Source organism: Leptonychotes weddellii, chromosome X (genome assembly GCF_054177405.1).
Source record: "Leptonychotes weddellii isolate Sample4059 chromosome X, ASM5417740v2, whole genome shotgun sequence".
NCBI lineage: Eukaryota > Metazoa > Chordata > Mammalia > Carnivora > Phocidae > Leptonychotes > Leptonychotes weddellii.
In genome coordinates this window covers 1,964,394-2,035,363 of record NC_138385.1, presented here as the reverse complement: position 1 = coordinate 2,035,363, position 70,970 = coordinate 1,964,394, and the positions used below count along the sequence as shown (strand labels likewise).

The window sequence follows — 70,970 nt, the reverse complement described above, 5'->3', positions numbered from 1 at the left end:
ATGTCAGGAAGTGGAAGACGCTGGGCTTTGGGAAGATTTTCGGTCTTCAAGTCCAGCACTTGGCTGTTTGTAAAGTGCTTTCCCTAGGATTATCATGAAGCACACACCTGTCTGGTTTCAAGAGAAAGCCCAAGGTTAGAACCAACACCAGCCTCCCTCATGGGTGTGTAACCTAGGCAATCCCACAGAGCCCCATGCTTAGAAGGGCTCTGAATGGTTGATATAATGCTCTGTTGTCACCTTGAAATTCAACTCTTGAACAAGAAATCCTGGATTTTTATTTTGTACTGGGCTCCGCAAATTATGTAGCCAGTCATAATTATAACCCTCGTTTTATAAAGGAGAAAACTGACTGATAGGGAGCAGATATAATGAGCCCAAGTTCATGTGTCAGAAAGCACACCTCAGGGCCACTGTATTTGCCCTTAGCTGCTTTCAGACACTAGCAGCTGGTGGGACTTAACCCAAAAAGGCCTTCAGTATGGCCTGAGATCTACTTGGCAGGAAGATAGGAATGGCCAGAGTCATGGTCCCCTCAGTTGTTCTGGGGGCTGAACAGAGAACTGGAGAAAACAAAGCTTTGGGGAGTTCCAGTCTAGTAAAGGAGACTGCCAGCATTAAAGAGATACAACTGGAATAAGGGCTGAGGTGGTGGCAAGTCTGTGGGAGGGGATGGCAGTATCGGTTCTGCTCGTGTCTTAGAAAGCCCTGAAGAGTAGATCTGCTTCCTATTGCCCTGGATTCTTTGGAGAGTGGACTTGTCCCATCTCTTTGTCCCCAAGGCACTAATTCTATGGCAACAGGAAAATCCCCATGCAAAATTATACACATATTTAGTGAGCACTTCCTGCATACCAGACTCTGGGATGATATCTGTTCACAGATGAATTGTATCCCCCCAAAATTTATGTTGAAGTCTCAACAACGTTACCTCAGAATGTGACTATATTTAGATACAGGGTCTTTAAAGGGGTAATTAAAATTAAATGAGGTCCTATGGGTGGGCCCTAATCAAATCTGATTCGTGTCCTTTTAAGAAGAGATTAAGACACGAATACATACAGAAAGAAGAGTATGTGACGACACAGAGAGAAGAGGATCATCTACAAACCAAGGAGAAAGTCCTCAGAAGCAACCAACTCTGCTGACACTTGGATCTCAGATTTACAGCCTCCAAAACTGGGAGACAATATGTTTCTGTGTTTAAGCACCCAGTCTGTGGTACTTGGTTATGACAGCCCAAGCAGACTAATACAATATCCTTCAGTGCTTCCAGTCCTGTGAGGTAAGGACTATGACTATCTTACAGAGAAGAGACCCAAAACTTGGAGGTTAGTGTCTTGTTCAGGGTTTCACAAGCTACCAGGTATCCATGCCAGGACGCCAATTTAGCTTCATCTTCCCCCAAACCTGTGTTTACAGCTCAGCCAGACTGGATGAACTGCATCCCAGCTCACCCAATTCTGAACATCTGGAGCATTTCAGGGCATGTCTGTCCCTCTGCTGTCTTGTGGGCTCAGGGACTTCTGGCACAATTCTCCTGCCCTGGTGCCTGTGACCATTATATTTCTGCCTAGGGTTTCAATGTCTCAAAGCTTCTTGGTGGTTGGCACCCATGTCCCAAGCTGAGATGATCACCCTGGTTGGTTTCTTTCACAGAAAGACTCTGAAGCCATATTGACATTGGTCCTGAAGACCAAACAAAAGAGTGGATATGCAAGACCTTTGATAGGTGTCACGAAGCAAAGTCCCTAAGCCCTTCAGCACTAGGGGAACTCCTTTCTTTAGTGTTAAAGTGGCTGCACCAGGAAATCCCATATTCTGCTGCCTTCATGTGGGGAGCAATTAAGCTCTGTCTTTGACTTTCTCCTTTCATGCCCAAGGCAGCCAAGTATCTCTCTAAGCAAAGAAGTATCTACTCAGAGAAAACTGTGTCACTCCCCTGGAAAGGAAAAGCAACTACAGGTCGTTAAGGAAATTTTTCTTCTTTTTTCTTTTTAAAAAAAATTTTCTAGGGGTACCTGGGTGGCTCAGTCGGTTAAGCATCTGCCTTCGGCTCAGGTCATGATCCCGGGGTCCTGGGATTGAGTCCCCCAGCACATCAGGCTCCTTGCTCAGCAGGGAGCCTGCTTCTCCCTCTGCCTCTGCCTGCTACTCCCTCTGCTTGTGCTCATGCGTGCTCTCTCTCTTTCTCTCTCTGTCAAATAAATAAATAAAATATTTAAAAATTTTTTCTAGGTTAACAGTGTTTTATCAAGGTATAATTTATACCCAGTAAGCCGCACAGATCATAAGTGTAAAGCTTGATGAGAAATTTGACAAGGGTACACTCCCATGTAAGCATCACCAAGGTCAAATGGTAGTTGTGATTTTAAATAGAAATCCCTACCTCTCTGCTACAATGTCTCCCCATACATAGTATGCCAGCTCTGACCATGCTAGGTATTGGGCCCGAAGGATGCAGAGTTGAAGCACAAGGTCAGTGGAGTGGGTGATCTTGCTAATCTAGCAGGACCAGAGCTATGACAGAGAGGACAGGGGCTGGGGGAGCACTGAGGGGAGTACAGATCCAGCCCGGGCCAGTCATGAAAAATTCCCCTAAAGCATGTGACAGGTAAGCTGGATCTTGTAGGCTAAGAGTGAGTCTGCTGTGGGGAGAGGAGAAATAAGAGGACATTGTAGACAAAAGGATGTGTGACGTCTTAGCAGTATCAAACAGTTTAGGAGAAAGAATTCAGAGTAAATGGGATGGCTTATAGGGTGCCACGGGAATCAAGAACAAGATATGATTATAGAGAAATGAAAATGAGCTTCTTGTCTGACTTAGAAGCTGTTCCTGAGGCCAGAACAGTCAGTGCCTGTCTAACGTTCATGTCAGGTTTTATTGCTTGTGGTCAAAGGCTGTTGCACAATACACGGGGCAAAGAGCAGGGATTGCGTGATTCTCTTAGCAACATCCAGAATAAATTTGAGTCTCTGCCTGAAATGGGACATTGCAGAGCAAGTTACATAAATGGAATTATCTAATGGTTCACAGCATAAATTGATCAAGTCATCTCAAATCAGCTTAGCACTGATATTTAAAGCAGTCAGTATCAAAGAGATGTTCAGTTATAAAACCTAAATGCATGTTTCACGTCATTGTCCCAACATGTCATTTTCTTCCTCTTTACATTTGTTTTATTTTGTCACCAGAATGTATCTTTTCAAGCTGCCTTAAGTCCTTTCTTGAAAAAATTGAAGTATACACATCAGAGATAGTCTGTCATTTCACACCTTTCCTGACATAAATCAAAACACCATATACACTGAAGTTTGATTTGAGACCATTTCTTCTGTTCCAATAGTCATATATTTGTTCCTTTCCCTATACCACACTGGCTTTATTTGCTGGGGTTCCTTCCCTTTAAACATTCAAACATTCTCAAGTCTCTCCCACTAAAAAACAAAACAAAGCAAAACAATTCTTCTGCATGACCACTAGCTACTACCCTTCTCTTCTTACCCTTTTATAGTAGTCTACTTTCTCACCCACATTCCACTCCTAAGCCACCACAGTCTGATTTCCACAGACATTTCTCTTTCTAAGATCTGTCTCTTCACACACTTTCCCCTCGCTTAGTGACATTCTTGCAGTCACTTTCCTTATTTTCAGTCTTTTTGCTTTGCCTCCCCTCCTCTTCCCATTTCTTAAACACTGAAGCTCCTGAGACTCTGGTCCTGGACAACTTTTCCTTAGCATGCATATATACAGTTACCCCAGGAGTGCTCTCCACATCTATATTATTTATGACATAAGTGATGCTACATTTTCATCAAACACCATTTCCTTTTCCTCCTTTACTTGGAGCTAGACCACATTTCCCAGAATCTCTTGTGTTCAGTGTAGTCATGTGACTGAGTTCTGACCAATGGGTATAGGAAAAAGAGATATATGACATTTGCAGGTCTGGCCACTCAAACCTCACACATGGTCCTCCAAGATCTCTGTCTTCAGTCCTCTGTCAGCCAGGTGCAAAGAAGGGCCTGTGGAGCTTCTAGACAGAAGGAAACTGGGTGCCCAATAGTCCGTGTGGAGTAGAGCCCAACCCCCACTCCAACCCACCCCCACTGATTTTGAACTACAACATAAGTGAAAAATAATCCTTTTTTGAGTCAGCTCACTGAGATACAGAGATTGTTTGATACAGCAGTTAGCATTCCCCAACTAATACACTAGTTCTATGCTAATGACAACCAAGCATGTGAATTCCAGGCTTATACTTCTCATCGTGCATCAAATAATTGCCCATGGTGCCCAAAATGATAGGATAGAAATTGTTTTTTAAAGTAAATTATTAGCAAGTCACAGAAATTCATTCATTTATTCAACACATGTTTATTGAGTGTCTATGTGCTAGGCTCTAAGGTTGCAATGATGAGCAAAGATAAATCCAGTCCTCACTCTCATGGAGTTCAGCGTTAAGTGGATGACAGTGAATTCTCACATATCTTTATTATATTCCAACTGTCAGAAACTTCCTCAGCACTTGCTGCTTCACCCAAAAACGTCATCCATAAAACTGAGGCCACCCCTCTGCAGTCCCTAGAAGCCGCTCTTTTCTCCTTTGTGAAAGGGTGCAACTGGATCTAAATGGTGCAACTCCCCTTTCTTTTAAGAATTGTTCAGGTTTTATAAGAGACTCTTAACTCTAGGAAACAAACTGAGGGTTGAGAGAGGGGTGGTGGGTGAGAGGGGATGGATAATTGGGTGACGGGCATTAAGGAGGGTACGTGATGGAATGAGCACTGGGTGTTGTATGCAACTGATGAATCACTGAACTCTACCTCTGAAACTAATAATACAGTATGTGTTAATTAATTGAAATAAGATAAAATAGGGGCACCTGGGTGGCTCCGTTGGTTAAGTGTCTGCCTTCGGCTCAGGTCATGATCTCAGGGTCCTGGGATCGAGCCCTGCATCGGGCTCCCTGCTCGGCGGAAAGCCTGCTTCTCCCTCTCCCACTCCCCCTGCCTGTGCTCCCTCTCTCGCTGTGTCTCTCTCTGTCAAATAAATAAATAAAATCTCTTTAAAATTAAATTAAATTAAAGGTTTTTAAAAAGAAAAAGAATTGTTCAGGTTTTAATTGTGGTTAAAATATGCATAACATAATACTTATTATTTAACCATTCATAAGAGTACAACTCAGTGACATTAAATATATTCACACTGTTGTATAGCCATTACCACTATCTATACTTAAATTTTTCATCATCCTCAGCAAAACTCTGTACTCTAAATAACAGCTCCTCTTTCCCCCTTCCTCCAACCCCTGGTAATCTCTATTTTCTGTCTCTGTAAAATTGCTTATTCTAAGTATATCATATAAATGGAACTATATAATATTTGTCCTTCTGTGTCTGGGCTTTTTCACTAAGTATAATGTTTCCAGGATCCACCCGTGCTATAGCATATATAAAAAATTTTTTTAAAGATTTTATTTATTTATTTGAGAGAGAGTGAGAGCAAGAGAGATCACAGATGGAGAGGAAGAGGGAGAAGCAGACTCACCGCTGAGCAGAGAGCCTGATATGGGGCTGGATCCCAGGACCCTGAGATTATGACCTGAGCTGAAGGCAGACGCTTAACCAACTGAGCCACCCAGGCGCCCCAGCACATATAAAAATTTAATTCTTCTTTATAACTGAATACTATTCCATTGTGTATATATACCACGTTGTGTTTATCAATTCATCTGTGTATGGACACTTGACCTTTTGGCCACTATGAATAATGTTATTATGAACATGGGTGTGCAAATATCTTTTCAAGCCCCTACTTACAATTCTTTTGGTAATATATCTAAGAGTGAAATTGTTGGGTCATATGATAGTTCAATGTTTAACCTGAGAAACCACCAAACTTTCCCAAAGTGGCTGCACCATGTTACATTCCCACCAGCAATGTGTCAGGGTTCCCATGTCTCTACATCCTCACCAACACTTGTTATTTTCTGGCTTTTTTTTTTTTTTTTTAGTATGACCACCCTAATATGTGTGAAGTGTTATTTAATAACATTTTAAAAATATAAGTCATACATCAATACAATCTTGAAGAAATTCAAACTCAGAACAGAATAAAAGGAAGAAATCCACTTCACTCTAGCCCCCTCCAAGCACCTTCCTCTCTCCAGAGAAAACCACTATTAAAAGTTTGGTGTGCCTCCTTCCAGACCTTGTTTTCTGCATTTATATTCTTACATAGGTATGAATGTAAGACTATACATAATGTATACACATAAACTATGTCAGTAATGTCAGTTTCCATCCTTCTTCCCACTCATTCCATTGTTCTTTCTGTTAGAGAAGTTCTACCTGTGAAATCTTGCCTTATAGCTTATCCGACTGATTATAATATGGTCTTTGATTTCCAGCGGAACTTTGGTGTCTATTTCATGCAGAATGAATTTCAGACCTGTTCTGGGGATGACCTTTTCCTATCACATATACCAACAGCTCTTTATGCTCCTTTCTCTCTCTGAAGTTACCTTCTTTTGTCTGGAGGGGAAAAAAAGAATTAGAAAGATTTTCTCCCCTTTGAAGAGAACAATTGTCTAAGAGTTCCAAATGGGAAACAGGCAATGTTTGATAGGAGATTGCCCTCTGCTGGCTGTATTATTTGGGGTTCTCCAGAGAAACAGAACCAATAGATTATACGTATACATATAATTATATTATATCTATCTATCCAGAGACAGAGAGAGACAGAGGTGGATGGATGGATGGATTATAAGGAATTGGCTCACACAATTATAGAGATCTGCAGGGTAAATCATCAAGTTGGAGGCCCAAGAAAGCCAATGGTGTAAGTCTCAGTCTGAGTGTGAAGGTCTAAGAACCAGCAGAACCAATGGTGCAGTTCCAGTCTGAAGGCTGGAGCAAAGAAGGGCTGATGTTTCAGTTTGAATTAGAAGGCAGGAAAAAGCCAATGTTCCAGTTCAAAGGAGGAATTCTTTCTCTGATACTGGGGGAAGGGTCAACCCTTTTGTTAAATGCATACCTTCCACTGATTGGATGAGGCCCACCCACATTAGGAAGAGCAATCTACTTTCCTCACTCTATAGATTTAAATGTTACTCTCATCCAAAACACCATCAGAGAAACGCCTAAAATAATGTTTGACACCGTGTCACCCAGTCAAGTTGATACATAATCATTGCACTGGTCATGTGAATCACTTTGGGGGCCTAAACCCATAGCAGGAAGCTGTGGTGCATTTAAGTAATTATCCTGATGGGTGTTGTAGACAATCAAGTCTAAGTGAGAAATTTAGAAATCATGTAAGCCAAACCAGAGAGAAAGAGAATAGGATAAACCAACCAGTTTCCACTTAAAAGTATTTGAACTCATTGAAATAAGAAGCAAATTGTCTTACTTAGAGAGAAGAGTGCTAGAGTAGAAAGAACATGAGCTTTAGAGTCAGAAACTCTGTGCTTGAGTCTTGGCTTTCATGCTTAACCTTCCTGAGCTTCAGTTGCTTTATATGCAAAATAGGGTAATAATTATCCATGCCCAACACTCATAATGCAAGGATCAAGTCCTTTCTAAACCACAAAGAGTTTGGGAAACCCTAGGTCTGGGAGTTAATAAGCCACTGTCCCTAGAATGATCTATTAAACCTGACCAGCAAGAGATAACTGGCTGTGGGGCAGGAAAATAACCAGAACTTGGGAGAAAATAATAATGACATTTTGAGCACCTGGGAAAAAGGCAGGAAGTAAAATAGCACAGAGCATAATTTGTGATCCCACTGCTAGAGACTCTAGAAGGGAATGTGGCTGCTGAAAGATGGGGATTCTAAAAAGGAGAAATCTGCCTCTATCGCTTCACATTTCAGAGTTGTCCCAGAAATTTCTCAATCTCAACTAATCCAAATTAAAAAAAAAAAAAATTCTAAGTCATGGAACACGTGGGTGGCTCAGTCAGTTAAGCGTCTGCCTTCGGCTCGGGTCATGATCCCAGGGCACTGGGATCGAGTCCCGCATTGGGCTCCTTGCTCAGCAGAGAGCCTGCTTCTCCCTCTGCCTGTCACTCCCCCTGCTTGTGCTCTCTCTCTCTCTCTCTGACAAATACATAAGATCTTTAAAAAAATTCTAAGTCAGCCATGTAGCTATGCAGGGAGCCCTCTAAATGAGCTAATACTGTGAAAAGATATATACTCCCCATCACCCACACAACATAATCCTTACTTTTGGAGTTTACAAGTCCTTAACTTAACCAACCCCTGCCTCCTTCTGCAACTTGCCATTTTGCACTTTGCTTACTTCGCTGCAGCGGCATGAGCCTCCTCATTGTTCCTCACTCACACTAAGCTCGCTGCTGCCTCAGGGATTTTGCACTTTGTATTTTCTCTGCCTGGTACTCTTTCTCCAGATCCCCACATGGCCCCAGATCTTTGCTAGAATGTCATCTCCACAGAGAGATCTTCCCTCACCACCCTGTCTAAAATAGCACCCCCTCAATCATTCACTAGAGTGTAAATCCCATGAAGCTAGGAACTGCGTATTTCTTTCACTTCAGGGCCTGGGGTCAAGGCCTGGGTGCTTGTTAAGTATTTGTTGAATGAATGAATAAATAAATAAATAAATGTAAAAGTTAGAAGGAGAGAACACATCTAATAATGCATTTTTTAAAAAAAGCAATGATGTGGATTGCAAAGAAAAATCTCAGGGAGGCTAAAGCTGAAAATGGATTGAAGCTTTCAAAAACTGCCGAAGACAGATAAGTAAAAAGCCTTTTAGTCAGTGCAAGGAAGAAAAAGAGCAACTTTCTGAAAGAAAATAAATCCTCTTTTGTTGGCATATTCCTTCAAGAGGATTGATTTGCAAGCTCAAAAAGGCTGGAGGGAAGAGAGGCGAGATGGCAGGAAATCCAGGTGAGTGGTGAGGTTGTTGGATCCCAGGGGCTCCCAGGAGTGAATAGTTGCCAGGAAGTCTAGACAGGGGCAGACACAGCATTGTAGAGATCCCAGGTCCCATGATGGCAAGGAAGGAAGGACATTACACCAATCCAAATTTGGGTTGTGGTGGTAGCTTCAGAAATGAAAAAGGAAGGGGTGGCTCAGAGTGACTACCGTAGGGTAATCTTGGTGACATTACTAGATGTTCAGGGCAAAGAGGATAAAAGAAAAGAAAATTACAAGCCTCTAAATGGTAGCAATCAGAAAGCAAAAGGAGAAAGGCAGTGGTTACCGGGAGGCTTAGAAGAGAAGACTGGGGGTCAGCAGGGAAAAGCTAGAGAAGACAAGTTCTCGTGGTGATGGAGCCCCTGTGAGAGTTTTAGCGGCCCCTGGTGGACATTTGCATCACTAAATGTGTCCACTGTCACAGCATGGCCCACTAGAATAGTGTTAACTGCTTCACAGCTGTGATCAATACAAACTGACTCCTTTTGCTACAGCTGAAGCTGTGCAATGCTCCAGTGACCTCTAGAATATAGGGTGTTGAGCTGAGCAGGTCTTGAGACATGGAGTGGAGGAGGGAGCCACTTGCTACACGACAATTACCACAATGGCCATGGAGGGCTCAAAAAAAAAGGTAGTACCTGGACTGTGGAGGAACTTGGATTCATGAGGGAGCAAGCAGTTCTAGTCAAAGGGACATTTCAGTGTGTAGTGAGATGACTGTGGAGATGTGCCTGAGTTGTAATTGTTGGTAAAATGCTGCTTTGAGTGTATTACTCCCTTTGAGCGTGCTGCCAAAACTCTCAGTATTTGAAAGTGTGACAAAAACAAGCATTTAAAATCTGTTAGAAGGGGCACCTGAGTGGCTCAGTGGGTTAAGCATCTGCCTTTGGCTCAGGTCATGATCCCAGGGTTCTGGGATCGAGCCCCACATCAAGCCCTGAGTGGGGGCTCCTTTCTCAGTGGGAAGCCTGCTTCTCCCTCTGCCTGCTACTCCCCCTGCTTGTGCGCTCTCTTGCGCTCTCTCTCTCTGACAAATAAATAAAATCTTAAAAAATAAAATAAAATCTGATAGAAGGTGAATAGAACCCAAGAGGCACCCCAAGGCAGTCAATATACATTTCTGCCCTTTAATGCCCTATCAACATCCTAGGTCCAGCATCAATTCCATGTCTGAAAGAGAGGGATTGAGCTACCTCCTTTCTTTAAACAACTTTCTGAGATAGATTTTACTTATATCAAGGCTAAGTATGGCTATTGATTAAAGCAGCTCTTCCTAGCAGTTGGAACACTTTGGAGCAAAGAAAAGACTATTCCACTGCAGAGTTCTTTCAAGGAAGTTCACTATATCCCTGAGTTACTAAGGAGGCCCACAAGGCACAACAGGAACCGACTTCTCCTTTTCCATCCTTCCCCTAAAGCCCCCATTCCCATCATCTCCCTGGATCTCTCTGCTGCATCCTCATAGGAAGTGACCACAGCTCCCTCTCCATCCCCACCCTTCCACCCCCTACACCTCTCTGTCCCAGCTCCATATGAAGGCACTTCTGCTTCCTCTTTATCCACTTCCCTATGACTCTCTCTGGTCCATGGCACATCAGCCAACTTCAGCTGCCTCTCCTTCCCAATATCCAGCTCAACATGGAATGCTGTCTCTTGCTCTCCCTCCTACCACACCCCTACACTTCTCTACTCCACCCGCATATGAAATTACCTCTGCTCTCATTCCCCTCAACTCCACATGAAGGAATCTCTTCCTCCCTTTCCCCCCAATCTCATGAACCAATCTCTGTGCTATGTCAAATCCCACCCCACTCCCCTACAGCTCCCTGGCCCAGCCCCAGGTGAACCCACTTCTGCTCCCCCCACCTCCCCATCACCCCATCACCCCCCTCCAAGCACCTACAGCGCTGGGCCATCTATATAGAAACTAACCCCTGCTCCCTTTCTCTCCCCTTTCTCTCTCCCCCCACCTAATCACTCTTTCCTGCCCTAGTGGACTGGCCTTGGGCCCTCTACTTCCCAACCCCTTCTCACTCTCCAGGATCTTTCTAATTCTTCCCCAGTTGAACTGACCTCTCCTACCTCCCTCACTCCATCCTACCCTACTCTCCATACATCTCTCTAGTAGACTCCTGTTCCCTCTTTCTCCCTTCCCCTCGTCCTCCATTCCCCTCCAGCTCTATAGATCCTCCCCATGAACTGAGTCGGCAGAGTAGTCTGTCTCTCCCTCCGTATCCACCCTACACCCTCCACATCTTACCTAATTACTCCTACATTTCCCTGGTCCGGCCTCACAGAAACTTCTTCTACTTCTCTGTCCCCACGCCCTGCCATCTCCCTTACACCTCTTGGTCCAACCCCACCTAAGCTGACTCTGCCCCCTCCCTCCGCATTACCCTCCACCCACTCTACAACTCTCTACATCATCTGCACCTGCATTGACCTCTCCTACCATTTCTTCCCCATCCCCTCCATTCCCTTCAACTATCTGGTCCAGCCCTTCATAAACTGACCCCAGCCCTCTCTCCATCCACATTCCCCCACCCCTTGCAGCTCTCTTTTCTGCCTCCCCATGAAGCAGTCCCAGCTGCTTCTCTGTCCCCATATTCTTGCTCCCCATGTGACTCTCTTCCAGTCCCACACCCACTGATCTGTGCTGCTCCCCGTCCCCATCCCTTCCACTGAGCAACGGCAAACCTATTTTAAAATGGCTGGCAGGCACCAATATGAGTACGTTATGCTTGTTTTTATCCTTAACGATAACATGTTACTTATCACTCTCCCTTCCCCCAATATTCCTGACTCTATTTCATTTATAAGAACATTAAGAAGGAGGAGATAAGAATGTTTCCAGGGTGACGGTTAACAGTAAAATAGGAAGTAGGGCCCAGGCTTCTCATTCCTTTCCAATATTGTATGTCTTTTATCAGATCATATGCCTCTTATTAGAAAACAGCAGTATGACAAAGGTCAAACCCTCCCGGTAAATGCTATCAACTCAGCTTTGGGGGACAGTAAACATAAAAACTTCACAGACCCACATCTAACAACAAAGCTATGTGACAATCACACCAAGGAAATGAGATTGAGAACAAACACTTCTGAAATGCCTTCTTGGCCCTTTGTGTGACTCTGCCTTGGGTCCTCAGTGACTCTGACTTAAGCACAACTCTTCTCCCCACTATGCAGACAAGGAAACCAAGGCACTTGGAGAAGGAACTTGTCCCCAATTACCCAGCCAGAAAGTGGTGGAGCCCATGAGAGAACCCAGGTCTGGGGCTACTCTGTGCTCTCCCCACCACACTCCAGTGTTTCTCAGGGAATGATCCCTCTGCAGGAGACTTGTCTGGAGGGTTCCCAAGTCCTTCAGGATGCCAGTGTCCAGGGATGAGGCCCAGGGTCATGCCTCTTCACCTGCTTCCCATGTAGGGGTACCACTTGAAATACAGGAAATCCAAGTAAAGGTAAATTTCAGATCAACAATGGATAAATAACAAAAAGTCCAAATGGGATATATTTATACTAAAAAAAATTGTCATTGCCTTAGGTGTTTTCTTTGCTATCTAAATCAGGCAACCCTATCCTGGGATTAGGATGCCCCCAGAAGTTTGAAACCTATTCTCTCCATCTCCAGGTTTTCCATTTCCCCTTGGCCCTTCTTGTTCCCCACCCTCAGCCTGGGGCAGAGACTTTATCTGCCAGGGCTTCTCTTATAGGTCATCCTATGTAGGGCCAAGAGGGGGCTGGACAAGGTCACTCAGCCCAATCTAACACTGAGTTCTGAGACAGTGACCAGAGGTTGGTTAAATTCAACCTACTGTCATAGTAACTTGCCTGCCCCCAATTTGTCCAAGCACAAATTACCAATAGGACTCTCAGCCTTACACTTTGCCCAAACTATTTTTAAGGCAGCATTTAGGTGTAGGTGAAATGGAAATTCTGCTAGTTTTAACCCTGACAGATTCCCAAGGCAAGAAACAATTCAAGTCAATAGTAAAGGATGATTTCATTTTCTGTCCATGGGCTGGGAAGGAGTTGGGGATCTACCAGGCTGCCTTCAACACGTGGTTTAGAAGATGAACTCATAGTCAAGGCCAAAGAACTCATCCCTAGAGAACAAAAGCTTAAAATAAGAAAGGCTTTATTTTTAAGACAAAACAAATAGCACAAACACACATCCAAATGCACGTGAGTAAGTTCACTGGGTTTTATAAAAGAGAAAGCAGCACTCAGGTGTCAGTTATAACTAGAAACATCAAGGAGATGCCCCCTGCTTCTGGTGGCTTGGATACAACATGTGCTTGTCTAAGAAGTCGTTCTGGGTGGCATCAGTGTGGAAATGCATGACAAGAGTGAGATGATACAAGGCAGAAATGCAGGTGGGTGAAAGCTTTAAGACCCTTTTCACCACCGTAATGTGCTTTTGTTTTGCTCTGGGGAATTGAAGCAATCAGCAGGTCACCTTAAAGAGAACTTAAATGTCAAAGAACACTTTCAAATACCTAAAAGAGATTCAAGATTGTTACTAAAGTTATACAGGTAGGTCAGTAGGAGAAAATAGTTTATGTTCTCAAAACCCAGGTTTCACACAATATGAAAAGAAGAGACTGATTTTAGTAAAGGCTGGTCTTTTTCATGATGCGCAGGAACTCTTGCTCATTGACTTCTCCATCTCCATCTCGATCAGCCTCATCGATCATTTCCTGCGGGATAATGAAGACTCAGCTTAGATTAATTCATAAATGAAACTAAAATATAACTGAGCAATAGGTCTTTATAATGTTACATGAATAGACAGTTGTGGTCCACCCAATGCAAATATACGCTTTTTATAACAGCTTGGTTCCCAAAAAATTATTTAAAAATCAAGCAATACTTTGTCACACATATCATCTAGAAGGGAACTTGAAGATCATCCTGTCCAGGGGAATTCCTAAAACCTAAAACAGTAAGTAAAATTGTACATGTGTGCATTTTTCTGGGAGCAGGGCACATAGATTTGTCACGCTATCAAAGGAGAAATTAAGTGGTCAACAGAGGGACAAGAGAACACTACTTTTCCTTCAGTGGGGCTCACATCAGAGAAAATGAAACTCAGAGAAGTCACACAGGGGCTCCAAGCAGGAATTGAGCTCCAGTCTGATGCCTTACAAACCTGTAGCTCCTCATCAGTGAGGTTCTCACCCAACTCCTTGGCCACACGCTTTAGATTTTTGAATGATATCTTCCCAGTTTCATCATCATCGAAGAGCTTGAAAGCTTTCAGAATTTCTTCTTTGGTATCTTTCTCAGACTTAACAAGTAAAACAGAAAACACAGGAGCAATTACTTGTGCAGCAACCCCACTAGCACCTAACCCCTTTACATGGTCTTGATGATGGCCTTCATGACATAAGTCCTAGCTCACAGGAGATCAAACATCACCCAGGGTAGAAGAGGACAAACTCAGTGACATTATTATAAACACAGCGGCTAAAAAGGAAATATAAAACATTCTTTCTGTACAAACCAAAGAGAAATAGGAGTAGAAGGTACAGTTAAAGCTAGGGGAAATATACTGCTTAAGCTGGTGGAAGAGGGATCTTCTTGGCGGGGGTAGGGAGATGCAGGGAGGACAGAGAGGGCTATTTAACTTGTTATGGGATCATGGAGAGTTATTGGGATCCCAAGTACTATAAAGAGGAAGTACTAAAAGAGGAAGAAAGGAAAATCTCCAAGAACTCAAACTCCAGAAATTCCTGAAAGGTAGCTAAAGATAGAGAGAATCCCTCTAATAAGAGCAATTTGGGAACCAACCCTCAATGTGGGACGGCTTTACTAGGTAGTTACAGAACATGAAGCTTCCTGATCTCTTAAATTAGTAGACACACACAAAAAATAGGTATGATTAGATGTTTTCAAAGCAACAGAATTATCAGAGTAGGAACAGACCCGTGACCTGAGATATACATGGAGTTACTTTTCCACAGGCCAGTCGAGCATAGCTGAGCCACACAAAAGAGGAGCCAGAAAGCCAATGAAAGAGCAATGGCCCAAGGGGAACATAAACATACATCCTAGGTGGGATGGCATGCAGAGGAGTGAGGTGGATTGTTCGGGTGACAGAGTCTTTCTTGGCCCTCTGGATCCTGTAAAATGGTGACACCTGTGGGACCAGACAATGGGTGACTTCAACCTTGAAAGTGCTGAAAGGCCAAATTCGGTGCAATGAAAAACACAGCTGTTGAAGTAACCTGCCCTCAGGCTAAAGCTGCCCAGAACAAGAAATGAGAGAGAAAAGAATTTTGACCTTTAAAGTATAGGCATTTCGTCTTGTCAGTCAGTGCAATATTGCTGGTGTTTACAGGTTTTACTGCTTGTGGCTATCACAGTGACGTATCAGTTAGAGAAAAATAATCACAAGAGTGACAGCAGTCATACTTTTATGAGTTTACAGAGGGGAAACGGACTTTTCCTGTGATTCTGTGGCCTTGGAGAAAGCCAAGTAGAACCTAAGCATCCTAATTGTCAGTCATAAATACCATCCTTTTTCAGCTGAACCCTCCAGTTTGTATTAACTTTTCTTCAGTGAAGACATTTTTATATCTAGATTCAAATTTCTTCACTATTATGCGTGGAAAATATGCTGGTTATCCTAGCTAACTTACCATTTTCTGAGTCATCACAGTCAAAAAGTCACTAAAGTTCATTTTTCCTGTCCCTTCCTTATCGATTTCACTTATCATTTTCTTGATCTCTTCTTTCTTGGGTTCAAAGCCCAGTGCCCTCATTGCCACCTACAATGAAAACAGGATTATCTCAATATGCACATCTAAACCTAGCAGGAGCAAAAATGACACACTGAGAGCATTAAGCCAGCATCTGACACAATCACGTTAAAATGACTAGGAAACACTATAACATTATGCAGATTGATATCTGTGCTCAATTGTATTTTATAACAGTTGAGGTAAATAAAGACAGGAAAACAGAGCATAGTACAAACTCTGCTGTTACTTTTTGCAAGGAGAAGAGGGCCAAAGGGGTAGAGCAGTAACAGGGAAAGAAGACAAAGAAGTAGAGGAAAGGCAAAACAGCACAGCGGGAATGTAAAGGGCTTGCCTTAAGTTCCTTAACATCTATGGTCCCAGTTCCATCAGCATCAAAGAGATCAAAAGCTTCCCGGATTTCCTGTTTCTGCTCTTCAGTAAGCTCTGGCTTAGGACTCATCCTTTTTCGCTGGGCAGATGATGCCATGCTTGCCTTCTTAAAGTTAGAGGCCTTTAGATATTTTACAAACACAGAAGCACAATATTATGTAATACAATCCATATTTTACATAAAATAGTTACAAAGTATTTTAAAAATATTTACACCAAGCAATTCCAAAGCTTTGCTTAACAGGAAAGAATATGCTTTACTGGAAAGAACAATGAATCTTTTCCATGCACCTCTATCCCTCCCTCTTCTTTCCTATTGTTTCTAGAAGCAAGAAGACCCCTTGTTCCTTTGGGCATCTCTTATTGAAAATCATCCCCAAAGAGATCTAGCCAAGGAGCTGACTGTGGATAACTGTACAGATAATCAGCTGTCCTTGAATTTGGGGATCCTAAGTCTAGAAATGTCCTTACGCCACCTGCTCGCAGTAGTCCGCTTCCCTCTATGTACTCCGACTTTGTGATTACTTCTACATTTGGCTAAATATTACTACGTAGCTAAGGTGTATATTCTGCCAGTACCGAATAATAAAACTCAATCCATTCGACACCTCTGTGCCTCCGTCAAGAAGCTCAAAACGTCTCCCGAATGTCCCTGTACTTATTTAGAATGCACGTTAACAAACATAATAAACCTCCCTTCCCCCCCCCCCCCCCCCCCCCCGTTTCTGTGGGTAAACTTTGGTAGCGCAAGGCGGCCAGGGTCTGAAGGGTCAGGGCATGCAGGTAACCCGAGTTTTCTCCGACCAAGGGCGGTCACCGACGGGGCTGGCAGGGGAAGGCCAGGGGAGCCCGAGGGATGGGGTGGGGGGCGCAGACTGGATGACGGGGAGACAGCGGAGAATCACAGGCCCAGCTGGGCGGCCGGCGTCTCTACCCTACCCTTCCGGGAAAGAGCTCAGAGGAAGTAGGGTCACTCCAAAGCCGAGAACGGAGCAGGAGAGCTGGCAGGGCCAGATGAGGCCTGGAAAGAGCTTGGCCTCTGGGCGCGGGGCACCAAAGGGCCGCCCCCACTCACCATTGCCGATGGACCCCGCTGCCCGTTGTTACGGCAACCGACGTACATACTGCCTCGGCGCCGTTCCCACCGCCCCGCGCGCGCGGCGACGCTCCCCATTGGCGTAGGGCTGTGGTGGGTGGGGCTAACCGGACAAAAGCCAGGCCCAGGGCTTGGGGGCTGTGCGCTCACAGCCGAGACCTGGCTTCATTGGGCAGAATCATGTTATGAGCGCCGATTGGCTGAGCTAGCGCCGAGCTGAGCCAATCCTCTTGGCGGAGGCGTCTCGGCAGATCCTCTGCTCATGCGGGCGGGGAGAAAAGGGTGGCTCCCGGGGCCGTAGGTCTTTGGGTGCAAGCTGAAGGCGCGCTGAGGCTGACCAGGGGATCACCTACGGACGGGTGAGGATCACGACCTCGCCCTTGGAGGCTGCGTTCTATCGGCTACTGGGCGGGAGGGTAGGGGGCTGGGTGGGGCCTTCGGTAGGGGCCTTTCTGAATTAGGGCCAGAGGGGCCAGAGAAGACCGTGACCTTTCGTGTCAGAGCGGAGACTGTACTCAAGGGGCAACTGAGACCCAGAGAAGGGAACGGGAATGTCACAGAGGTTTGGACGACCGGTACTTAGAAACCGAATCCAGCTGAGGCTCTTCCTTTGAGGGTGTCCATTCTAGAGCACCGCCCTCTCCCCCGAACAGATTTTAAGAGAGGATCTCTTCTCTTCTGGCTAAAAGCAGCCCAGGAAGGTGAGGTGGAGGCTTGGGAACGGACTTCGAAGGGAGTGAAAGAGATATGAGCGAGCATGAGGGAGAGAGAGGTCATCAAAATATACTCTTTTTGACACCCAAACACTCAGGCCGAGATACTGTCGTGAGCAAAGTCACACAAGAGTTTTGGAAGTGTGAGGGGTGCTTGGAGACTGTTGTTTTGTTTTTTTTTTTTCTTTTTTTAAAATTTATTTGGTTTTTTTTTTCCATCATGATAAGTGCAGTCTTTACTCCCCATCACCTATGTAACTCATCCCCTCGCCTACTTCCCCTCTGGTGACCATCAGTGTGTTCTCTATAGTTAAGAGTCTGTTTCTTGGTATGCCTCTCTTTTTAACCCCCTCCCATGCTCATTTATTTTGTTTCTTAAATCCCACATATGAGTGAAATCATATGGTATTTGTGTTTCTCTCATTTATTTTGCTTAGCAAAATATTCTCTGGCTCCATCCATGTCATTGCAAATGGCAAGATTTAATTCTTTTTGGTGGTTGAGTAATATTCCATTATGTATATACCACACCTTTTTTGTCCATTCATCTGTCGATGGACACTTGGACCGTTTCAGTATCTTGGCTGTTGTAAATAATGCTGCTATAAACATCAGTGTGCATGTATCCCTTTGAATTTTTATTTTTGTTCTTTGGGTAAATACCCAGTAGTGCAATTATTGGATCATAAGATAGTTCTATTTTTAATTTTTTGAGGAACCTCCATACCGTTTTCCAGAGTGGCTGCACCAGTTTGCATTCCCACCAACAGTGCAAGAGGGTTCCCCTTTCTCCACATCCACGCCAACACTGGTTGTTGCCTGTGTTGTTGATTTTAGCCATTCTGGCAGCTGAGGTGGTACCTCATTGTAGTTTTGATTTGCATTTCCCTGATGATAAGTGATGATAAGCATCTTTTCATGTGTCTGTTGGCCATCTGGATGTCTTCTTTGCAGAAATGTCTGTTCAGGTCTTTGGCCCACTTTTTAATTAGATTATTTGGTTTTTTGGAGGTTGGGTTGTATCAGTTCTTCATATATTTGGATACGAACCCTTTGTCAGATATGTCATTTGCAAATATCTTCTCCCATTCCATAGGTCACCTTTTAGTTTTGTTGATTGTTTCCCAATAGTTTATTTTTGCTTTTATTTCCCTTGCCTCAGGAGACATATCCAGAAAAATGTTGCTATAGGCGATGTCAGAAAGATTACTGCCTGTGCTCTCTTCAAGGATTTTTAGGGTTTCAGGTCTCACATTTACGTCTTTAATCCAAAGTTTGAGTTTATTTTTGTGTGTGGTGTAAGGAAATGGTCCAGTTTCATTCTTCTGCATGTGGCTGTTCAGGTTTCCCAGCACCATTTGTTGAAGAGACTGTCTTTTTCCCGTTGGATATCCTTTCCTGCTTTGTCGGAGATTAATTGACCACATAGTTGTGGGTTTATTTCTGGGTTTTCTCTTCTGTTTTATGGATCTATGTGGTCTGTTTTAATGCCAGTACCATACTGTTTTAATTACTACCACTTTGTAATATAACTTGAAATCTGGGATTATGATACCTCCAGTTTTGTTTGGTTTTTTTCAAGATTGCTTTGGCTATTTGAGGTCTTTCATGGTTCCGTACAAATTTTAGAATTGTTTGTTCTACTTCTGTGAAAAATGCTGTTGGTACTTTGATAGGGATGGCATTAAATGTGTAGATTGCTTTTGGGTAGTATGGACATTTTAACAATATTTGTTCTTCCCACCCATCAGAATGGAATGTCTTTCCATTCTTTGCATCATCTTGGATTTCTTTCCTCACTTTTTATAGTTCTCAGAGTACAGGTCTTTCACCTTTTTGGTTAAGTATATTCCTAGATATTTTATTGTTTTGGTGCAATTGTAAATGGGAGTGTTTTATTAATTTCACTTTCTGCTGCTTCATTATTGGTGTATAAGAATGCAAGAGATTTCTGTACATTGATATTATATCCTGCAACTTCACTGAATTCATTTATCAGTTCTCGTAGTTTTTTGGTGGACTCTTTAGGGTTTTCTATTTATAGTATCATGTCAAATGCAAATAACATGAGTTTCACTTCTTCCTTCCAGTTTGGATGCCTTTTATTTCTTTATGTTGTCTGATTGCTGTGGCTAGGGCTTACAGTAGTATGTTTGAATAAAGTGGTGAGAGTGGACATCCTTGTTGTCTTCTTCTTGACCTTAGGAGAAAAGCTTCAGTTTTTCCCCATTGAGTATGATGTTAGCTGTGGGTTTTCCATGTAAGGCCCTTATTATATTGAGGCATGTTTCCTCTAGACCTACTTTGTTGAGAGTTTTTATCATGAATGGGGGTTGTACTTTGTCAAATGCTTTTTCTGCATCTACTGAAATAATCATATGGCTTTTATCCTTTCTTTTATTCATGTGATATATCATGTTGATTGATTTGCAAATATGGAACCACCCTTGCATCCCAGGAATAAATCCTACTTGATAGTGGTGTATGATTTTTTTTTAATGTACTGTTCAATTAGGTTTGCTAAGGTTTTGTGTAGGATTTTTTGCATCTATATTCGTGAGAGATATTGGTCTGTGGTTCTCTTTTTCTGTGGTGTCTTTATCTGGTTTTGGGATCAGGGTGACACTGACCTCATAGAATGAATTTGGGAGTATTCCTTGCTCTTGTATTTTTTGGAATAACTTGAGAAGAATAGGTAGAATTTACCTGTGGAGCTGTCTCGTCCCGGACTTCTGCTTGTTCGGAGTTTTTTGATTGCTGATTCAATTTCGTTGCTGGTAATTGGTCTGTTCCAATTTTCTAATTCTTCCTGCTCAGTTTTGGTAGGTTATATGTTTCTAGGAATTTACCCATTTCTTCTGAGTTGTCCAATTTTTTGGCATATATTTTTTCATAATCTTCTGTTACGATTGTTTGTATTTCTCTGGTGTTGGTTGTTATTTCTCCTCTTTCATTAGTTATTTTGCTTATTTGGGTCCTCTCTTTTTTTAACGAGTCTTGCCAGAAGTTTATCGATTTTGTTGATCTTTTCAAAGAACCAGCTCCTGGTTTCATGCATGCTTGGAGAATTACAAGGGGGGTGTGCAAACGTATGGGCTAAAGCACTGGAACTAGAGATCCAGGATCTGCCCTCTGCAGCTAGCCCAGTGTAAAAGGGTTCTCGGCCCTTACCTGCTTCCCCTCTGGGCACTGGGGCAGTATTTAGGGAGGCAGGGGACAGAGCATAAGTTTCTCAGGCTGAGAAAGGCATGAAATATATTAACATCCATTAAGTGAAAGTGTTTGCTGACCTTTTGCCCTTTTCTCGTGTGACTGTTGAGTAAAGTCCAGACTCAACCTGGCATCTGAGCCTCCTGCCCAGTTTTGCCTCTGCTAGTCCTTATACATCATGTCTCTCCACACCCTATTTCCCAGCCAGCGTGCAGGGTGGCAGCCCGGCAGAGTAGGAAGAACAACCTCGCCTGCCTTGGCTGTGTAACATCTGCCTGACTTGTGGCAAGTCAGTTGACCTCTCTGAGCCTGGATTTCTCCTTTGTTGAACGGGACCTAACTGAGCGCTTTGGGGATCTTCATGGTATAATATATTTAGATGTAAAAGGACTTGACATTTAGCATCTTTTCAGGCAGTATTATTTCTTTTCTTCGATTTGCTCTTCCCCTCCCCAGCATGCCCAAAGCCTTAGACTTGGGTAAAATCCCTTCTCCACACTGCAGCCAGAGTGTTGCTTCCAATCTTAACACTCACCCTGCTTACAACTTCCTGGGGCTCCCCCATCTCCTCTTAGTATAACCCCTTAACCTGGCGCACAGCCCCTTCCTATTCTCAACTTTGCTCCCAGTCTTGCTTCACACTCGCTGCGACACAACTTGTCACAGTTGCCAGAACATGCTGGCTTTGTGTCATCACCTTGTCCTTCCCATCGCTGGCCATGGAATGTCTTTCAGGACACCCAACCCCCGTGCTAGACTCACTCCTCTGTGGCCTTGAGAACTTGGCTCAGGGATCACCTCGGGCCAGCCTCCCTGCTCCGGATTTACCTTCCTCAGAGCCCAGAAGCACTTCCACAGTTCCCTGCTACGTCTGTCTCCCATACTACATGGTGGGCTCCCTGGAGGCTGGTGCTGTGTCCTGTGCAGGTTCTGCTTGGCAGTGGCCAGCATTCGGTGAGTGAGCCGATACCTGGGTGCTCTTTTACAAGTTGCAGGTCCCCTTTACCCTTGGGACTTGTTTGAGGAACTCACCAAGAAGAGGGAAGATACTGCAGGTGGAGGGAACAACATAAGCTAAAACTTGCAGGCATGCTGATGGTTTTCTCAGGGGCCACAACAAAATCAAAGCCAGGACCTTTCTGTGTCCTAGAGATAGACAAGCAGAGAGACGAATGAATGACAGAAACAAGATACCTTAGATCTATGAAAGGACAAGATTGAGCTGATTGAATCCTTTAGAGAAGTGCATTTTGCCTTGATTCCTGTTTGCAGTTTTCTTGTGCACACAGGCATTGTCTGTCCACAGACTAGAGTGATGACCTTGGATGGAGCCAGAGAATATTAGTTTCTAGCACTGACTCCATGGAAGACAGCAGACAGGGCCCCGACCACCCCCACACACCCTAACACGCCCCTCTGAATTGCTCTGCATTTCATCTTTACAAAGAAGCCAATCTCCCATGTTTTCAAAGGAGAAAACACTTGTCTTTCTGTCTGGTTTGAAGTGGACAGACTGTCCTTTCCTTTTGCCTCCAGGACTTAGTTGTTGGGGACTTGCCCCAGCAGGAAGGAGGAGATTGGGCTCACTTGGTCTCTTCCTAGGTTTTGTTGTTGTTGTTGTTGTTGTTGTTGTTGTTTTAGTTTAAGGCTTTGTCCCAGTGTGTATGGAGGGCATACATACTGGTTTTTAATGGATTCAAAGACATAACTTTGTAAAGGAGAAAGACGTGAGGCTTCTGATATGTGAACCTTAACAATCCCAGCCCCATGAGTGTTGCTCTTTGGGGTCTTATTTTTCCCATTCAGAGCTATTCTGAGCCCATTTTCAAGAGGATAGTGGGTGGCATCAAGTACATTTCACATTGTTGTGCAACTGTCATCACCATCCATCTCCAGAACTTTTCATCTTGTAGAACTGAAACTAGAGCTACCAAATACTAACTCCCCAATTCCCCCCTCCTCCCAGCCCCTGGCACCTACCATTCTACTTTCTATGTGTATGAATTTGACTACTATAATTACCTCATATAAGTAGAATCATATAGCATGTGACCTTTTGTGACTGGCTGATTTCATTTAGCATACTGTCTTCAAGGTTCATCCATGTCATAGCATGTCAGAATTTCCTGCCTTTTTTTTCATTTTTATTTTGCTGTGGTAAGAGCGCTGCACATGAGATCTACCCTCTTAGCAAACGTTTAAGTGTACAATACATTATTGTTGACTATAGGTACAGTGTTGTGTAGGGGATCTCTAGAGCTTGCTCATCTTGCTAAACTAAAACTTTATGCCCATGGATGAGTAACTCCCCACTGCCCCCCTTCCCCAACCCTTGGCAACCACCATTCTCCTCTTTGAATCTTTGAATTTGACCATTTTAGGTACCTCATATAAGTAGAATATGCAGTATTTGTCTTTCTGTGCCTGGCTTATTTCACTTAGCATAATGTCTTCAAAGTTCATCCATGTTGTTGCATATAATAGAATTTCCTTCCTTTTTAAGGCTGAATAATATTGCATTGTATGGTTAGACTACATTTCCTTTATCCATTCATCTGTCAATGAGTATTTAGGTTGTTTCCATCTTGGCCGTTGTGAATAGTACTATAATGAGCATCGGAGGGCTAATATTTATCTCTTCGAGATCCTGGTTTCAATTCTTTTGGATATATACCCAGGAGTAGGATTGCTGTATTATATGGTAGTTCTATTTTTAATTTTTTGAGGATCTTTTATACCATTTTCCATAGGAGCTGTACCATTTTGCATTCCATCTAACGGTGTGCAAGGCTTCCAATTTCTCCACATCCTCACCCACACTTATCTTTTGGCTTTTTGATAACAGCCATCCTGACAGGAGTGAAGTGCTATCTCATTGTGGTTTTGATTTGCATTTCCCTAATGATTAGTGACATTGAGCATTTTTTCATGTGCCTGTTGGCCATTTGTATGTCTTCTTTGGAGAAATGTCTATTCAAGTCCTTAGCCCATTATTTAAAAACCCTTATTAGATACATGGTTTGCAAATGTTTTCTCCCATTCCATAGTTGCCAGAATTTCCTTCCTTTTTAAGGCAGAATAATACTGCGTTTTGTTTTTCTATTCATCCATTGATGGACACTTGGGTTACTTCTACCTTTTGGCTATTGTGAATAGTGGTGCCAGTGAACAGGGGTGTACAAATATCTGTTCAAATTCCTGCTTTCAGTTTTTTGGGCTATATACTCAGACATGGAATTCCTTGATCCTATGGTGATTCTATGTTTCATTTTTTGAGGAACTACATGCTGTCTCTCACAGTCCAGCAGCAGTGCCCAAGACTTCCAGTTTCTCCACAGCTTCGTCAACACTTGTCATTTTCTGTTTTCTGGGTTCTTTTTCGATAATAGCCATCCTAATGGGTATGAGGTGGTATCTCATTGTGGTCTCGATTTGCATTTCCCTAATCATTAGTGGTATAGAGCATCTTTTCATCTGCTCATTGGCCATCTGTAAAGTGTATCTTTTTTGAAGAAGTGTCTATTCAATCAGAGCTATTCTTGGTGTTCATTTTAATCTGAGTGTATATCATATGGGGAATTTAGGTTGGGGAGGGTTACCAGTGGAATCTGACTCATTTCCTGAGCTAGTCTTGGGTACCCTAGTCCCTAGAGACAACTAAAGTATCACCAACATTCTGAACTGGCTCATAGTATTTACAGACTTTAAAATAATTTGTATATAATTTGAGACAAAGTAGATTTGATTTTGTTTTTGTTTCTACAGGAAGCTGGTTTGCTGAGGATTGAGTGAGCGCTGTTTGAACGGTATGGATCATGGCAGCAAAATGGGTTTCTTCTTTCACCTCCCAGATCTTCCACTAGAGATCAAGTGGGGAACAGGCTTAAAGGCTTCTTGCTTTTCTAATAGTACAGGGGGCTTTGGAATTGGCAGCTGTGCTATTTGGATTTCAGAACTGCAAAGAATACTTGTTTTGATTCCCTATGGCTGCTATAACAACCAACCACAAACTTGGCTTAAAACAGCAGAAATTTCTTCTCTCCCGGTTCTGGAGGCCGGAAGTCTGAAATGAAGGTGTCTGTAGAGCCATGCGCCCTCCGAAGGCACTAAGGGAGGAAACTTCCTTGCCTCTTCCAGCTTCTGATGGCTCCAGGTGTTCATTGGCTCATGGCCACATCACTCCAAATACCATCTGCCCTCTCATTTCCTCATGCTGCTTCAAGTATCTGGGAAATAGAGTAAGAAGCCAGCAGTGGGTATTTGTGAGTGTAGCACTGCCAAAATATAATAAACCCACTGGCCCTCAGTGAAGCTCCTGCATTTTAGATGGGTGTCTGTGTGGTAGAGAGCAGAAGGTGGTCTGCATGGGCTGGTACAAAGTGGGCACTCCCATATCCGCTGGACTCATGAGTACCAGGCCCTGCACTTCACGCCAGAATACAGTGGTGAGCAAGACAGACAGAATTCTGGGAGCTGTTTGCTCGGCCTTGGTGCAAGTACCCCAAAGTGCCCAAATCCTCGTTCCCCATCTGATACACATTGAACCGAATGAATTAAAGCTCACCAGTCACATCTGTTTAGAGTGAACAGGTGACAGAGCCCCTTACGAATATAAAGAGGATTATGAGATAGAGGGAGGGATGGGATAGGCATAGAAGTACAGATCAGCTTTGCTTATTCATAATACGCATCTGAAAAGGTCATAAGTGAAGTTTTGAAATACATTTTCCTGATAACTTCCATTATGATTTCAGAGATATGTTACCCTAAAATGTCCCCCATGGGACAGTCCTTCACACATCATCTCATGGAGTTCGTTTCTGCCCAAACTCCAAGCAGATAAAGAATGCTCTTCTCTCTGACCTTTTCAATGGCTTACTGTCAACCAGCTCCATGTCCCATGTTAGAAGAGCTACACAGCTGAAATGGCAGGCCCCTGGGGCACACTACCACCTTGTAACTAAAAAGGACAATGGGGCTCCGCTGATAAAGAGAGACACGTCGGGACGCCTGGGTGCAATTGGTCTTTGCGTGGCAGCCATCTTCTCACCAATGAGTGTTCTCTGAATCTAGCTTTTTGCAAGCAGTTAGACTGTTTTCCTTGTCACAGATGTCACCATCTCCAGATGTTAGGAGATCCATGACTTAAGTACATTGACCACTATGAAGAAAACAGATATAAGACCAAATACATCTAACCCAAAACTGAACGCTGCTTTTTGTTTGCAAGTCAGTATTATGGGTGAATGAAGAGAGGAGCATATCCTAAGAGCTGTCACAAAAGCTTCTCTTATAAACTACTCTTCTGTTTGGCGTTGTCTCCCAGTTGTGTAGTGCTCGGTCCCCACCATACTGGGACCATTTCCCGAGGGCTTCTGATGGCCCCAGACACTGAGTTCTTCTGCATATAGTTAGGGTGGCTTTAATTTCAACAAGAAGAAGAGCTCTGTCTCCTATTACACTCTTTGCTGCCAGCAGCCCCTGCCCTAGCGTCATGGAGACGAGCACTTAGTCCATTTAAGGGAAACTCAGCTGCAGCAAAGAGACAGGACTTGAGCATATTTACCTAGTTTGTAGTAGGGCTGGCACCAGAACCCGGGACTCCCAAGGTCTGTGCATTTTCCCACTGTGCTACCGCAATGCAATGATCAACACAGAGAAACAGGACAATTGGAGCATGTGAGCGCCATGGAAAAAGCTACAGTGCCACAGATTTTCCTTTTGTTGTAAATGGACAATGAGGTCATTTAACTCGCTTTCCACTCTGCCTCTAATCCAAGTGTATGGTGAGTTATGGGCCCAGTTATACCCTTGTGTCAGAGAGAAGCCTGTCACAGGGGTGTTCAACAGAGGGCTTTATTTAACAGCTACAGCTATAGTTCAGCTCTTTGTGAAAACTCGACGGGAATGGCATCCACACAAAAACACGAACACCTAAAAGATGTTTCAGTTTATGTAACATAAATGTCTGTCTCTAAATATGTCTTTATGAAGAGAAAACTTCATCACAAGCATAACCGTATTTGGAGCTGAAATGGAACAAGCATTTGATGAGCCAGTGAGAGATCAGGTCACATGGACACATTTGACAGAAGACATTCCAAATGTAAGTACTGACACAAAAAAAGGTTAACCAAAACCAGATAAGGGGAAAGTCAAGCACACATACACCAGCAAACCATTGATACTAGCTGTGGGTCAAAAATTGTATTCAGTACATTTATTAAATCAATCAAAGTTGACTTTTTATATAAGATACATATATTTATTTAAGGTATCAGTTACTTCTTGCTGTGTAACAATGTCAGAACATAGTGGTTTAAAACAACATCCATTTCTTTGCTCATGATTCTGTGATTCAGGCTGGGCCTGGCTTGGGGGTCCTTGGCTGATCTCGTCTGGCCTCACCTGCAGTCATGGGGACCCCCTGAGGTGTTTGTTCCACACAGCCTCACTCACATGCCTGGCGGTAACTGCTGGCTATCAGCCCGGTGCCTTGGTTTGCCTTCATGTGGCCTCCAGCAGGCTAGACTAGGCTTGGCAGAAGGCTTCCCCAGTAATCATAATGGCAATAGCAAGGACTCCTAAGATCTAGTGTTGCAAGTATCAGAAAGGACTTTAAGGAATTGTCAGGCTCCCTGGAGGTTGTTTGTGTAGATCTGCAGATGTTGGGTTTGATTCTTTGATTCACTTTTAATGAATGCTAACACTTCAGAAATGAAATCACACCAAGGTAAAATGTGTTTATATCAAATGTTAATAAATTATAGATGCCCAGAAGATTCCCTGGACCACCAGATCCTCCTGGTTTTCGTGTGTAGCTCAGAATAAAGCCTCTAATGTGCCTCTGTAGTTGAAGGTTAATGTGAGAGTCTAGTTGCCAAAAAAATGTACATTTCAATGGTTGTATCAGTGGTGTTCTCATTGGTTGACTTTATAAGAAGTATAAGTTATACATTTAAACTACTGAAATAAAAAGAACACTTTCATCTTACTTTATAATATGTTCTGTGTAAGAGTTCTCTGAAAAGAGGCCCACTGCTAGAGACAAAGGAAAACAGAACAGGTTAAAAGACACCCAGGGCCCTAGACTATTCTCTTAGCTCAAGATCATAGTGCAATTGAAATCATTTGGATGGCTTTCTTTTCTATTCTTAAAACTCTCTCCAAGATGTTGATTTTGTAACTCCCCCCGGTAACCCATTCTTGAATCTCACTACCTGTTTTCAATTTGGAGTTTTATTCTTACTTGTTAGTACATATTCCGCTGTGCCCACTTCCTCTGCATCATCTTTCATGGCCATAAAAAGCAAGTAGTTATTTCACATGATCTCTAACCATGTAGTATTATAGGTGTGATTAAAGTCATTGTCCCATCACATACCTGACTTCTCTGGGGTAAATGCCAGTTCTCATAAATCTCTGAGGGATAGCCATTGGCTCGCTTGTTCCAAGCAATATTGGTGCCGCATTTCAATATAACAAAAAGATCCACACCACTCTGTCAAAGGGAAGAATTAAGGATTGCCCCCATTTCGGGCGCCTGGGTGGCTCAGTCGGTTAAGCGTCCAACCCTTGATTTCAGCTCAGGTCATGATCTCAGGGTCCTGGGATCGAGCCCTGAGTCGGGCTCTGCTCTCAGTGGGGAGTCTGCTTGGGGATTCTCTCTCCCTCTGTCCCCCCCATTTGCACGCACACGCTCTCTCCCTCTCTCTCAAATAAATAAATAAATAAATCTTTTTTAAAAAAGGATTGCTCACATTTAAAATCATGAAATGAAATTACACTGGACGTAACAGAAAGGTTATTTGATTTAAAAAAAAAAAATTAGACTATCAAACTTTGAAACAACTGTAACTAGAGATGCCAGATAATATAACCAAGAGAATCTGAAACCCTTTGGGATACCATCAGAACATGTCTAGTCTGAACCTCTTTGGATTCAGGCAAACTTTTAGCAACCAATGAAAAATCAGTTTGGGGAGCAGGGAGGCTTGGAGTTATTCTAAAAAACTGCATTTTCTTGTACAGCTGACTTGAGGAAAGGAGAAGGGCTAGCCCAAATGAGGATCAAATGGAATTTGCGTAATTTAATTTGCCTGTGTCCTGGGCATGTCTTAGAAGTTTCAGTGAAAGTGCAAATTGTTTAGCATGGTATGATTACACGTATATGAGAGTAATCAAAACAAAACCTATACAGAAATGGATTGAAGAGATCATTTGGTTGGGGTGGGTGGCGTGGAATGGCGAGGCTGATTATGTCAGTAGATTATGCACATGCCTGAACAAATGCCAGAGCTCCAGAGCCATCTCCAGGTGGCCCAGCAGACTCCAGTAAAAATGCCAGTCTAGACGGGACACCAGGTTGAAGGGGTGAATCTGTAGAAGGGGCCTGGGAACCTGTTGAGTCTCCTGCATATCTCAATTGTATAGGTATTTAAGGATTAAATAGGGGGGTTAGTTGTTTGTTTTCGAATCAGGAGCAGAATTTCTTTAACATCTTTAGTTTCCATACTCCCAACTTCGATTGACTGTACATGAGCTTAGGGAGAATGGGGGTTTGTCATCTTCAGGAAGCCCAGATACGGTTTTAGAAAGACCCCAGGGGGGAGGGATATCACAGGCCCTCCTTTGGAGACACTCGGAGCCAGCTTAATCAGGATGCAACAGACAGTTTTGCATTGCCTCCCCGGTATCAGAATATTGAAGTGCCCGCCTCTGGTGCTCTGTCCTTCCATTACCCCCAGTTACCAGAATTGGAATTTAGCCAAGAAAGTGCGCATGTTGTAAAAGCTGAAATGTAAACACCGTGGCTCTTCCCTGATACCTCAACTTGCTCAGAGCTCAGAGAAGGAAAAGCAAAGCCCTAGGCCTGGCTGATTAGCAGTTTACTGATCCTCCCTGCAACCCCTCAGGAGATCCCATGAGACGGCAGCAGTCTTGGATACACGAAGGCAGGAAGGGGGTAGGTGACAAGCCTAAAGTCACAGAGCCCAGCCCTGTAATGGTTGGGGAGGAAAAGGAGCTGACTTTCTCCTGCGAGTATAGAGACTTTGCTTTCTTCTCTCTGATAGTTTAAGTGGACATTGTCCATTGAGTGGGTGGCATGTTGTGTTGTGTTGTGTTGTGTTTTGTTTTGTTTCTGTTTGTTTTGCCTTAGAAGTGCCAAGGGATCAGTTATTGGAAGCAAGAAGGTATCACTTTTGGGTTTTTTGTATTGTTCAGTTTTGATCATTGGTATAAGATCATCCAATCCAGCCAAAATCTATCTCAGACTCATTTGCTGTCTCTCTTTCCTCCTTAACTGATCCAGGAGACAAGGGTGCCACTGGTGCTTTATATAAAGCTTCCAACTGGATGCAAGAAGAATTTCAAACAGATGGAGGTGCCATTACGATGGCTCATGAACATGTGAGTCCAGGCTCTTTATAGCTTCCAGTTCTCACGTCCCGCCTACCACCCTTTTTTTCTTCAGGCCAATAAGTGCACAGTGATCGGAGGTTCTGGATTCCTGGGACAGCACATGGTGGAGCAGTTGCTGGCAAGAGGCTACACTGTCAACGTATTTGATATGCGGCAAGGGTTTGACAATCCCCAGGTGCAGTTCTTTCTGGGAGACCTCTGCAGCCAACAGGTAACGGACCACCCAGCCTTGCCAGTTTTCCACAGGCCCCCCAAAAGGAAACTACCAGGCTTCCCCCGCTCAGAGGTCAACCATATTGTTTCAAAAAAAAATGTTTTTGAGAAATTTTAAAGTTACAGGAAAGAACTTAACCCACATTTGGTCAGTACAACTCCACTCTGCCATGGTAGTGTGAAAGCAGCCGTGGTCCACACATAAATGAATGGGTGTGGCCGTGTGCCAATAAAACTTGATTTACAAACAAAGTTGTCCACGGGCTACAGTGTGCCTACTACTGTTCCAGAGTAGTCAGTTGACCTTGGAATGACATGGGTCAGGGGCATGGACCCCCCATACAGCTGAAAATCTGTGTACAACTTTTGACTCCCCAAAAAGTCCCCAATAGCCTACTGTTGACCAGAAACCTTACTGGTAACATAAACAGTCAGTTAACACACGTTTTGTATGTTGTATGTATTATATGCTATATTCTTACAATAAAGTAAACTACAGAAAAGAAAATGTTATTAAGAAAACCATAAGGAATGGAATTTAAACAAAAACTGGAAAAAGAAAACCGTAAGGAAGAGAAAATACATTCATGGTACTGTACTGTATTTATGTAAAAACCACATATAAGTGGACCCGTGCAGTTTAAACCCATGTTGCTCAAGGGTCACCTGTATACCCAAAAGTGCAATTGCTGGGTTTCAGGGGTTTTTTTCCTTGAGATATGCTTCACATTCTGTAAATTTAACATTTTTAAAATATATATACAATTCAGTGGTTGTTAGTATATTCACAAAGTTGTGTGACCATCACCTCTGTCTCATTCCAGGACATTTTCGTCATCCCAGAAGAAAACCCTAGGCCCATTAGCAGTTGTTCCCCTTTTCCTCTACTACCCTCCCAGCCATTGGCAACCACTCATCTCCTATCTCTCTGGATGTGCCTATCTAAGTGGAATCATGCTGTGACTGGCTTCTTTCACTGAGCTGACGTCATGTTTGCAAGCTTTACCTGTGTCATAAGGGTATTAACATTTTGAATTTATTAGATGTTGCCAGATTGCTCAACAAAGCTGCTCTGTCAATTTTCCATTCACACCGACGGCGTGGTTAGGATCGCCGCTGTTGTATGTCTTTGTTAGACTTTTTGGTATCACCATTCGGAAGGTTGTGGAATGGTACCTTGGTGAGGCTTACAGTCATGTGCCCTCCGTCTTCAGGATGCCAGGCTCTGTGCTCTCTGTTGATCCTCTGTGAAGTTGCCGGGTGGTGACCTTTGTCCATTGTGTTTGGCTTACATTGGTTTTCTTATGGCTCTGTGATTCCTTTCTGTCTGGAATGCTGTGTTACAGATAGCTTCCCTCAGCCCGTCAGTGGGTTCTTATTCTCAGCTTTGGCATCATTTGCTATAGTTTTGTTACTTTGAATTTTAAGGACACGGCTTCCCACACTGCCCACGCAGGCTGTTTTCTCTCCCACACTGCCCACGCCTCTGAGCCTGGAGATGGGGTAGAAGTCTTCCTTGTTCGTCATTGCCACTTCCTCCCTGCCCGAAGATCCCTCTGGCTGTGCAGGTGATGCTGGCGGACTGTGTATACCCCAGTGCCCTTCCTTGTGACAGTCCTCCACAGGCACCTGCTCCCTTTCCTACCTTTCCCAGGTGGCTCCATCTCATTTCTTAGTGATTTTAGTTCCTGGCCAAGGTCAGCCTTGTCCTAATTGCTGATGAGTTCAGTATTCACACATGACCCTGCAGTACCCGTGCCTCACCTCTGCTTGGCCTCCTCTCGTTCACTCCTCTTGGCCTCCAGGCCTCGTGTCACCGGGAAATGTGTCCTCTCCGCGATCTCACTTGCAGGCCCTCCACTCTGAGCGCCACCTCCTATCTTTCTAGTTCGGGCCCGCTAATACCTGCACTGTACCAATTCTGAAACCACACCCAGACATCTGGCTCTTTGCCACGGCCCCTCACCCCGTTTGTGTCCTCACTGCCTTTGAGTCCATGACTGACTTGCTCTCTTGCATAACACTTATCCCCCTTGCCTCTTTCTTCTTGTCTCTATCAGTCCAGGTTCTCCAGAGAAACAACCAGTAGGCTGTGTGTGTATGTAGACGGAGAGGAAGAGGGAAAGAGAGAGGGGGATAGAATGAGATTTAATGAAAGAAATTGGCTCGTGTGAGTGTGGGGCTGGCAAGACTGAAGTTTGCAGGGCAGACCAGCAGGCTGGAGACTCAGGCAAGAGGTGATACTGCAGTCCCAAGGCAGAATTTCTTCTTACAGAAACCTCATGGTTTCCTCTTAAGGCCTTTTGAGTGATTAGATGAAGCCCACCCAGAGTACGGAGGATAATCTCCTGTCCTTAAAGTCAACTGATTACAGATGCTAACCACAGCTATAAGATACCTTTACAGGAGTACCTAAACCAGTGTTTGATGGAATAATGGGACTGGAGCCTCACCAAGGGACACATAAACTTCTGCATCAGGTTGTACTTCCTAGGTATAACCCCAGCCTGGGCAGCTGAACGGGGCTGGAGAAGAAAATACAATGTTTTTGCCTCTTTCTTCATGGCCACGGCCTTCAAGCCGGGCCCATGCTATCTCCTGGCACCGTATCCTCAGACCTGCCTGAGACCACACCTGCGTTCTGCACGTGCCTCATCCGTGCAAATGCTCCAGGTGCCACCCGGAACCCTCCTCTTCCCACTCAGTGCTTCCACTAGGGATTCTGGCCTTTTTCTCCTGCATCAGCCACGGATCCTTCTCTACCCGGTCATAGCCAACAGCACACAGACATGTTGCAGGATCACCCATCTTAAGAAAGCAAAATGCCCTGATGGGAGAGGTCCCACTTCTCTGTGCTGTCACAGGAGAGCTCAAAGAGCCATTGGCTCTTGCCGCCTCTGATTGCTTCATTCCGTTGTCTCTTACAAGCACTCCAGCTAGGTTGTCACCAACAGCCCCTGTCACAACCACCAGGGACCTGGAGGCGACCAGATCCAGTGGCCAAGCCTAGGACACCCCACTTGCCCATTTCTCCTCCTGCCATTCTGTCTCCTTATCTCTATAATTTCTAAATGTGGCAGGCTCCAGAGCTTATCACTTGGATCTCTTTTCTTCTCTGAGCACACTCAATGTCCAATCAAATCCCCCCCTTCCCCTGGCTCACAGACGAAATACAGTCTAGGGGCTGACAAGCTCCCAGCTCGAGACCTCCAGCCTGTAGTTCTGCTAGACTCATATCTGTCCAGCTACCTGCTGGACATCTCTGTTTGGGTACATAATAGACATTTTGGACTTGCCATATTCAAAATTCAGCTCCAAAAAAAAAAAAAATTCAGCTCCTAGTTCCCTGCTGCAAGTCCCCTCCCCCACTTACAGCAAACCTACTAAAGTCCTGTCCGTCTCAATAAATGGCCCACTCTGTCCTTCCAATTGCTTTGGCCGAAAACATTAGATTCACCCTTGATTCTTTCTCTTGTACCCTCCATCCCATTCATCAGCAGATTTTGTTGACTGCACTCTCAGAATAGATCCCCAATCCAGCAACTTCTCACTCCTTCATTTGTTACTGTGCTGGTCCAAGCCACCACCCTATTAATGCATGAATCAAATCATGATACCCCTCTGTTCAGAAGCCTCCAGTGGTCCAGTTCTGTTTAGAGCAAACATATAGGCCCTTATCATCACTTTGAGGCCCTGCATGACCTGCCCTCACTACCTCTCTGGCCTCACCTTCTTCTGTACTCCCTCATTGCGCTGCTCCAGGCACGCTGGCCTCTTTACTACTCCTCAAACTCACCAACTGAGTTTCTGCCTCAGGACCTTTGTACTCACTGCTCTTTCTGCTGGGAATGCTCTTTGTGAACCACAGAGCTTGCTCCCTAAATTTATTTAAGTCTCTGACCAACTTACGCTAAGCAACAAGCCTCCAGATCTCCTTTATTCTACCTTAGGTTTCTGTATAACACTTGGTACTGACTGATGTACTCTGTATCTACTGGTTTCTCTGCCCACCGCCCCCATAGAAGGTAAGCTCCATGAAGGCAGGGATATTGTCTCTTTTGATCACTGTTGTGTCCCCTCAAAGGAGATGAGGCTCCTTAGCAAACTTCAGCTTCTCTCCAAACTGCTCCCCCAGCTCTATTAACTCCCATGATATTGTTGCTAGTATTTATTTACAGATTTTTTTATTTTTTAAGATTTTATTTATTTATTTATTTGAGAGCGAGCGAGTGAGAGAAAACACGAGCTGGGTGAGCGGGGAGGGAGAAGCAGACTCCCCTCTGAGCAGGGAGCCCGATGCAGGGCTGGATCCCGGGACTCCGGAATCGTGACCTGAGCCAAAGGCAGATGCTTAACCGACTGAGCCAGCCAGGTGCCCCAATTTACAGATATTTTTAAACACAAACTTAAAGCGAGACCCGCCACCATGGTGTATTGTTCTCAGACACCGGCAGGGAGAAGGAGAGAGTTGCACTTAACCAGGGCCAGAGTTTGCCAGACCAACTTGATAAAGACAGACATGGACAAGGCCAAGATTGCAATGATGGATCATGAAGTCCAGGCTAAGGAGGACATGAAGAGGGCAAAGGACATTTAGAAATGGGTTTGTAAGTCACAACTTAGTTTTTGTGCCATATTCCTGAATTCATTCATCAGTACTTCTTGTTTCCCATTTCTTTCTTCCAGGTTCCTTCCTCTTCTTCCTGAAGCATTTCCTTTAGCATCCCTCACTGAATATCTGGGCACTAAACTTTCTGAGTCCTTGTATGCCTGAGGATGTCTTTATTTCACCGTCTCTCATAAATGCTGATTTGTTGGGAGGGGGGCAGAATTTTCAGTCCATAATTATTCTTCCTGACACTCAGTCTGATCATCATTCCTTTGACGATCAGCTGGGTTTCCCTCTCATGCCTTTTAGGATTTTCTTTTTTATCCTGTGTGTTTTGTAGAGAATATGTCTAGGTCTGTGCTTTAGTTTTATATTTAAAACCTACTCAACACCTAGTGGACCTTTAAAATCTGAGGACTCATGCCTTTCCTCATTTCTGGAAAATTCTTCAAATATTGACTCTACCTCCATTCTCTCTTTTCTTTCTTTCTGGAAGCCTTACTGGACATACAGTAGAGTCTTTCATTATAATCTACATGTCTGTTAGTTTCTCCTTCGTGTGTTCTTTCACTTTCTGTTTTTGTAATATTTTATAGATTTCCTCTGTTTTATATCCACTCATGGACAGTCTAGTCTCACCTATATCCCCACCCCACCCTCAGATTATTTTGAAGCCAATCCTAGGCACCATTTTCATTTTCTCTGTAAATATTTCAGTATTTGTCTCTAAAAGATAAGGAGCCTTTTTAAAGATGTATTTATTAATTTGAGAGAGAGAGACATGAGCAGGGGGAGAGGCAGAGGGAGAGGGAGAGAATCTCAAGCAGGCTCCATGCTGAGCACGGAGCCCAGGGTAGAGCTTGATCTTATGACCCCGAGATTAGACCTGAGCCAAACCCAAGAGTCTGACACTTAACCGACTGCGCCACCCAGGTGCCCCCCCACACACACACACACCTTTTTTGGTAAGACTTAAAGGAGCCGTTTTAAAAACACAATTCCATGACTACACCTAAAACATACTGACAAGTCCTTAATTTCCAGCCTGTGTTCAAATATCCCTGAATGTCTAATAAGTATTTTTATGTAGATTTCTTCCCAAATAAGGAACCAAAAAGGTTAAGACGTTGAAGTTGATTGAACTAGTTAAGTCTCTTCTATAAGTTCCCCTTCACATTTTGTTTGTTGAATAACTGATGTTTATTTTAAACTGTATTGATTGTCCCATAGCATTTCCCATGGACTGGATTTCGCAGATTGCATCCCCATGGTTTTGTTTGCTATGTCCCTCTCTCCTCTATTGTTTCCTGTAAGCTGGAGGACCTAGGACTGCACTGTCCAGTAAAGCAGACTTAGAATAGAAAAAGGGAATATAGATAACTCATTAATGATTTTTCTGTTGATTATATGTCAAAGTGATAATATTTTGGATAATCTTATATTAAAATACATTACAATTATTTTCATCTGTTTTCTTTTTACTTTTTTGATGTGGGTACTACTAAATTTAAAGTCACATCTGTGCCTTGTATTACTATATTTCTAATGGACTAAAAGCTGGATCTGACTCTGGTTCAGTTTTTTTCTCTGGGGCACCAATAGTAATCAGCATATCTAATGCTCATATTTTGATTTCTAGACACCATTGCCCATAAAAGGAACCAGGGCTCCCATTCAGGACTCTGAGCAGGGGTAGTCCAAGTGAGCCTGAGACATTTTCTTAGGACAAAATAAAAAAGTGCTCAGGGGCACCTGGGTGGCTCAGTCCGTTAAGCATCTGACACTTGATCTCAGCTCAGGTCTTAATCTCAGGGTTGTGATTTCAAGCCCCACATTGGGCTCCATTCTGAGCATGGCGCCTACTTTAAAAAAAAAAAAAGTGTTCAAAAACTAATGGGACATGTCAAAAGGACACAGGAACCAACCTTAAGAACCCCCACTGGCCAAATTTGGGATTTTTTAAGCCTCACAAAAGACAATAGTAGTGGATTGTAATGCATTGAATAAAATAAGAATCCATGTAAATTAGCATAAAGGGGATCGGTTACATTACAGAGGAATGCCAGCTAATAAAAGTAGAAAGAATGCTGGAATTAGGATTTTACCATTTTGCAACCAGTATGTTAATAATGGTTCCAGGTAAGAATCATCACTGAATGTTCCAGATTCAAAGAGACAGAAGAGATATAAGGACTAAATATAATATGATCTATGATTGGATTCTGGATCCAAATATAAAAATGCCTTTAAAGGACATTATTGGGACAATGGGAGAAATTTGTATATAGACAAGTTATTGGATAAGAGTGTCCTATCCTGTTACATTTCTGGTATATGATCACTGTTTAGCAGTATTTAGGAGGATGTCTTTGTTGTTAGAAGATACGTAGTAAAGAGTTTAGAGGCAAAGTGGCACATTGCCTGCAACTTACTCTCCAATGGTTTCAGAAAAAAAAAAAATCATATGTCTGTGTATCTACACAAAGAATTATGGCAAAATATTAATAATCAGTGAATCTAGGCACATAAGTCATGATTGTCTTTCTTTTGGTAATGCTAATCTATTGATGATCATTCCTAGATCTTATTACTTAATGAACATTTCGGAAAATGGTGACATGCTATCATTCTCTCTTTGTTTCTTAATTCAGTTCTTTGCTTGGCCATTTCCCTGTACTCATTAGTTTACAGAACGAATTCTTATTCTTCCTGGTGATCAAATTGTCCCTTCTTTGGACAGTGAGAGCCTCTTCAAGTTGACTCTTGAGTCCTTTTAACAGGACCCCAGGAGTCTTGGCTAGCTTCCTTACTTTCTGATTTGACAAGGTGTTCCTGGCTCTTCTTGTCTGTTTCCTGCCCCAGATCTGCAATCAGCCATTGCTCCCGGGAGTTTTGGTTCCTTTTAGCAGTAAATTAAACAGACGTGTTTTCATTCCCTTTCAGCTTGCTGTTCTAGATCTATTTTCACAGAAAGGAATACTCCTGTGTATTGGCTATTTGCACTGTCTTTCATGGGGCGGAACTTTTTCATATGATTCATAATTTGTATCTGTGAGCTCATTTTCCCAGGAGTTTTACCTGTATTGTCACACGCCCCCACCCCCATGCTGCACAGTGGTACAGATATTGCCTTTGTCTGGATCCCACAGGTTTCTCATGCCCTAACCCAGTTTTTACTGGGGACCAGTCAATGCAGAGGGGCAATTGAAGGGACAACTTGGTTTCTGTCCTAGGTACATCTATATTGTTTGAATCTTTTACAATGAGATGTATTTTCATGTTAATTACAGAATTATAAAAGGGCAAGACACCTACATACCACAGATTAGAGTGTGGGAATGTGAGGAGGCTGTTTACTTGTCTAAAGCGGGAGTGATTTTTTTTTTTTGTCTTTGTTTGCTTTTCCAGGATCTGTACCCAGCTCTGAAAGGTGTAAGCACAGTTTTCCACTGTGCATCACCCCCACCATCCAGTAACAACAAGGAACTCTTTTATAGAGTGAATTACATTGGCACCAAGAATGTCATTGAAACTTGCAAAGAGGCTGGAGTTCAGGTAAGGGGAAAGCTGGAGTGAGTGCTGTCGGGAGCATGTCATGGCCCTTTCTAAGTGTGCGGGAGCCAGGATTTTTCTCGTTCTCTTCCTGGGCCTAGCCAGGCTTGCTTCCTAAAGTGTTGTGAAGATCCTAGAAACTGAGTCCTATTTGCTGCTGGGCCAATTTGAGCTGCATCACAATAGACCATTTGAGGACCCTAAGGCTTATTAGTCTTTGGTTAAAGAGCCATAAAATGTCGATATTGCTTATATTTTTTTATTGTGGTTAAAAAAATGTCATACAGTTTACCATTTTAACCATTTTTTTAAAGATTTTATTCATTTATGACAGAGAGAGAGCAGGAGAGCACAGGCAGGGGGAGAGGGAGAGGGAGAAGCAGGCTCCCCGCTGAGCAGGGAGCCCGATGCGGGGCTTGATCCCAGGACCCTGGGATCATGACCTGAGCTGAAGGCAGTCGATTAACGACTGAGCCACCCAGGCACCCCTTAACCGTTTTTTAATTTACAGTTCAGTGGCATCAAGTACATTCACGTTGCTGTGCAAACATCCCCACCGTCCATCTCCTGAACTTTCATCTTCCCAGACTGAAACTCTATCCCCATTAAGCACCAGCTCCCCACCCCCTCCTCTTCAAGCCCTTGGCACCCACCATCCTACATTCTGTTTCCATGAATCTAGAGACGTCAAAGAAGTGGACTTATACGGTATCTGTACTTTTACGTCTAACTTCTTTCACTCCGCTTCATGTCTTCTAGGTTCATCCATGTTGTAGCATGTGTCTGAATTTCCTTCTTTTTTACCACTGAATAACATTTCATCCTGTGGATAGACCATATTTTGTTTAGCCATTCATCCGTCAGTGGACACTTGGGTTGTTTCTACTTTTGAAAAAGTATTGTGAATCATGCTGTTAGGAACATAGGTATATAAATATCTGCTCCAGTCTCTGCTTTCAGTTCTTTTGGGTAAATACTCAGAAATGGAATTCCTGGATCATACAGTAATCCTATGTTTAACCTTTCGAGGAACTGCCATACTATTTTCCAGACCTTGCCTCTATTTTCAGACTATTTACTTTTCACCAATGGAAACCTGTTATAGCTCAGACCTGAGGGGATATAAATTTCCACATGTGCTTTGTTATAAATGCTGGTTCTCAGGATCACCCTTATGGGGCACCCGGCATCATCAGCTGGCCCAGCAAGAACAAGTGGGGAAGGAGCTCTTCAGGGCTCAGTGCCCTAGAAAGGATGGATCATGGTCAAAACCACCCCTTATGCTTTGCAAATGACAAGACACTTTGCCCTGCAGTTGTCACCTGATTTGCTCCTTGATAGGTAACCAGGAACTACTAATGTCACTTAACAGGTGAGGAAACAGATTTGGAAGGCTAAGAGATGTCTCTTTGCTAGTAAATGAAAGAGGTGGGACTCAAATCAGACACTCTGATGCCAAATCCCAGACTCCTTAGTCTATACCATGCTTGTATACCTAGAGCTCAGTGAATTTCACTGCTGCTGTTTTTTAAATGGAATAACCTAGTTATCCAGAAAAGATTCAAGAATGACATAGCACCCATATAATCATCACAGTGTTTAAGTAACATTACCTTTTAGAGTTGAAGTTCTGTGTGTATCCATTCTCCATGCCATTGCTGTCCTTCCCCACCACCCCACGGGGAACCAGTGTTCTGAATTTGGGTTTATCATTGCTATATGCTCCATGTACAGCCAATATAAGTTATCAGTTTGCATGTTAAAAACTTTATAGAAACGATATATTCAATATATCTTTCCACAACTTGCTTTTTTTTCCCCCCTAACGTTATGTTTTTGAGATTTATCCATCTCGTGCTCCCTCTATCCGTCCCTCCCTCTCTCTCTTGAGTAAAAAAAAAAAGAAAAGAAAATGGCTTTTCATGTTGTATTTAGGAACCATTTCATAACAGTGAAATCAAAAGATTGTTTAATGTGGGGTTTTTCCCCAAAGGTTCAAAGTGTTACTGTGCACATTTAAATCTTTAATCCACCAGGACTTTGTGTTTGTATATGGTCTGAGGTAGCAATTGAATTTTTGTTGTTCAGTACCATTTATTCTGTGATCCATCCTTTCCCCTCTGTTCAGTGCCCCACCCAGCACATGTCAGCTCTCTCTTCCCTGCCACTGTGCTCTGCCTTCACTAAGCAAGCTGTAGGATGAATCTCAGTAACTGCTAGGACAAGTCACCCCCGAACCGTGTTCTTCAGAACCTGCTTGGCTATTCTTAGCCCTTTGCTTATCCATCTCAACCTTAGAATCAGCTTGTCGAGTTCCTGTTGGAATTGTTACTATAATTGCATCAAATTTAAAAGCAGTTTGGGAGGGCGTGGATGCCTTGCCAATACTGAGTCTTTGTATCCATAGACACATCATCTCTTTCTCTCTCTTTCAATACTTTTACCCTTTACTTTAGAAAGGTTTTGCACATCTTGTTGTTTATCCCTATGTACCTAGTTTTTGGCTATTGAAATAATATCTTCCGTATTACATTTTTAATTGCTAATGCATAGAAACAGAGTTGGTTTTTGTATATTGATTTTGTACTCACCAGTTCCGCTGAACTCTAACTGTAAAATTTTCTGTATGTTCATAGTGTTTTCTATGTAGACTTTTCCAACATCTGTGAATGGTGATAGTTTTGTTTCTTCTTTTCAAAGTATTCCAGTACAGTGTTGAATAAAAGTGGTAAAGCTGTGATTCGAGCTAATGGTGTTCAGTGTTGGATGTGCTGCCCTTAACCAGAGGGCTGGAAGCTGGGACCCTTGTAAGAAAGCATTTCCTTTCAAATAGCATTTCTCAAGTGGGCGTGTACATGTGCTGACATGGCAGGGTTGGTCTCAGAATCACGGCGCATCTCTTTCAGAGTTCGTGGGCTATCCTTCTCCCTTGGGGAATCATTCCCACACTTAGATACCACAAATAATGGAAGTCCATTCCACCTCTCAGTAGTGATAGGAGAGAAAAAGGGTGAAATCCTCTGTTTTAGAGTGTGTCTCAAATCCACGTAGCTACAGAAGATGGTGATCTTTGAATTATTTTAAGAAGGCCTGAAAAGCAAAGCATTGCAATAAATCATTTACATGGTGCCATTTGATTTTCTTTCATGTATGACCATCAGCTAGTTTAAGTAATGATTATTTCTTACTTGTATTTTGTAATCTTCCTTTCTCCTCTGCCAGAAACTCATTTTAACTAGCAGTGCCAGTGTCATCTTTGAGGGTGTCAATATCAAGAATGGAACCGAAGACCTCCCTTATGCTGTGAAACCCATTGACTATTACACGGAGACAAAAATCTTACAGGAGAGAGTATGTACCTGAGAACTGGTTGAGTGACAAGCAAGTTCCGTGAACATCTGGATGGTTTAGATTTTTAAGAAAAATATTTATGCAGTTAGTGTTCCCAGGCCTGCATACCTAACTTGGGAAGTAAAATTTGTGGCTGAGATTCAATTTAAAAATAATGACAGTAGCTTAATGTGACCATACACTGCTCAGAGTATTGTACAGGAACTACCTCGTTTAAACTTCACAAGGACCCCATAAGGTGGATACTATTATCATCATCAGGTTCTAGATGAGGACAGTTGATGCACAGAGATTCAGTTTCGTCTTGAGGTCATGCAAGTAGTAGGTGGCTGAACCCACACAGTTTAGCTCCAGAGCCTGCACTCAACCTCTAGGCCATGCAAGGTTACTCAGTTGCCATAGAAGTCAGAGGCAATTGATGATGATCCCAAGCACACAGGCAGAACTTGGGCTTAACACACAAGTGTTTTCATTTGAACACACCTTCCTAGTGGCACTCTTGCCCCCCTCCCTTATTTAAATTAAACGATGAAAGGATCTTGCTTTATTTTAGGGAAAAGTACTTGGTAAGGTACTGGTTTCCGCTTGGCAAACCAACTTTGCCAGGGAGCACGTGGTTTTAACAGCAATCTGCGTTGAGTAACGAGCACTACGCCTTTGGACTCCAGGGCTCCAGGGACCCTGACAGCAGCTAGCTCCAGGACTAATGTCCAAGGAGAATATGACCATAAGGACATACTCACTTGAAGGCCATGGATGCTCGTTGCCTTAGCTGGGGAAGCTGTGAGTACCTCTCCCAGGTGTTTGCAGCTTGTCACACCCACTGAGGTTGCATTTCGCAGCCAGCACATACCAAACTAGAGCTTAGGGCTGAATTGGCGTGAATTCCACTGAGCTGCCTGAGAGCCAGCTGCCTCCCATCCGTTTGCTATCACTCCAGGTCAGAAAGTTCCAGGAGAACTCCGTCTGCAAGAAGACACAAAGGCTTACCCAATCCAGGGGTGGAAGCCTGGCCTTTTGTAAGCTGGAGTCCTGTCTCCAGGTTCTGCCACCCTGCTCCTTGGAGCACAGAGAGCTTCACAGAGCTGCCACCTGCTAGGACTTAACCCAGGAAGCACTGAGGCTTTTGCTGGGCCCTGTGTACTCTCATCCAAGGCACTGAGACTCCCACCTCCTGTGCTCAGGAGGTGCAAGTGACAGCCATGGCTCAGACACAGAACATATCTGAAGACTTGACCTGTTTCTCCCAGACCCTTTACCTTCTCAGTCCCTTCTTCCTGGCCCTTCTCAGTCCCTTCTTCCTGGCCCACTTGGGTTCATCAGAGTCCCTTCCTAGGAGGTGGTACTCAGAACTGAGAACAGCTCAGGACTGGTGGAAACAAGCCCGTGGAACTTAAGGCAGGAGAGGCAGGAGACTCATGACTGACTCATTACCTGGAACCCTCAGATCTTCCCCTGGCTGCATTTGTGCAGTTCAGTCCTGGAACCCAAACCCAGGCCTTTCTCTTTGATCATATTGTTGTTGTTGTAAGTAGGCTCCGTGCCCAATGTGGGGCTTGAACTCCCAACCTTGAGATCGAGAGTCACATGCTCCACCGACTGAGCCAGCCCGGGGCCCCTGATCACACTGGTTTTGACCCAGCTGTATCTCCTGTGGTTTCAAATTTGGGTGGTATGGGTGGATAGGATAGAGAAGTAGCCCCAAATTATACCAGAGCAGAAGTCAGCCTCTGTGTCCCCCGTAAGTGGTGCTGCTGACATGCCCCTTCTGCTCTTTTACAGGCAGTCCTGGGTGCCAATGATCCTGAGGGGAATTTCTTAACCATGGCCATTCGCCCTCATGGCATTTTCGGCCCAAGGGACCCCCAGTTGGTCCCCATCCTCATCGAGGCAGCCAGGAAAGGCAAGATGAAGTTCGTGATTGGGTAAGTTGGCCCATAGTTGGTCTTCTCCCTGACCCCTCACAAGGATCAGTCTTGCTTGGTTAGCTCTTTTATAATGCCGCCTTCTCTGCTGCCCTCTGTGTTGGTTTCCTGGGGCTGCCCCAACAAATGACCACAAACCGAGGGGTTTAAAACAACAGAGATTAATTCTTTCTCAGTTCTGGAGGCGAGAAGTCTGGAATCAAGGTGTTGGCAGCAGGGGGTCCTTCTGGAAACTGAGGGAGAATCTGTTCCCGGCCTTTCTCCCAGCTTCTGGTGGTGGCCAGCAGTCTTTGGTGTTCCTTAGCTTGTAGACAAGTCACTCTAATCTCTGCCTCCACCCTCACGTGAGCGTCTTTTCTGTGTATCTACATCCAAATTTCCCTCTTATAAAGATATCAGCCATTGGATTTAGGGCCTACTCTACCCCAGTATGACCTCATCTTAGCTTGATTACATCTTCAAAGACCCTATTTCCAAATGAGGTTACATCCAAAAGTTCCAGGGAGACATGAATTTGGGTAGGACCCTGTTCAACTTAGTATACCATCACGTAGCCTGGGAAAATATTTGTGTCCCTTTTTGAAAATTGAGGAAACAGGCTTGGGGAGGTGGGAGACTGGCACAGGGTCAAGGGCCAGGCCTTGGATCTAGGAAGGCTGGTAGAGGTGTTCACATTCCTTCTCAAGGAAAATGCAGGTGGCGAGGCCTTTGTGGGTGGTGACAGCACGTGGCTGTTTCCCCAGTACACCTTTGCTTCCTTCCTTTTTTTTTTCCATTGCCACCTTGCCTCCCTGCTGCCCTGTCTTCTTGCTTTGAGGGATTAGAAAGAGATGGTAGAAAGGTGTAGAGGCCAAAGCAAGCCCTTAGCCCTGAGTGTGGGCCATGCCAGGATGGGGCAGGCAGGGCACTGGGCTTTCAGACTCCTTGCTCGGCCCTTACATGTTCCACTGCCTCTGAGGGCCCCAGGTATCCTGGCCCCTTAGCATCTTTAACAGTGGAACCATGCCCCGTACGCCCACAGAAACGGGGAGAACTTGGTGGACTTCACCTTTGTGGAGAACGTGGTGCACGGACACATCCTGGCTGCAGAGCACCTCTCCCAAGACACGGCCGTGAGTGGGAAGGTAAGGCACCCTCTCCTCCTGCCCCATGCACGTTTGCCCGTCTTCGGGCTGCATGTCCCTGTGCTTGGATTCATTGGCAAATTGCCTTCATGATCCTGGGTCCTGGCTGATCTGCTTTAGGATCCCATTGGTCCGACGTTGATCCCCTGTGGACGTGACTGCTCCCAGCAGGGTCCCATGTACATTCAGTGGGGTGCTTGCTACTCATCTTCCCTCCCAGTCATTCTGGAAGTCCCTTCATTTCTCTCCCATTGCCCACCCTTGCTCATGCCTCTCACCCCTCCGGAGGGGTGGATGTATCTCAGTCTCTTGGCATCTGGCACCTGGTGGGCAGGATGGACATGTCAGGGAGGTGAGCTCTCATGCAGAGAGGGGAGAGCACATTAGGGCCCCCTCACCCTCTCCTCCCATTCACAGGGCCCCCCTCTTCCGTGTTTCTCACTACTCCCTTTGGAACCCCCTCTTTGGATCTCATTTTTCTCCTGGACCTCTGCTGTTTTCCCACTCCTGTAACACTTAGGGTGGTGGAGGTCGGGTGGGTGTATGGCTTTTGTTTTAGACCAAATACAGCACATTTGAGAAAAGGCATGTGACCTGTTGTTGCATATGAAGATAAGGAGTTTTACCATGATTAACATGATTATTAAATTAACAGACATACTTTCCTGAGTGTAATCTAAGCTTCAGTTAAAAATCCTGGCCCATAGATAAAACTTACCTTTCCTGTCTATACCTTTAGTCTGCCCAAATCAAAAAAGCTCCAAATCAAAAAAGCATCTCTGCCACTGGCTGACGTTTGCAGATTGGAGATCTTGGGTGGGCAGGCAGGCAGAGGCCACTGGCTTCCCAAAATATTGGTCCCAGGCTGAGCCAGAAGCTTATGCCTGAGCTCCAAGTTCCAAGTGTGGCCTGCCAGCTGGGGAGCATTTTCTAACTTCTTGTTCTCTCTCCAGGCATTTCACATCACCAATGACGAACCCATCCCTTTCTGGACATTCCTGTCCCGCATCCTGACAGGCCTCAACTATGAGGCCCCCAAGTACCACATCCCCTACTGGGTGGCCTACTACCTGGCCCTCCTGCTGTCCCTCCTGGTGCTGGTGGTCAGTCCTGTCATCCAGCTCCAACCCACTTTCACACCGATGCGTGTCGCACTGGCTGGCACGTTCCACTATTACAGCTGTGAGAGAGCCCAAAAGGTCCTGGGCTACCGGCCACTGATCACCATGGATGACGCTATAGAAAGGACTGTGCGGAGTTTTTATTACCTGCGGAAGGTCAAGTGATGCAGCCCAGAGACTGGGCCCTCGCAGTGCCTTCCCCGGCTACTAACTCTCCCCTGTGGACCAACAAACTAACCTCCTTCAAGTGACTTTCTTCTGAGCTTAGGTCTCCTCCTGCCAGTTAGATGAGAGCACACCCAGCTGTTCCATGACCTCAAGGGTGGAGGAAACTGGAGGCATTTCTCCCATTTGTCGGATTGAATTTGAATTTCTTAAAGCAGGCAGCTTCATATTCTACTGTTTTGTGTTCTCCTCTCCCTCTCCCCTACCCACCCCCACTCCCACCCCTCCTCTCTCCTGGGTTACTTATCATTCCAGCATCCTTCTACATAATCAAGGAAGCTGTAGGGAAAAAAACAATCCATTTGGTGAAACTTCAAATAGATGCAGAATTTAAAGCAAAAACTTTTTAAAAGCTTAAATAATTGTTACCCCTCCCCCCATCAGTCTCCAGAGGGAAAAGACCTCTGGTTGGGCACCTCCTTATATGCTTCCACGTTCTCTCTCCGGTACAGCTGGTGTGCCTGCCTGCATTGTTTTTTCATAAAACATTCTTTCATGGACATGTCTCTCTCTCTCTCTTTTTTTTTTAAGAGTTTATCCATTTATTGGCCAGAGAACACGCGCATGTGAGAGAGAGAGAGTACAAGCAGGGAGAGCGGCAGACAGAGGGAGAAGCAGGCTCCCAGGGAGCAGGGAGCCCGATGCGGGACTCGATCCCAGGACCCTGGGGCCATGACCTGAGCTGAAGGCAGACGCTTCACCGACTGAGCCACCCAGGCGTCCTGACGTGTCTCTCTTTATCAGCGGAGCCCCATTGTCCTTTTTAGTTACAAGGTGGTAGTGTGCCCCAGTGGCCTGCCATTTCAGCTGTGTAGCTCTTCTAACATGGGACGTGGAGCTGGTTGACAGTAAGCCATTGAAAAGGTCAGAGAGAAGAGCATTCTTTATCTGCTTGGAGTTTGGGCAGAAACTCCATGAGATGATGTAGAAAGGACTGTTTCTCTGCAGCTCACACTCAGAACCCTTCAGGCCAGTCTCCAAAAGGCAAAGCACATAGGATTCAGTGTTCTCTATTTTCTGGTGATGTTCTGCTTACAGAACCTGATTTCTTCCCAGACTAATCGAAATGTAATGTTAAAGACTTCTGTTTTCTTCTCTGCCTTTGTCCAGGGGTGGAGAGGCAGCCGGGGACACTGGAATAAAGTGAAGATATTGTACATGCCATGAGGTTTGTGTGATAGGAACATCACACCCACCTGAGGGGAGACTGCTATGTTGATGGGGCAAGGGAGCACAAGTAGAAGTAAGACAAGGTCTTTGCCCTTAAGGCACTTAGAATAGAGGAGCTCAAGATATGTTCACAAGCCCCTGTAATACCAGACAAAAAATAATGCACCTGAGACAAGGTGGTGTAAGTTCAAGGAGGGGAGACATGGCTTCCAGGCAAGACCATCAAAGAGACTTCCAACGAGGAGGTGACGGCACTGAATTGGACTTGAAGAATGAATAGTCAGTAGGTACAGGCCCGTAGGTGGCACTGCAGGCTGAAAGGTCAGGTTCAGAGTCAGTGGCTTTTTATAATCTCATTAACAGTGTGTTGTCTTTCTTGGATTCAGTAAGTACAGGAGTGACCAGCATGGCTTGGGGTTGGGGGCGTGGAGTAGTGGGAAGTTGGGTTGGCTGAAGAGATAAGCAGGGCTGAGGATGCCAAGCCAAGAGAGCTAAACTGTCTCCTATAGGCATGGGAAACCATTGACAGTTTACGCAGTGGAGGACAAAAATCAAGAAATTTATGTCGCCACCCTGTGTGGAGCCTGGGAGATCAGTTAGGAAGTGGCAAAGGTCTGGGCAATGATGCAGCCATGGAAATACAAATGAAGCTTTAGCTGAAGCACCTGGAAAGAGCTCAGAGCTCGCTGCTTGATTTCCTATGAGGAGTGGGAGGGAGGAGGAGGCCAGGGCATAGGACTGATAGACTCTGCTTTCAGAGCAGCTACGAGGAGACTCATGCCTAAAAGAGTGAAGCTGACAGACCAAAGTGCCCTCAGCTTTGTCCTTTCAGCTCTCTTGGGAAAATGCTAGCAGCTGCCTCTACAAAAGATGTCCCTCATCGAACTCCAGACTGTCCAATCTATTCGTATCTTCTACTTCCTAAGGGAACCTCTTGTCTGCTCACTGGTTTTATTCACCCATTCTTTCTACATGTTTGTTGGGCACTGCCTGGGCTTCAGTGGTCAATAAAACAGGCACAGCCTGGAGCTGATATTACAGTGGAAACACCCTCCCTACCCCAGACAGATTTTATGGCTGCTCCTTGCTCTGCCCTGCATTCCTGACTCAGACCTATGTCACCCCCATCTGTTTGTAGAAAGTCTGACTGCCCAGAAAGCGTAGCCTCTGCAACCCCCTAGGAGCTCGTTAGAAATGATGGGGCCCCACCTCAGACCTTTTGAGCGGAGACTCAGTGGGCCTGCTGCTGTGTTTACGGGCCCCACCCATGGTTCCAAACCACTGAAGTGGACTCCCACCAGGTCACCAAGTCCAGCTAGAACCTTGCCTCAGCCATTGCAAGACTGAACTTGTCCCGCTCACCAGCCTAAGTCCCCAGGCCACTCCAACCCATCCCTTTTCTGATGGCTGATAACTTTGCAGCACACTTCCCTAAAATGACATCCTGGATAACCGACCTAGGCCTGCACCTCCCTCCACTACCCTCCATGGCACATCCATCTGTAGAATCAGGCTAGAGGGAAGGCAGTTGTCTGCCAGCTTGAGGACAGCTGAAAGTCCGTGTTCAGTTCTGCATGTTCATTGGGGAGGTCTCTCATTTCAGTCCCTCTTCCCTCCCCATTGATACTGACCTGGTTCAGCACCTGGCCCTATCTGCACCAGGGTCAGGTGTACTGGAACAGCCAAGCTGATATGTCTGCCTCCCCTGATCCAGTCTTTATGTATCTCCAGGTTGTCCTTCCTAAAAGAGACCTAGATCTGTCTCTCCTCTGTCAAAAACACTTCAGTGGGTCCCAACTTTCTCTTGAACACCTTCTGTGGCCAGTTTATCACAACCTGTTCTCAGCCCACCCTTCCAGCTTCTTCCACTGGACTTCGCACTTGTGCGCCAGCCATACTGCTCATGACCTGTCAGACATCCCCTTACGCAGGTTGCCCTGGCTGCCTGCCATGCCCTCTCCTTGTTATGTCCCCTACTACAGAATAGCCAGATCCCTTTCCCCACAAAAGTCTACTCTGATCTTCCCAACTGGAGATCATCTATTTGTTCTGGGCTCCCAGGCTGTAGCTCTCAGTCTTTGCTCTATTTAGTGTGTTCCCTCGGGGTACTTTCTCCCACCCCCACCAGGCCAGGAGCTCCTTGATGGCAGAGCCAACCAGTGTCCCCACAGAGTGGGTGCTCAAGAAATGTGGGTAACCACGTGCCTGGCTTGCAATCCTAGGGTAACAGCAGCAACAAAAGGAAAGAGCCAGTGGGACTGGTTGGAGCAGAGGTTCCTCGCCTGGCACTAGTGTGTGGAATTGGGAGGTCTGTGAACCCCAGGAATTGGACACAGCCTTGGGGGCATCTGAGTGTGTCTTGTCGGGAGAAGGCACAGAGCTGGGATTAGCTTTTCAAAGATGACTGCGGCCCGATACAAAATTCAAGCCAGTGGGGTGGGCACCAGCAGCTGTAGGGAAGCCGGCTTTTGGGTAAGGGTCCAAGAGAGACAAGCTGAGGGTGAAGAGGCCAGAGTAGGGATCCCAGGCTTCATTAGCATCTTCATCTGCATGTGGTCATGGACCACAGGGTGGCTGTGGCCAGCTCTTCTGTCTGTGGGTCCTTGTCTTCGCTCCCTCCACCTAACCCCAGCAGGCTAGCCTGTAAGTTCCTCTGGCTCCTCAGCTGCATTCTCTGCACATCTCGCCTCGGGGTATCTAGTCCTGCTGGGCCTGCAGCCTCCTTTTCTTTCAAACGTCATCTCCAACATCATTCACTCCTCACAGCTTCCTCCCCACGGTCTCTGTCTTCTGGCTTCCTACAGAGCCCACCCTGCATTGCCGTCAGTCATTGGCTTAGCTGTCCAGATCTCCAACAAGCCACTACATTCCTCAAGGGCCAGGGGCTTTTGATTTGTTTCTCTGCCCAGTAAGTGTGACCAGACTGAAAGGGCATTAAGAGGACAAAGCTACTAACACCCACATTGACCAACTGGGGGAACCCCAGAGAGAAGAAGTCATGGCCAAGGGCCCTCAGGCAATTAGCAGAGCCAGGGCTAAACCACAAGCTCCTGATCCCCAAGCCAGTGCATCCCACATTACTCATCTAGATTCATGCAGCTAACACAGCAAAGGTGCTCATCTGGGAAGGGACACAGGCTCTAATCTGAGACTTTGCAACATGAAGGGCTGAAAGGGCACAAAGAAGAGTTAGGAATGGAGACAAAAAAGAGGCATGTTGAGGGTGCCTGGATGGCTCAGATGGTTAAGCGTCTGCCTTCAGCTCAGGTCATGATCCTGGGGTCCTGGGATCGAGTCCTGCATTGGGCTCCCTGCTCAGTGGGAAGCCTGCTTCTCCCTCTGCCTCTCTCTCTCTCTCTGACTCTCATGAATAAATAAATAAAACATTAAAAAAAAGAGGCATGTTGAGAGACACTAGAACCCTTCCATCAGCAGCATGCACCTCTTTCCCCCAGCACTGCCTAGTTGTCAATTATGGAAGACTCCAAATGATAGTGGACCCAAATTAGAGCCTTCCCTTTCTCAGGTCTGTCTGTCACCCACTCAGCCCCCAGGAGGTGTGTTCACATTAGCTCCTTCAGCCCAGAAAACTTTCTTGAGTGAGCTGGGTAGGAGAGAAAGGGGGGGAAGAGGGTGAAGGCCTCTTAGCCTTTCCCTGTACTGCAACTCTTATGAGACACCTTCTCTAGTAAGTACTGAGACACACACACCATTGGCTTTATTCTCTGGGGGGACCATCAATTCAGAAAATATTAACTGAGCACCTGCTAAGTCCAAAGGGATGCAGAAGTGACCAAGATAGAGCACTTAACCCTCAGAGAGTCCCACAGAGAAAGTAATAACCCAAGTGTTCTTTGCCTTAAGAGCAAAGGTCCACAGACTGAACTTGGGGTCAAATCCTATTTGCCTGTGCTTTGGTCAATAAAATGTTATTGGCATATAGCCACACCCATTGGTTTACATATTGTCTATGGCTACATCCATGCTACAATGGCAGAGTTGACCAGTTATGAACAGAGATCTTGTAACCCACAAAGCCTAAAATAGTTACTACCTTCCCCCTTACAGGAAAAGCTTGCCAATGTCTGCTTAAGAGTGACTGATAGGGGGCGCCTGGGTGGCTCAGTCGTTAAGCGTCTGCCTTCGGCTCAGGTCATGGTCCCAGGGTCCTGGGATCGAGCCCCGCATCGGGCTCCCTGCTCCGCGGGAAGCCTCCTTCTCCCTCTCCCCCTCCCTCTGCTTGTGTTCCCTCTCTTGCTGTCTCTCTCTCTGTCAAATAAATAAATAAAATCTTTTTGAAAAAAAGAGTGACTGATAGGCCAACAGGCACATGAAAAGATGCTCAACATCGCTCATCATCAGAGAAATAGACATCAAAACCGTAATAATATAGCACCTCACACCCATGAGGATGGCTACTTTCAAAAAATAAATGAATAAATAAAACAGGGTGAGTCCAATTTGGCCAGCTTGAGAAGATAAGGAATGGCATTCCAGCTTCCAGGCCAAGGGAACCACCATGGTCTGTGACTGGAAATGGTAGGAAATGAGGTTGCAGAGGTCAGGGAGCTGGGACTTGATTGCCCTCTGCCCTCTGAAGAGTGACATGGTGGCATTTGTGTTTGGATGGTGGAAAAAGTTCAAGGAGAAGGACCAGAGGCAAGCACCACTATAAAACCATGGCCTGTGGCCCCTTCCTCCATCTTCCGAGTGCATCACTCCAATCTCCACTTCCATCAACACATCTCCTCCTCCAGAAGTGGACATTTTGGGGAGCAATTACTCAGTCTACCACAGTGGCTAATAAGGTACATGAGGTCTAGAAAAGCACTGCTCTGGGCTTTTCAGCAGGGCAGGAGTTTCCTGGTCTTCTAAGGTTTGCCTAGCAAAACCAGTGAAGTATGAGGTTCTATCCGAACCCAAGTACAGGGTAGTGAGATGACTAGCTAAGGCTTGGCCAGATACAGTTCTGTCTGAAGTTTGCATGGAAGGTATTAGGGCCTGGGTATAAGGCAGGCCTCCAGCTAGAAGGGGGCCAGAGGACAGGCAAGTCCCAACAGGCTCAACAGTCATGAATCTAGGGAGGGGCATCCCCTCACCAAGCTGGCAGGGAGAGGCAGGCCCCTGGGTAAAGGGCCAATGCTCCAACCTATCTCTGACAGGCCCAGGGCTTCAAGCAAACTGCTGGATCCCCGCAGCCCTGTCTGCCAAATACTATTCAGATAATTCACTGGGCTAGTTTGGCACCAACTGATGGTGCTGGCTTAGAAGGTGCTGAGAAATGTGGGTGGATCTGCAGGGCGGGTTTAAAAAGGCCTGAGAATCCAGTGGCCCAGGTGAGCAAGTGTTAGGTCCCAGCACTGCCTCCAGGCCTGGGACGGTCTCATTTCCTGGTAGGAGAGGAAGTAGGATTTAGACATGCCTCTTTGTGCTGTATTTGGGGCTGGGATTAGTGTTTAGAGAAGTGAAGCTCAGAAACTAAGCTAAGGCCACACAAAGACCATCTAGCCATAGCCAATCACAGGGGCTCCCAACGTGGGCCCAGGTGGTGCTGAGACCAAGCCTGCAGAGATTAGACTCTGCAAGATGGGTGCAAGGCCCCAAGCATACCATGCTACTGCAGAACCAAGGGTCCTGAGGTCCTTATCCTGTTAACAGTTGATTGTCTGATTGCTCTCTTCTCCGAAGTCAGTTCTGGCCAGACCACTGAATGCTGAGAAGCTGCTTTCAGTGTGGAGGGGCCCAAGATAACCTTTGACACCTACGGCCCCTCTGGGCCAGGGGCTTCACAGGCAGTCTGCTCAGGAGCTTTAAAGGGACTCCCGTGGGACTAAGAAGCCCATTGCTAATGGCAGCGCGTGAGGGCCTCTCCTTGGAATGCCTCCTGCCCTCTTTGCCTGGCTGTCTACTACAAGTCTCTACTGGGCGGGCAGCCAGGCCAGGTGAAGCTCCTGCTGGTGCCCGCCCGGGGCTTCTTCCACCGATGACACTAGCACAAAGTTCCTGGTTCTTGTACCTGCCTCCCTGCACACTAGGGAGTCCTCCAAGGCAATGGCACCGTGGAGCCGACCTGTCCCCACCCCAGCAGGAGTGCTCCACAGAGCCGGAGAGAACCCTGCAACAATGAGAAAACAGTAATGACCCATTTTCAAATCAGGTCACATTCACAGGCACTGGGAATTAGGACATCAGCCTATCTTTTGAGGGGACGTAATGCAACCCATAACAGTGCCCATCTGATCTCTAGTGGCCAATGAGTGCTTCATGCCTGTGAGTTTCCCCCTAATCTTTTTCCTCAGCACAGGAACCTAGGGGTGACTGAGGGAGCCAAAAAGCTTCCAGAAGGAGCTGGACAGAAGATTCTAGGTGTGCTACTATTCTCAAATTGAATTTTATCACTTACATTAATATGGGGTCATTCAGGTGGGCCCTAAAGCAATATGATGGTGCCCTTATGAGAAGAGGAAATAGGGACGCAGACACAGGGAAGACAGCTATGTGGACTACAGAGGCAGAGACTGGAGTGATGTGACCATGAGCCAAGGAATGAATGCCTGGGGCAACGCTGGAGGCTGGAAGCTGGAAGAGGTAGGAAGGATCGCCCCCTGGAGGGAGCACGGCCCTGCCAGCCCCTTGATTTCAGACTCCTGGCCTCCAAGAGCCATGAGAGGATAAATGTCTGTTGTCTTAGTCCCTCCACCACCACCACTGTATGGCACTTGATCGTGGCAGCCCCGGACACTCCTACAGACGCTGGCACAAATGTCTCCTAGTTCCTCACAGCAAGACAGAAGCAGAAGCCTTGCCCATCTTCCCATTCCAGTGTCAGTGCTCCCTGTGCTCCTGAGCTTGCCGCTCTCACCCCAATCGTGAAGAAACAGTACTCCTCAGCTTCAGAGCGCTTTGGACATACTAATTAACTCTCAGTTAATTGGATGAAATAATGTGAAGCGCTAGTGACATCATTTCCATTCTGTGCCCAGATCTAGCCACAGGCAGTCTGGTGACCGCTGGGCTGTGAGCCTCATCTTGTGGTAACATGTTATGCCTTTTACAACTGTCCCATAGAACACTGATCAGGGAGGGCCCTCTATCCTCCTCAGCTCCATGGGCTTCAGGAAATGACCATGCGACACAAATGGCTTCTGTGATTATGTGTGTGTGTGTCTGTGTGTGTCTGTGTGTCTGTGTCTGAACTACACACCCCGGCCCTGTCCCACATAACCGAAATGCTCTTAATGGAAGTTCTAAACAAAAGCCTACGAAAACTCAGATGTATCTTCAGATATTGCACAAAATAACCCTGTGGGGCCTGTGTACCCCCTTCCTTCTAGAACCAAGAAGAATCCCCTTACCCTTTGTGTTCAGGACCCCAGTAGATGAGCAGTACTTGAGCTGGGCAAGTAGCTGCTTGCAAGGCCTGGAGACAGGAGCCCATTCCAAGTCAGAGTGGAGAGAGTTTCAGACCAAGGCCTGCAAGGCATGGTGGGGAGGGGCAGGGCTGGGGCTGTCCCCACCACACCAGTGTCCCCCATGGATAGATAGTGGGTATGCTGTGATATACAGAATCATGGGAATGGGTTGATATTAACAGTCTCGTCCCAGGTATCCCTGACTCTACTCGGGCTTCCCCTTTGTCCTCTGCCCAGCATCCAGGGGCTCCATGAGCCAGGCAGTCTGCTCTTGCCATCTCTCAAAGGTTGCCCATTGCCCTCACCTTCTGTGTCCCAGCAAGTAGTCTGGAACATTATCAATGGTACCTACAACAAATAAAGACAGGCCATTCCTGTTTAATTCTCTTTGAATCCTGCAGATTATTGGGGGGTGGGACCCTCCAAGTCTGGTGCTCTTATGTTTTTAAACTTTGTGGTGAAGCAAAATAGACACTAAAAAGAATATGCATGTCATACATAAGTGTACAGCTTGAACACAGCTCACAAAGAGAACGTGTCTGTGTAAAAGCACCCAGATCAAGAAATGTAGATTTATATTTTACGTAAATGGAACCACACAGTATGTGCTCTTACATGTCTGGCTTCTCTTCCTCCAGATTGGAGATACCATGACTTGTTCTTTCTACTATCATGGGCATTGGGGTTGCTTTTGGCTATTAAAAATAGTGCTGCTATGGATATTCCTTGTGTATGCCTTTTGTTGAACATATATATGCAATTGTATTGAGTATATACCTGTTTTAGTTTGCTCGGGCTACCATGACAAAGTACCATCGACTGGGTGGCTTAAACAACAAAAATTTAGCTTCTCACAGTTCTGGAGACTAGGAGTCCAAGATCCAGATGTCAGCAGGTTCAGTCTCTTCTGTGGACTCACATGGTCTTCCCTCCATGGGTGTCTGTGCCCTAATCTCCTCTCCTTATAAAAAGTCATATTGACCTAAGGCCCACTCTAATGACTGCATTTTTACTTGATTACCTCTGTAAAGACCCTAGCTCCAAGTACAGTCACATTGTGAGATACAGGGCAGGAGAGAAGACTTCAGTATATGAATTCTGGAGGGACACAATTCAACTCATAATAATACCCGTAACTGGGATTGCTAGGTCAGAGAACACATACATTTGGCTTTAATAGATAAGAACAAACACTCTTCCAAAGCAGTTGTACCAACTTACCCTCTCCCTGGCAATGTGTGAGTGTTCTAGTTGCCCCCATATCCTTACCAGCACTTGGTATTTTCTGTCTTTTAAATGTTAGATCTTATGCCTTTAATGTGCATTTTCCTGAGAACTACTAATACTGAGCACCTGTTTAGATCTTTTACCTGCTTTCCTATAGGCTTGCCTATCCTTTGTGTTGATTTATAGTAGTTGTTTATTTTGTTTGTTTGTTTGATGTATTCTGGGTGAGCATTCTGTTGGATTTCTGTATTGTGAAGATTTCCTCTCATATTTGGGGTGGCCTTGCATTTCAACAGTGTGTTTTCAAGAACAGAAGTTCTTCGTTTTCATGTAGTTCAGTTTATCAAATTTTTATTTTATATTAATCACTTTTTGTGTTATGGTTAAGAAATCTTTGACCACTCTAAGTTCACAAAGATATTCTCCTGTTCTTCTTTCTTTTTTTTAGAAAGCATCTTTCTACTAACATCTTTATTTTATTTTTTAGTTTCAGAGGTAGAATTTAGTGATTCATCAGTTGCATACAGCACCCAGTATTCTTTACTTAAATCACCCTCCTTAATGCCCATCACCCAATTACCCCATCTCCCCACCAACCTCCCGTTTATCTTTTAAAAGCTTTGTTGTTTGGAGCACCTGGGTGGCTCAGTCGATTGAGGTTGAACGTCCAACTCTTGATCTCAGCTCAGGTTCAAGCCCCACACTGGGCTCCACACTGGGCATGGAGCCCACTTAAACAAACAAACAAAATAAAAGCTTTGTGGTTTTGCCTTTCACATTTAGATCTGCAATCTGCCTGCAACTGATTTTTTGTATGATATGTGGCAGGATCCATGGACATTTTTTTCTATATGAGTACCCAGTGAAGTGATGTTGTGTCCTTGTAAAGGTATCATCTAGGGGCACCTGGGTGGCTCAGTCGCTAAGCGTCTGTCTTCGGCTCAGGTCATGATCCCAGAGTCCTGGGATTGAGCCCCACATCAGACTCCCTGCTCAGCGGGAAGCCTGCTTCTCCCTCTTCCTCTCCCTCCCCCCCTGCTTGTGTTCCCTCTCTCGCTGTCTCTCTCTGTCAAATAAATAAAATCTTAAAAAAAAAAGGTATCATCTAGATGATGTTAATTTTGATCACCTAGTCAAAGTGATAGCCAAGTTCTCCCCTGCGTAGTTACATTTCCCCTCCATGCAAATAATTTTCACAAAACTTGCCCCCTCCCCTTAGATTCAACATCCATTGATGATTTTTGCAGTGACGATTGCAAAATGACAAGAAAAGTGTTTTTAATATCATGTTATAGATAATGTTTATTGGAATCCAGTCCATCCTCTTCTGGTGGTGCTAGCATTTCATTAGGTTCTCCAACACTTGGTAAATCTTCTATTTTCACAATAAGAGAGCAGGTCTCAGCCTTAAAGCATTCATAAAACTACAATATTTTAGATAATGTGTCATATTATTCTCTTTTTATTGTAATGTTTCTTTTTATGGCTACCTTCGATTTATGACAAATGACTAGTTTCCTATTTGCAATAGCAATATAAACTTTGCCTTTTATTTAAATATATATGAGTTTTAAAGAGAGTCAATTAAATAACACATTTTAAGTAAATAATTATATATGTGGTACTTAGATATGGCAAAAACTGGTGAAGATAGCACACAAGTAACTAATGGGTGGGGAATACTGACCCCCTGGTAACATGTCCTAGTTCCACAGGTAACATGTCCACTGGTCTCACAGTTCAGCTGTCAGTCACTTTCCCAGGCTCACCTGTGACACCATTCCTTATCAGACACATACTATAAAAGAACTACATTTACTATGTTTCAGGAAGTTAATGAAAAACTCAAAAGATATTTTAATACAGAAAATACTACATATAATTTTTAATTTTTTTTTTTGAGTGGAGGTGTATCAGTCAGGGTTTAAGCAAAGAAACAAAATCAATAGTAGCTGTATAAAGAGATTTATTACCAGGAATTGGTTTACATCATGGTGGGGGCTGATTAGGAAGCCTGAAATGCACAGGACAGGCTGTGAAGAAGGGCAGGCCTCCTGGGAATGGCAACTTCAGCTCCTGCTAGAGAGTTCCAGCTCTGCTCTTAAGGCCTTTCAGTGTTATTGAATCAGGTCCACCCAGATTATCCAATGTAATCTCCCTTAAAGTCAATTGATTATGGCTTTAATCACATCGATAAAATGCCTTCACAGCAGCACCTAGAAGAGTGATTGAGTAACTGGGGAAGGTAGCCTGGTCAAGTTGGCATGTAAAATCAACCTTTATGGGATAGATGACTTTTAATTGCTGATTCAATTTTTAAAAGGTTATAAGACTAGTTGGACCTTTCTAAGTTGCATTTTTTTCTATGAATTTGTATTTTGTTTTGAACTTCTAGATTATCCTGCAATTGCAAACCAAGTCTTGCAGGGTCAGCTCATATTAATGTAAATGATGAAATTCAATTTGAGAACAATAACACACCAACAGTCAAACTTTCTAATGAAATGCATTTCAAATAACATCCTTCAATTACCTTCATATCCTTGGTGTCCTTGACACCTTCATGCCCCAGGACCCAAGGCTGACAAACCGGGTTGAGGAAGGTTCCCAGCCCTACAGCTGCTCTAGCCCCACCCCTGCATTATTCTCCTGGTGCCTTACTCAGGAGCCACAGTCCTTAATCTTTAGAGTGCACCTGGGTCTCTGGGGACATTTGTTATAAATGTCAATAGTCAAACCTCAGGTCAAAGAATTTGGAGCTCTAAGAGTAGAGCCTGGACATGTGTATGTTTCAAAGGTTGTCCCTGCCCCTCCTGCCCTGCACCTTCAGAAAGGTTCCTCTCAAGATAACCTTTGACCTTCTGTCTGACAGAGGAAGTAGAATTTGTCAAATATAAAGTCTCTTGGCACCCCACCCACACAAGAGGTGTGCATCCATGTGTGTGTACTGTCCCTTGTAGGGCTTTCAGAGCCAGGCAGCTGAGTTTCCTGGGGAAAGTTAGTGGGACCCAGCAGGGAGTTTTTTCTGAAGGGCTCTGGCTACCTTGGATTGCTCTCCAGGCTCTCACTCCTGAGTGGAGTGGCCTTGGGCAAATGACCTCATCGCTCTAAGCTTCAGTGTCATCTGGACTATATGTAGTTCTCTTTCTCCTTGCAAGCAGCAAGATGGTCAAGGTTGGGCTGCCCAAATGCAAGTCATCTGATCTTTCTAGAAATACCCAGCTAAAATCCAATTACATGCTTTCTTTCAAATGTGGATTTCTGCAGATGTTTAAACTCCGGCATCAGTAGCAAGTTGCATCAGCCTCTCTTCTATTTAAAGCCCATACAATTCCAATAATTTAATTTTGACCAAAGGAAGAAAGTGTCCTTACAAAGTGGCAGAGAAAAGGGAAGCCAAGGCCCTCAAGAGGATTTCCCCAGGACATCTAGTAAGAGAAGCACTTAGCATTGTGTCTGGCACATAGTAACCCTTCAATAAATATTAGTATCACTAGTGGTATGACTAGTGCAGCTCCCACAAATGCCCCCAATCTGGTTCCGCATTTACTGGCTAATCGAGCTAATAGAAGTGGAGGTTAGGAGTCCAGCTCCACCACTTGTTAGCTGCGTGACCTTGGGCCTTTATCTCCTCACATGTAAAATGAGGACAATCGTAGTGTTTACCTCATAGGGTTGCTCTGAGGATGAACTGAGATGATTTCTGAACAGCTGTGGGCACAGTGTCCAACATAAAAGGCATTAAATAAATGTCACTCTCATCAAGCAAGCCTCGCCCATCCATTAACAGCATCTTGGGCAGGTTTCAGAAGTTTCTCTTCTCTTTCAGTTATCAAAACCGAAGCAGATTCAAATGCCAATCTCAGACTCAATTTAATTCTCCCTTCCCAGTGCAGCCTCCCTGAGGTCCTCTCGCCACTACATCCTCTTTGAGAAAATTAGGGACACTGGCTCAGGGGAGAGGCTGTATTGCCATCTTTTGTACATCCTGGGCATTTTTAGCTGGTGGCTAAAATAGCGCTTGGCTCTTAGTGGGAACAAATCATTTGGGAATGGCTCCTGGTGCCATTTTGGGAGCAAGCAGGTGAAACCTAGTGGGCATCCTATTCCCTCTCTGCCATACTCACTCCCTCCCAGATCAAGTTTCTGTTCCTTGCAACAGGATGTGTTTTGGAATATGTGACTCCTGGTTCCTGATCTCTGACCTCTTCTTCTCAGACTCCTTCCTCATAAGGAATTCCTTTTGGTGGAGCTGGTCAGGGCTCCTCCCTGACCTTCCTTATCATTACATGCACTCAACCATTATCATACTGCCTAAGTGACGCCCTGTCTTCTGTGGCCTCCAGGGTTCATTGAAAATTGCCTCTACCCCAACAGGCCTCCACCCTGGACAGTCCTTCTGAGCCTCAGCCCCATAATATCCTGCTGTCAGCTCATCTTCTCCACTTGGCTGTCACATGGGCCCTTCAGTCTCACTATCTCTCAAGCCATGTTTATTATGTGCCCCTCAGAAAGGCAGTCCTAAATTCCTACCCCATTCCCTTCCCATTCCCTTCCTCAATTATTTCACATGAATAAATCTAATTCCTAAGTAAAAGATTAGTCCAAATAACTGAAGCAAGTAGGCACCCTCTCTCTTTCTCATTCGTAGCCCAAACTCCCTCCGGGTTAAGCCCATTCCTTATTCTAATGAACAACAAACGTCCTCTTTGTGCATAGGCCTAACAGTTTAACCCCTCTAAACTGAGGGAGGAGAGGGCTACTGGGGGTCTCCCTTGTCGAACCTGGGAGTGGCAGCCAGGGAAAGGGGAGATGAAAGTATATCAAAGTAGCCACAGATGAGCTAATAAAAGACAAACGAATGTGAGTCCACATTTACTTAGCTTTATGTGGAGTTCTGACTTCATGTGCCATTTTCCCGATCCCCTCCCCTCCTTCCCAAGCTCGTGCAGCAGGAGGGCCCCCTCTCTCACCCACCCCCATTTAGGGTTGGTTTATGGCATCTAAGATTCTTATCTCTTCTATCATTTTTTTTCTTCCTTCTATTATTTTGAAACACATGCTGACCCTCTCTCCCTCCCCTGCCTTTTTCCCTAGGGAAAGATAAAAAATGAATAAAGATGTATTCATCCTGAAAAAAACTGCTGTTGAGTCCAACTTTTACACATAGGGAATGCGCTGCAAAGAACCTTGGTCTGATGGTGGCATTTCACTAATAGGACATTCGCTCCTTCCTTCCCTCTCTCCCTCTCCTTTCCCTCTTTTTGCAAAATTGACAGAGCATTCTGTGTCCCCTGTGGGCACAGCCAGGAGCTAAGACCTGTGACCTGAAGGAGGTCTCAGCCACCCTAGGAAGATATGACTTCACCTTCTACCTCTGCCTCCTCCTTCCTGAGGCCTGAGGCTCTAAATGGGTATGGTCTCTGCCACATCCAGGCTCCACTCCAGTCTATTCTTTCCATTTTTCCCAAACATCCCTCTGTCCTCTCCCCACTGGCTCCCACTACATCCTTGCCCTAGTCTTCCAGGACTCAATGACTTTTTAAGCCTCTTGGGCACTTTTGTATCCCCTACCAGACAGAGCCACCTGGGACCAGGGCCTGGCCCAAAGCAGGCACTCAGAACATATGTGTTGCCACATGAAACCTGCCCCTGGATTCATTACCCTCTGTCCTGTATCACGGGGAGAGGGGCTAAGGGATGAAGCTCAGGGAGCACCTTCTGGGGTGACTTCATACAATCCTATACAATTTTGTTATTTTACAGCAAATATGTATGACTTTTAAAAGAACTTTAAAACACAATTGAACCTGTTTTAAAAACACACCAAGTCCTTACTGGGCTCCTACTTGTGAGCAAGTATTATCCTCATACAAATGTTAAGAGTGGCCAAATGTAATCATGGAAGGACAGCTAAAGGCTGGTAGCGGTGGGGGTGCTCACCATGAAGTCCCACCACTGGATTTCAGTTTTTGTTTTGTATGGCTGTTTTATTAAGGAGAAAGTATATATTCAAGAGCATCACCTCCAACAAGCCACTCCCTGGAGAGGGACCCACTTGTCAAAGGAGGCTATCTCGGTCTAGAACCAAGCAGTTTGAGCCAAGCCCTTGTGTTACCCGCTTGGTGGGCATACTGGGGCAGAGCAGATTGGGCAGTGATGTTGGGAGGTATCCAGCTATGACTGTCTACCTGGAGTTTTGGAACTTGGGTGTTTGCAAAATGGCATCTTTGTTTTCTTTCTTCTTCTTTCTTCTTTTAATGTAGGCTCCACACCCAACATGGAGCCCAACATGGGACTTGAACCTACAACCTCTGAAATCAAGACGTGAGCTAAGATCGAGAGTTGGACGCTTAACCAAGTGAGCCACCCAGGCCCCCCTTTGTTTTCTTTCTATATTGGAGATGATCCTGTTCCACTGTCCCAACAGTTACTGAGCACTTAGTGTATGCTAGGCCCCATGCCTGTTACAAAGAGGCAGGAGAGGAATGGGAGCTGGTCTTTGCCTTCTGGAGCTTGTGGGCTGTGGGGGAGACAGAGGAAAACCACATGATGACCACATCATACACCCCATGGAGGGACTGAGCTACATGTGTTGACGTGGTAGTCACCCAGAGCTCAGAGGGGCTGCCGTGAGGAGGAAGCATCCCCTTCTGGTGGCTTTCAAGAAACTACAACTGTGCACAGTCCCATTGTAGATCCAGGCCCTTTGTGAAGTCTTTGTTTGTTTTAGGTCAAATTAATTCTTTCTCAGTTCAGGATGATTTCTGATTCTGCCATCCAAGTGTGCTGTAAATGAGTTCATGTTCACCATCTCTACATCTTTCTGATTTTGTAGTATTTATTTCTTCCGAGCTCTGATCTTTACAGACTTAAAACTGCTTTGTTAGAGACACAGGTTTTCATTATCGGAGCTTGCCCACCTCTGACAGTCCGTCATCTCCTTGGCTGTGTTAATGATTTCTCTCTGGGCCCTCTAGGGGGCTGGCCTCTCCTTCCAGCACAGAGGGTGGGGGAGCCCACAGCCACAGGCTTTATGGGGGTGACACATTACTTTTGGCTCAAGGCAGCACCCAGAAGCAGGAGGAACTCTTTCTTGGGCAGCCCAATAACTGGCCCTGGCTCCACAGCTTGAAAGCTCCCTGGCCAGAGGAGGTCTGGCACGACTTAAGTAGGTTCCTTGTGAAGTCTTTGGAACCTCAGAAGAGCTAGGTGGGGTGGGCTGGGCTGGGCTGGGCTGGCAGGGCTGGCTTGGGTGTTAAGAATAGCTCTCTTTTCTTTTTTGTTTTTATTAGTGTTTTTTTTTTATTATTATTGAAGTAATACACTGTCATAAAAATCAAAGAGTACAGAATGGAATAAAGAGAAAACTCAAAGTACCTTCCCACTCGGCCCACACAAACCCATTGCCAAGAAGCACTGGTTCTGATCAGTTTCATGTGAAACCTCCAAATACTTTCTGTCATATACAAACAGAAATCTAAGAATGTATTTTTTCAAAATCACTCTTTTAAAGAAAAAGGAGATACGTACACTTAAAAAGAATCAACATTACAGAAAATTTAGAAAACAAAGTAAAGGTAACCCCAAATTCATCTCCTAAAGATAACAAGTATTAACATTCTCCAAGGTGTTTCTCAATTCCTTTGAACAGTTTTACAGAAATGAAATCACACTATACATGCTGTCATGTACCTTATGTAAACTGCTTTCCCCCTCTTGTTTAACAATATATTATAGGCATTTTCCATGTCCATAACTAGAGACTCTATAATCATCATCTTGATCAGTCATATATTATCCTGTTGTAAATTTTGAAAGTACCCATTGATGGAAATCTAGATTGTTACTGGTTTTTTCATATCAGAAACAATGTTACAACAAATATACTTCTACTTTGTCCACCCCCCCAATATCCCATGCAATAGCCACCTGAGGATAAATACCAATAATACAATGCAAAACCACAGAAAGCTAACACTTTGTGTCTACTACTTTGGCAATACTAATACGTCTGACAACATCAAGTGTTGGCAAGGATGTGAAACACTAGGCACTCTCACACACTGCTGATAGGAATAAAAATCAGTGTTCTCTTGTCAGGTAGAACATGTGTGTATCCTATGACCCAGCATTTCCATTCCTGGGTATAATATACCCTAGAGCTATAGATCTCCAAGTGTAATTTCCCCAACAAGTAGCATCGGCATCACTTGAGATCTTGTTAGAAATGCAGATGGATTCCAAACCAAATCAGGAACTCTGGGGGTGAGGTCGAGCACTCTGGGTTTTAACAAGCCTTCCAGAGGATTCTGATGTCCACCAAAGTTTGAGAACAGCTCATATAGAGAATTTCTTGCCTGTGTGATCAGATGTGTACAAGAATGTTCAGAGCAGTATTGTTCTTAACAGCAAAACAACTAGAAACTCACCAAATGGTAGAAATGAGAAGTAGCCAGATTTCTGGATATACTGAGAAGGGAGAAGGGAGAAGGTGGGGCTGAAGGATTTCCTAATGGATTGGATGCGAAGAGTGAGAGAAAGTGAGGAGTCAAAGATCACACCAAGGTTTTCGGCCCGAGCCACTATGCCTAATAGATATTTAAGTGGCGATACTGCCTAGGTCTTGTGATATAGGAACCTGGAATTCAGGGGAAAAGCCTTGAGTTGGAGATGTAAATATGGGAGTTATCAGCCTTCAGATGGTGTTTAAAGGCATGAGAGTTCTGGGTCCCTCCAAAGTTAAGTTTGACAAGGTAGGGGTGATGGGAAGAGGTCAAAGGAAACTTAAAAGGAGCCAGTGAAGTAAAAGGGAAACCAGGAGAGTAAGGTGTCCTGGAAGCCAAGAGAAAGTGTTTCCAGAAGGAGTGTTTCTTGTGTCAAATGGTGCTGACATGTCTGGTAAAACGAGAACTGAAAACCGTTGAATTTGGCAACATGGAAAGCACGGGTAGCTTTGGCAAGAGCCATCTGTGTTTAGTGCTGGGAGTGAGCTAGAAGGGAATCAGACACAGGGAGTGTGGGAAGAAGGGGAGAAGGGCAATAAATGGAGAGTAGCTGAAGAGAAAGGTTTGATCAAGAAAAAACTTTTTTGTGGTGGGAAAAATTATAGCATATTCGCATGCTGATCAGAATGATCCAGCCAAGAGGAAATAATTGATGACCCTAGAGAAAGGGTGAAATGTTAGCGGGATGTTCCTGAGTAGGTGGCAGGAGATGGGATTAAGAGCACAAGCAGAGAAGTTGGCCTTTCATCCCAAGCCAGCACAGGTCATCCTGAGTACCAGGACTGAGGACAGAAGGCATAGATATGATGCTGGCTAGCGGATAGATGTTTATCAGCAACACATTTTATATAATTTACATATATACATATGTACACATATGTACATATGTTCAGAGCAGTATTGTACATATGTACATATATACATATACACCATTATATATATCAGATAATAAAAGGAATTTTTGAATGTTAGTATTGCTGGGTCAAAGGGAGTCTTCATTGTTCATTTTGTTATATATTTCTAGATGGCCATTCCAAAAAGGTTGCAACAATGAATACTCTCACCCCTAGGGCCCCTGGGGCCTGAGAGGGACCATTTTCCTATACCCTGTTTTCACTTTTCCATATCTGAGGGAGGGATTGGAATTTCTGACTACATTTGCATATCCTTCATATGTTAATGAACTTCTTTTGTGAATTGTTTGCTCCCTTCTTTGCCCCCTGTTTTCCTATTGCTTGCTTTGAAAGGAGCCCTTTTTTATTTTAGGAAGATTAAGCCTTTCCCTGTCATATGTGGTGCAAATAGCAAATGAGTCTTCCTCATTTGTCATTTGTCTAATGACAGTTCTAGTGGGTTTTGCCATACAGAAGTTTTCAATTTCTCTCTCTTTTCTTTTGTGATTTCTGGTTTTCATGACATACTTAGAAAGGCCGTCCACACCCCAGGATTCCTTCTAGTACTTTTATGGTTTCAATTTTTTTACATTACATTTCTGAACCATCTGGAGTTTATTTCAGTGTGGAGTGCGAGGTAGGAAATCCGGCTTGTTTTTCCACACGGCCAGTTATCCCAACATCATCTATTGAATGATATACTTTTAATCCACTGATATGAAATGCCACTCTGATCATACATTGCATTTGAAATTAACCTTTATCCCTTCCTTCATTTGGCAAATATTTCTTATGTGCCCACTTGGGCACTATACCAGGTGCTTGGGTGAGTGGGCAAGCATGAGATGTGTTTCCTACCACATCCAGGAGGAAGGAAGGAGAGAGACAGGAGACAGTGACTTTACAGAATAGTGAGTGCTGGGGCAGAAGGGCAGCCCAGGAAGAGACACTTAACTGGGTCTTGGAGTGACAGAAGGAAAGAGGATTCTCAAATGGCACCCCAGTTTCCAGCTTGGACAGCTGGGTGAATGGAGTTACCTTATCACTCAGACTGACAGCATACAGGGACATGGTTCTGGATGACTTGTGAGTAGAGCAAGGGTGGAAGCTGGGAGACATGGAGGAGGTGAGTGAGGACACTGGCTTGGACTAGCATGGTGGTGGCAGTAGAAATGGGCAGACATGCTCAGGGTTTGGGTATATTTTCATTTTTTTTTTAGGATTTTATTTATTTATTTGACAGAGAGAGACAGTGAGAGAGGGAACACAAGCAGGGGGAGTGGGAGAGGAAGAAGGAGGCTCTCCCCAGAGCGGGGAGCCTGATGTGGGGCTCGATCCCAGGACCCTGGGATCATGACCTGAGCCGAAGGCAGACGCTTAACGACTGAGCTACCCAGGCGCCCTGTGGGTATATTTTCAAAGTAGAGCTGCAATCAGAACCTACTGACTGGTTGGATGTAGAGATGAGGGAAGGAAGAAAAATCAAGTTAGCCACCTAATCCTTTGACTGGCACATCTGGAAGATGCCACTGATGAAGATGAGGAAGACTTAGAGACGAGAGATTTGGAGGGCATGGACCTTTGTTTGAACATGTTTAGTTTGTGGGAGCCTGGGTGGCTCAGTCGGTGAAGCGTCTGCTTTCAGCTCAGGTCATGATCCCAGGGTCCTGGGATCCAGCCCCACATTGGGCTCCCCACTACGTGGAAAGCCTGCCTCTGCCTGCCACTCCTCCTGCTTGTGCTCTCTTTCTCTCTCTCAAATAAATAAATAAATAAATAAATAAATAAATAAATCTTTGAACATGTTTAGTTTGAGTTGACCTTCAGACATTGAAAGGGAGGAAAAAGATTTCCTTGACCCTTTTAGGGTCTTTTTGGGGTCTAGAAATTAGACTGACACAGACAGAATAACAAGAGAGAAACATACACACTTATTTAAAGTTTTATGTGACATGGGAGCCTTCCTAAGGAAGAGAAGACCTGAAGAAATGGTTAAACCTGAGTGTTTCCATGCCAGGTTTGGTGAAGAGTGGAAAGTTGTGAAAAGATATGATAGGATAAAGAGTTGGAGCTAAGTGCAGTAAACTGCGGGGAAACTTAGCAAGGCCTGTTTGTTCAGATACTTCTTGGGGTCCACCTTCCCCTTGGATGTTGTTTTCCTCAGGGTATATAGGGAGGGCATCTCTCACATGAGGGTCTTACGATCTGCTTCGGGGGTAAGCGTGGGGAGGGGAAGAGGGGGAAGGTCAGAAAGCTTCCTGCTTATGCTGTTCTCTCAAACTCCATCTTAATATTTAATATACCAAGGTGCCATGTTTTAGGGTAGCATGTCCTAAACCCCATCCACAGCCATGTGGTGATTTCATTGACATGTTTCCATGTATATATACCAAGAATAGAAGCTCTATTTTTAGTACTTCCCATGCAACCTTTACAACCCCAGGAGGCAGATGCTGCTATTCTCACCTCTATTGTACAGGTTAGAAATGGAAACCAGAGAGGGCAAGTAATTGGCCCAAGGTCACACTGCTATTAATTGGCACAGCTAGGATTTGCACCCAGACAGTCCAGTTCCAGAAGCTGTGCTCCTAACCTTCAATACCTCCAGATAAGTGGAGTGTCAGGGAGGCCAAGAGCAGCATGTTTTTCCAGAATGAAGGTGTGATCAACTATGGTTAAAAGGTTAATAAAGCAAGGGCAGAGATGTGAGCACTGGGTTTGGCAACATGGAGTTCATTTGTAACCTTGACATTTTAGGAGAGTGTTAGGGTTGAAATCCTAATGGAAATGGGTTTATGAGACAGTGGGAGAAGTAGAGACTATGAGTCTAGACATCTCTTTCACAGAGATTTCCTCAGTAGAGGAGCAGAGAAAAGGGACATGAACTGGAGATGGGAGTGGGTTAAGTGAGATTCTTCTTTTATTTTTTAATGTTGATGGGAATGCTCCAAATGATGCAAAAGAGAAAGGGAATAATTACAAAGAGGGGAGTCCTTGTGAATGTGAGAAAGGGTAAGATCCAGAAATTTGTGTTGATACTATTCTGTGCCAGCACCATCATTGTCTTGGGGAAGGTATGAAGAAAGCAGATGTCTACATTTGTCCAGATTTGATGCCATGTCAAGTGGAGGTCAGAGGGACAGTGCAATAAAGGATATTCAGGTGTTGACAAGAGAGTTGTCAGAGTGATGGGCCATTGTCTCTAAGCTGTATAGGGAGAGAAGTGAACAGAGGAAAGGGCTAATGAATGGGGATAAGGTAGAGGAGCAAACGGGTGGGAGGTCCCTGTGATCTGGAAAGATAGTTGTTGCTATCTTTCCTCGAAAGTCGATGAACAAGCCTGTTGGAAAGAGAAGAGGTAGGGGTCAGAAAGTGGAAGATTCCAGAGGTGACAGGATGCAGGCTGTGCCCGTTGGAAGAGGTGGCTGCAGTGGAATTGACAGGGTCTTCAGAGATGTCAAGGTCAAAGAACTGGGAGGCCTGAAAGGTGCTGACGAATGGTCCACAGGCACGGATGCTGAAGTCACACACTTATTACTCACATCCAAGTGATCTGGGTGGAAAAGCAGGATGAGCCAGGTGCAAAGACTTGCCTGAAGGTTGAATGGTGTGTAAACCAGTTGGCCTGACCTGTGAAGGAGAACTTTTCATCCAAGGGCAGACTAGTCTATCTAGAGGTAGATGGGGTGTGGGAGAAGAAAGAACCTCCACAGGGTGGGGCTGCAGGAAGACTTGTTTCAGTCAAGGAGGTAGGGGAGAGCTTCCTTCTAAGGAGAAGCGGAGCACCTAGAGTGGCACCATCCAATACAGAAAGTTCTATCTGTGCAGGAGCTGCTAGCCACATGTGGCTATTGAACACTTGAAGTGTGGCTATTGTGACTGAGGAACTGAATTTTCAATTTTATTTCATTGTGATCAATTAAATTTAAATAGCCACATGCAGCCAGTGGCTACTCTAATGGCCAGTGAAGCTCTAGAGAAATGTGCTGCTTAGGGAGTTGCAGTCCTCAAAGTCACGTTTGGGCAGGTTGGGAAGGAAGGGAAGGGAAGGGAAGGGAAGAAGGGAAGGGAAGGGGCGCAGGACACGATGCCAGGGAGCCTAGAGCCATTTGGTCAAGGTACAGGTACAGGTTACTGGGGCCAAGTAGAATGGACAGGGGACGGGTATGCTCCACATCCTGGCTTTTCTGATCCCTTGTAATGAGAGCCAGACCCTTCCCCTATGCTGAGAAGATGTGAGTTGCCACCAAAGAGGGCTTTGGCCAGCAGCACCTTGACCCTGCTCAGGCAGCCTCTGAACTTTTCCCTCCAGTCTCTCAAAGGCTGTTCCCCTTGCGGAGATCAAGTCAGCTAAGCGTCCAGGGAGGTTTCCAGAAAAGACTAATAGAGAAGCATGCATCCTGAAAGAGGTGAGTCACAGTAACCTGGCTCTCCTGTGTAAAAGAGTTTCAAGGATCCACTGCATTTCCCCTTCCCAGGTGGGCATTTCCCAAGTGCAAGGGCAATGCTTAACCAAAAGGAACAAATCAGAAACTCTTGGAGCTGGACAGACCCTCAGGTTGCTGTGGCCTCAGCTCTGCTGGCCAGTTGTTTAGCCAGGCCAGGCTTAGCGGGGTCCCTGAGTGAGAGCTCCCATCCTTGCCAGACAGATCTAGCTGTTCAGAGGCCAGTTTTCCCTTGCAGCCTGCATCCCCCTCTGCCAGGTCTCCCAGCCCTGGGCACCAGTCAAGTCAGAGGCACTCCACACACCCCAACACCAACTCTGGCCTTCCCGTTTTTTGAGCAGGTGGTAGCTTCCACACCTTTTTTCTTCTGGGCCAGTGCTCACAATGCAGTGGAAATCGGTCTTTCAAGTGGGTCCTGGGAACCTGGACTGCTTCTGGGGCATCAGCGTGGCTTCTAGGGGGCAGGGCTTGGGACTGGCTTGGGGGAGGGGCTCCCAGCAGGGCCAGACAGCTTCCAGATTCCCCGGTCACTGGGACCCTCAGCATGGCCCCTCGCCCAGAGTAGCTGAGCTTGGGGGTGAGGGGGGACTGGGCAGGGAGCCCACTGTCTCCTCCTCATGACTTCCCTTCCTCCTCATCCCAGGAGCCTCCTTGCCGGCCAACTGTACTAA

General features: G+C 44.9%; 3 protein-coding genes across 3 annotated transcripts in view; 2 read left to right on the top strand and 1 right to left on the bottom strand.

The window, feature by feature from the left end:
• Positions 1-13,068: 13,068 nt before the first annotated feature.
• CETN2 (centrin 2) lies at positions 13,069-17,281 on the bottom strand. Its single transcript, XM_006748791.3, has 5 exons — positions 17,159-17,281; positions 16,046-16,204; positions 15,592-15,720; positions 14,100-14,237; positions 13,069-13,647 (listed from the first exon to the last, which is right to left on the bottom strand). The coding sequence occupies exons 1-5, from the start codon at positions 17,255-17,257 to the stop codon at positions 13,558-13,560; spliced, it is 615 nt and encodes a 204-aa protein (XP_006748854.2). The 5' UTR covers positions 17,258-17,281; the 3' UTR covers positions 13,069-13,557.
• Positions 17,282-17,406: 125 nt separating this feature from the next.
• NSDHL (NAD(P) dependent 3-beta-hydroxysteroid dehydrogenase NSDHL) lies at positions 17,407-55,949 on the top strand. Its single transcript, XM_031019867.2, has 10 exons — positions 17,407-17,538; positions 24,868-24,908; positions 27,097-27,208; positions 30,578-30,736; positions 38,756-38,902; positions 42,122-42,250; positions 44,033-44,175; positions 45,197-45,299; positions 46,253-47,052; positions 50,929-55,949. Exons 3-9 carry the CDS (start codon positions 27,137-27,139, stop codon positions 46,583-46,585), a joined length of 1,086 nt encoding a protein of 361 aa, XP_030875727.1. The 5' UTR covers positions 17,407-17,538; positions 24,868-24,908; positions 27,097-27,136; the 3' UTR covers positions 46,586-47,052; positions 50,929-55,949.
• Positions 55,950-62,788: 6,839 nt separating this feature from the next.
• Positions 62,789-70,970, top strand: part of ZNF185 (zinc finger protein 185 with LIM domain) — a 61,254-nt gene continuing 53,072 nt past the window's right edge. Inside the window, exon 1 of the mRNA XM_081808094.1 lies at positions 62,789-62,815. The gene's annotated coding sequence lies outside the window, so the exon portion shown is untranslated. The remainder of the gene's footprint in view (positions 62,816-70,970) is intronic.

What these genes read in the sequence shown, in the direction of transcription:
- NSDHL (XM_031019867.2), top strand. Translation starts at nt 27,137, where the DNA reads ATGGAACAAGCATTTGATGAGCCAGTGAGAGATCAGGTCACATGGACA. An exon ending in GAGACCTCTGCAGCCAACAG is followed by an intron (nt 30,737 to 38,755) that starts GTAACGGACCAC and finishes TTGCTTTTCCAG; the next exon opens with GATCTGTACCCAGCTCTGAA. An exon ending in GCAAAGAGGCTGGAGTTCAG is followed by an intron (nt 38,903 to 42,121) that starts GTAAGGGGAAAG and finishes CTCCTCTGCCAG; the next exon opens with AAACTCATTTTAACTAGCAG.
- CETN2 (XM_006748791.3), bottom strand. Translation starts at nt 17,257, where the DNA reads ATGGGGAGCGTCGCCGCGCGCGCGGGGCGGTGGGAACGGCGCCGAGGC. An exon ending in CTGTGATGACTCAGAAAATG is followed by an intron (nt 14,238 to 15,591) that starts GTAAGTTAGCTA and finishes TTACTTGTTAAG; the next exon opens with TCTGAGAAAGATACCAAAGA. An exon ending in TCACTGATGAGGAGCTACAG is followed by an intron (nt 13,648 to 14,099) that starts GTTTGTAAGGCA and finishes ATTATCCCGCAG; the next exon opens with GAAATGATCGATGAGGCTGA.